General features: G+C 44.2%; 2 protein-coding genes and 1 long non-coding RNA gene across 3 annotated transcripts; 2 read left to right on the forward strand and 1 right to left on the reverse strand.

The window, feature by feature from the left end:
• Positions 1-13,293: 13,293 nt before the first annotated feature.
• On the reverse strand, positions 13,294-17,732 carry LOC140476591 (uncharacterized). Its single transcript, XM_072569413.1, has 2 exons — positions 17,355-17,732; positions 13,294-16,413 (listed from the first exon to the last, which is right to left on the reverse strand). The coding sequence occupies exon 2, from the start codon at positions 16,306-16,308 to the stop codon at positions 14,908-14,910; it is 1,401 nt and encodes a 466-aa protein (XP_072425514.1). The 5' UTR covers positions 16,309-16,413; positions 17,355-17,732; the 3' UTR covers positions 13,294-14,907.
• A 2,763-nt stretch (positions 17,733-20,495) lies between these two features.
• LOC140476592 (uncharacterized) lies at positions 20,496-38,539 on the forward strand. The gene is made up of 2 exons (XR_011960522.1): positions 20,496-20,775; positions 35,991-38,539. It is a non-coding gene; the product is annotated as an uncharacterized lncRNA (long non-coding RNA).
• Positions 38,540-39,195: 656 nt separating this feature from the next.
• On the forward strand, positions 39,196-53,317 carry LOC140476593 (uncharacterized). Its single transcript, XM_072569414.1, has 2 exons — positions 39,196-39,384; positions 46,606-53,317. The coding sequence occupies exon 2, from the start codon at positions 46,698-46,700 to the stop codon at positions 47,658-47,660; it is 963 nt and encodes a 320-aa protein (XP_072425515.1). The 5' UTR covers positions 39,196-39,384; positions 46,606-46,697; the 3' UTR covers positions 47,661-53,317.
• Positions 53,318-60,948: the final 7,631 nt, after the last annotated feature.

Consider the following 60,948-nt stretch of genomic DNA (forward strand, 5'->3'; position numbering starts at 1 on the left):
AATAGTAATTGGATGAAAATATGGATGAAAATGGAATAATGTAGGATAGTTTGGCTTTAGATTGGTTCCACAGGTCGACAAAACATCGAGGCCTGAAGGGCCTGTACTGTGCTGTAATGTTCGATGTTCTATAAAGAAGTGGTTTTCTCTTTTTACCCTGTTCTGTCTTTTCCACACCACCACCCCCACCCCCCCCCCCCCCCCCCCCCAGAAACTCTATATCAACATGACCATGTGTGGTGCTGGAAAACCACAGTCAGTCAGGCAGCATCAGAGGAGCAGGAGGGTCGATGTTTAGCGTATAAGCTCTTCATTGGGAATGTTGGGTGGAGGGTGAGGGGGAGCGCGGCCAGGGGGCTGAGGCTTAAATGGGAGGGAGGTGGGTGGGTCTGGGGGGAAGGTAGCTGGGAATGCGATAGGTCAATGAAGTTGGGGGTGATGGTTTTAGGTTGGAGATCAATGATGATTTCACCAGTATCCTCATCTCCCCTCTCCCCCCACCTTATCCCAGCTCCAAACTTCTACCGCCTTCTTGAGCTGTCCTACCTATCCATATTCATTCCCACCTATCTGCTCCACCCTCCATTTTCTTCTCAAGTCTTCTGCCATAACAAATTATTTGTTCTTATCTGTCCTATCTAAATACCTCATAATTTTGACACTTGTAAAATATCTTCTTAGTCTTCTCTTGTCCAAAAATAGCAGCCCTAGCTTCTTCGAACTATTCACATAGTTAAGATTAGAGTGGTGCTAGAAAAGCACAGCAGGTCAGGCAGCATCCAAGGAGCAGGAAAATTGACATTTCGGGCAAAAGCCCTTCATCAGGAATGAGGCTGGGAGCCTCCAGGGTGGAGAGATAAATGGGAAGGGGGTGGTACTGGGGAGGAGGTAACTGAGAGTGTGATAGGTGGATGGAAGATGGGGTAAAGAGAGGAGGGTGGAGGGTAGGAAGGAAGATTGACAGGTGGGACAGGTCATGAGGATGGTGCTGCGCTGGAAGATTGAAACTAGGATAGGTGGGGTGATGGGAAATGAGAAAACTGGTGAAGTTTACATTGATGCCACGGGATTGAAGGGTCATGAGACGGAAGATGAGGCATTCTTCCTCCAGGCGTCGGGTGGTGAGGGAGTGGCAATGGAAGAGGGCCAGGACCTGCATGTCCTTGGCAGAGTGGGAGGGGGAGTTGAAATGTTCAGCCACAAGGCAGTCGGGTTGATTGATGCAGGTGTCCCAGAGATGTTCTCTGAAGCGCTCTGTGAGTAGGTATCCAGTCTCCCCAGTGTACAGGAGACCATATCAGGAGCAATGGATACAGTAAATGACATGTGTGGAAGTGCAGGTGAAACTTTGATGGATGTGGAAGGCTCCTTTGGGGCCTTGGACAGAGGTGAGGGGGGAGGTGTGGGCGCTGGTTTTGCAATTCCTGTGGTGGCAGGGGAAGGTGCCAGGACAGGAGGGTGGGTTGTAGGGGGCGTGGACCTCAACGGATAGTCACTGAGGGAACGGTCTTTACAGAAAGCCGATAGGGGTGGGGAGGGAAATATAACTCTGGTGGTGGGGTCCGTTTGTAGGTGGCGGAAACGGCGGACGGTGATGAGATGTATATGGAGGTTGGTAGAGTGGGAGGTGAGGATCGAGGGGATTGTGTTCTTGTTGCAGATGGAGTGATGGGTTCGAGGGCAGAGGTGTGGGATGTGGATGGAGGGCATCATCAACCACATTGGAGGGGAAATTGTGGTTTTTAAAGAAGGAGGCCATCTGGTATGTTCTGTGGTGGAACTGGTCCCCCTGGGAGCAGATGCGGTGGAGGCAGAGGAATTGGGAATTAGGGAGAGCATTTTTGCAGGAGGCAGGGCGGGATGAGATGTAATCCAAGTAGCTGTGGAGTTGGTGGGTTTGTATGTCAGTGTTGAGTTGGTCATAAATGGAGAAGTCCAGGAAGGGGAGGGAGATGTCAAAGATGGTCCAGGTGAATTTAAGGTCTGGGTGGAATGTGTTGGTGAAGTTGATCAACTGTCCAACCTCCTCATCGGAGCCCAAAGTGGCGCCAATGCTGTCATCAATGTAGCAGAGGAAAAGGTAGAGAGTGGTGCTAGTGTAACTCCTGAAGATAGATTGTTCCACATAGCCAACAAAGAGACAAGCGTAGCTGGGGCCGATGTGGGTGCCCATGGCTACCCCTTTCATCTGGAGGAAGTGAGAGGATTCAAAGGAGAAATTGTTTAGGGTGAGGACCAGTTCAGCGAAATGAATAAGAGTGTCTGTAGAAAGGTACTGGTGGGGACATCAGGACAGGAAGAAACAGAAGGCTTGGAGGCCCTGGTCATGGTGGATGGAGGTGTAAAGGGATTGGATGTCCATAGTGAAGATGAGGCATTGAGGGCCAGGGAAACAGAAGTCTTGAGTGTGATGTCTTGAGTCTTGGGTGATGTCCCAAATGTATGTGGGGAGTTCCTGGACCGGGGGGATAGGATAGTATCGAGATCGGTGGAGATGAATTTGATGGAGCAGGAACAGGCTGAGATAATGGGTCGGCTGAGGTAGTCAGGCTTGTGGATCTTGGGTAGGAGATAGAAATTGGGATGTAAGGTTCCCAAACAATGAGGTTGGAAGCTGTGGGTGGGAGATCCCCTGAGGTGATGAGGTTGTGGATCGTATGGGAGATGATGGTTTGGTGATGAGGGGTGAGATCATGGTCGAGGGGGCAGTAGAAGGAGGTGTCTTCATATTGGCGCCTGGCTTCAGTTGTGTAGAGGTCAGTGCACCAAACTACCACAGCACCCCTCCACTGGATAGTAGTAAGGTTGGGATGGAAGCAGAGGGAATGGAGGGCTGCACATTGAGAGGGTGAGAGATTTGAGTGGGAGGAGTAGACTGGTTGAGACAGTCAATGTCTCGGCGGCAGCTGGAAATAAAGAGATTGAGCGCAGGTATTAGATCGACACGGGGTGTCCAGGTGGATGGAGTGTGTTGGAGGCAGGCGAAGGGGTCCTCGGAAGGTGGGTGGGAGTCTTGATTGAAAAGGTAAGCTCGAAGGCAGAGGCGGTGGAAGAAGTCATAGAGTACAGCATGCAAACAGACCCTTTAGTCCAACCTGTTGATGTCAACCAGATATCCCAACCCAATCTAGTCCCACCTACCAGCACCCAGCCCATATGCCTCTAAACCTTCCTATGCATATACCCATCTAAATGCCTCTTAAATGTTGCAATTGTACCAGCCTCCACCATTGAATTCGTACATGCGTGGACAGCAGGAATGAAGGTAAGGCCTTTGCTGTGGACTAATCGTTCATCCTCAGTGACAGGGAGGTCTGGGGGATAGTGAAAACCCGGCAGGGCAGGGAGCTAGGACCTAATATAGGACTGGAACTGGGAGTGGGGCGGAGACTGTGACTGGAGTGGGCGTGGGAATGAGGGTGATGTCACTTGCAGAAGTGATGCTCACCCCGGGGTTCTGGGGGTGAAGGTGGTGACTGGGATCTGTGCATGTGCAGGTGAGTAGCGTAAGTGGGGGCGGAAGTGGTTGCAATGATGGCAGCTGCAGTTGGGGAAGTGGTGGAACACGAGGCGTCAGTGATGACAAAGGGGGCGGAAGTGACAAAACGCGTGGTATGGGTGATGACATTGGGGGTGGAAGTGGCTGCGGCAGCGGCAACAGAAGGGGTGGAAGTATGGTTCCGGTTGGGCCTTGTGTTGGTCTTAGTAGTGGCAGATCTTGTAGTGATCACGTGGCGGTTGCAGTGGTTGTTGTCTGGCTGGCGGTCATGGAGGCAGCATGAGCAGCTATGGCTGCAAGCTGCTAGGCAGTGGGGACAGAGATGATGTCATTGATCGCCGTGGTGATAGTGGCTGGCACAGCCTTGTGATTGATGGCAGCCGAGCAGTTCCAGAGGCTGGGGGAAGCTTCTGGAATGTTTGAGGATTGCTGACTATTGAGGTGGACATATAGAAGTTTGTTGCACTTACAGTTTTTGATGTTTGAAATGGTGCGGAAGTCTTGTTTATTAAATGTATGAATTTTTCTGAGGATATAATGCAGCAGGGGTCCTTTGCAGTTCTGAGTGTGGCCCTCAAATGAGGCATTGCTGACTGTAGAAAGGTTAGGTGGCGGCGCATGGCTGCGAGTGTGGTGCAGAGGATCCTGAAGAACTGTTGCTGGAGGTTTTGAATTTGTAGTCTGTACTGGTTGTCCTGTTCAGATCCAAACTGTGTTGGTCTGAATGTGGTTTGGAGTCCATGTGGAATCAGTTGTCTAGTTGCTCATATCTGGTAACATTTTTGTGAATCTTTTCTGCACCCTCTTAAATCCCTTCCTGAAGTGTGGTACTTCAACTAGAGTTGAGGGAAAAATCTGGATGTTTAAAGAAAAATTGTCATAACCTCCTTGTTTTGCATGCAATGCTCCTATTTATCAAGGTCAGAATCCTAACAATATCTTCAACCTCCACTGCCACCTTTATAATTTGTGTGCATACATGTAAAATATCAGATATCAGACAGGGATCATTTAAGGAAGCACTGATCATTGTATCATAAGATTGGCTTGGCTGTAGAAGGGACAAAGAACAATTCAGAATAATTCTGAATTGGAGGACAGCAATTTCAATGGGGGAAAGAGGGCGTTTGCAGCAAATAAATTTGAGCACAGGTTTGGGTAAAACTGTAATGAAATAATAGCCTGCCTTACAAGAGGCGATTGTTCAGCAACAGTCTGAGAATGTTTCCGCAAACAGGAAATGGTGGCAAACACAAAACTCTAGTTCCCTGCATGATGATTCAAGGGATAAGGATTATTGATAACCCTAGTGAGAACCAAACTAAATACAGGTAGTTCAGAGGGGAAGCAAAGAGTAAGAGAGACTGGCAACTAAATTTAAAAGTGAATTCTAAAGTCATCCTTTAGTCACAAACAGCAAAAAGGGTAGCAAAATAATGTGTGGGGCCAATTATCATAAATCCCTTGTTTAAACTTCATAGGGGCAGCAGCCTGATATTATGAAGAGGAAGTTGATGTCCAATCCATTCTGAAAATATACGTGGTTGAGACTTGGATGAGTTGAAGTTTCACCGAACTTTAGAAAGGCTAAAATAAAATAGAACTGCAGATGCTGGAAATCTGAAACAAAAAGCAGTTGCCGGAGAAACTCAGCAGGTTTGGCAGCATCTGGGTGAGTTAACGTTTTAGAGTCCTGTGACCCGTTGAGCTTCTACAGCAACTTCTGCTTCAGTTAGAAAGGCTGCTTGTCCTTGCTGTTGGTAACTGATAAAAACTGAATTGGAGACACCTGAGGATACTGAGATAAGTAACTTTGAAACTGTAATGGCATGGTCCACAACAACCTAATCCTGTTCAAATACAGGGATGGGATCAGAGGGCTGGAGCATTACAATGTTTTTGTCACAAGTGCTTGAATAAATCCAGCAGCTAGATTCATCTTCATGGTAGGAAAGCTTCTAAGGAACTGTAACCTCAGCCTCAAGCAACAATACTTGGGGAGCATATGGACTAACTTTTTATGCTGACTAAGAACTCCTCACCATCTAGTGTGTAACCTATTTACTAGGACCATCTGATGAAGGCTTATAATTCTAAATCTTCAGTTTTCATGAGTATTTTAATGGTAAAAGAAAGTGCTTGCTTTAAGAGTCTTAATTTGTTTTTTGTGTTTTAATTGCAGCTGTGAAACAAACATTAAGTCCAAACTCTGCCCAAATTCTGAGGAAGTTGAGAATTTAAATTTTCCAGGAAAGGAAGTGATAGTCAAGAAGTAAGTTTGATTTATTGCATGACCATGGCATGTTTCACTTGTAATACAGTAAAGTCTAAAGGTAATTACTGGAAAGCTGGTGATTGTACCTTAGATTTATCAGCAATCTCCATGAAGTTGTAAATGTTCCTATACTGTATGATTCTATAAGATGCACCCATAGAAATAATGGCATGGACACTACTCTAGATCATAGAACATTCATGAAGAAATGGCTTTTCAATAATTTACATAGGTTGTCCCTCATCCCTCAGCAGTTCAATGTAAAAGTGTTGAGTTTATATCGCAGATTGAAATTTATAGATTATATAGCAAATGTAAGTTATTGAAGGAGTGGCTTCACTCCTCTGACTGTCTGTCTGTCAACTGCTTTGGCCCTCTGTGTCATTTCTTGTGAGTTTCCTGAGGAATTCTATAGTACTATTTTGTGCTATTTTTATATTTGGAATATAACCCTGTTTAATGAAATTAGCTGCTCAGGGCTGGAAATGCTGCATTTTGAGACTTTTTTAAAAATGGTTGGCAACCAATTATAGACTCAAACACCTTTTTTATTTTGTGGCTTATGATCAATTGCAGAGGTGTACAGCTTCACTCACCAAGCATTGAAGAAAATGATAGTCTCGATCCGAGAGCAAATAAAGCAGTGATGAAAAAGTTTCATTTGACGTGTGGTTAAAGTGTATTTAATCTGGAATTTACCAACGTGAGAGGAATTGCTGGAGAGTGAGAATGTCCTGTAAAATAGTGTAGAAATTTTCACATTAAGCCATTCCTGCCACCCCACCCCCACCTCAATGCAGGGTGCCAAACAGCACTCCAAACCATTGCAATCACATTAAAGAAGCTGCTTGATTTGTGTCTCCAATGATTTCATTATTCCTAGAGATTGATTTGTTTAGACTTTCAGTGTAATTCTTCCAAAGCTCCTCCTGTGAATGGTTCTACTATATCAGATTTTGGAGTTGTTCATCTTGGATTGTCATTTATCAAGTTTGCATTAGTGAAGGAATGGTTTCCCTCTTCACACCACTTCACTACAAGTTATCCTGCAAACTCCCTGTGAATGTTTGTTTGAAAAGGAATTACACCAATTTCTAGTGCAGTCATGTACTTGGTATGTGGTTTGTTCCTGATGTCCTGACTTTGGTCGCCCTCCCACTCCATGCTGCTGTTCTATGTTGTTCATGTAATCTAACTTGCACAACTGCTTCCTGAATCCAAGAAATCCAAATACTCTTATGAAATGAGTTTCCATGTTTGAAATGTGCTAATGAAGTACTTTCCAAGATGTCTGACTGTGGGAAACATTGCACAAGTGCAATTGCATAGCATTGATGGGAGATTAGCAGGAATTCTAGTTAAATATTTGAGCCGGACCAAGGTTGCTGAGGTTGTTTTACTGCTGAGTAATGTCAGTTAATACCCTGGAAGCATGGGGTCAAAGACAGGATTAATCTGTGCTTTTGGATGAAGGCCTTTAAGCCACACACCCAATATGTCCCATTCAATACTTGGGGAATGGTTGTGGGAGTAGCTTGGCTGGTGTGGACACAAGTTGAATTTCCTAATCGGAAGGGTGCGGTATCATTCTGATTACATAAACAAGTGATATTTACTGCTTCTTTCGGTGGGGAAACTCTAAGACCATCGATAGCACCCAGAGTTTTTGGGGCTAGTCAAGGGAACCACCCCGCAAAGTTATAATTACCCCTGTCAGATTTCCAAGTTGTATCATTTGAACCAGAGTCAAATTGTTGTACATCGTATACTTCTCTTTTGGTAAGTGGTATTACCGTGAGAGGAATTCCAGATTCCCCATGGTGTGGGATCTCCGCACATACCCAATAGTCGGTATGCCCCTTTAGTTTAGCATAATTCTGACATAAAGTGGTAAAATGATTTTTTCCCACCCCCCTTGGCAGCTCGCGCCAATATTATCGTGACAATATAAAGCTGACCACTCATTTCAGCTCACAACCGTATCTGTCTATTCCCTAACCCTTTGTATGCCAGGGAGGAGTGAGTCCATGCAACACTTACAATTGTTTTGGGATACAGTTTTTTTTTGACCAATACTTAATAGTCTCTTATCTCAGTCCATTCTTTTTGCTCAGCTTGATTTTCAGAGGGTTGTCATGCCGTCCACTGGGCCCTTAACAAGAGTGTGATGACTCCACCCTTTTTCAGCAGTTAGGACGGCTGTTTCAGGAGTCAGGAGGGTTAGGAACGGTCCCTCCAGCTTGGGTGCAGTTTGGTATCTTTCCAGGTCTTTATCAGGACCCAATCACCCGGTCATATCCGATGTACTGAGAACTCAAGTGGAGGTGTCTGGGTCAACAGACCCTTCTTCCTAAGGACAGACAAAGAAGAGCCGAGCGCCACAATATAGTTCTTTAAAAACTTATCATTGAACTCTACAGTTGGTAATTGTCCTGTCACTTCCTCATCATTTCCTCGAATTAGGGTTGGCTCAAAAATAGGCAGCGCTGAAAATGTGATGCTGGAAAAGCGCAGCAGGTCAGGCAGCATGCAAGGAACAGGAGAATCGACGTTTCGGGCATAAGCCCTTCTTCAGGAAAATAGGCACCAAGAATTCCTCGCCTTTTACTCCGGAAACCCTGAGATTCTTGTTAGTCAATTTAACACCGGTAGGTCTACAACTTAGGGATGACCGTGCCGCTCCCGTGTCCACCAAAAATACTGCCTCCTCCCCTTCAGGTCCCACCTTTAAATTTATCAAGGGTTCCCGGTGGGTCTCAGGAGGAAGGAACCCCTGACTCCCCTAATCTTCATCTAAGGTCATTAGGGAAACAGCTTCCCTTTCTCGTGCTAATTCCGGGCATTCCCGTTTAAAATGCCCCACTTTCCCGCAATGGTAATACCCTGCCTGTTGCCTCCTTTCCCGGGTGTCTGACCTTTGTCTTTCATGTCCTCCCCTATCCTTCCTGTTATCCCCTGATCCCAGTCTCCTTCTTCTACTGCCGCCACCATGATTTTGGCCTTCTGTTTCTGCTTCTCGTCTTCCCTTTTCACATACACTTTCTGTGCCTCACATAACAATCCTTCACTCCATCCATCTAATTTCTGTAATTTCTTTTGTATATCCGGCCATGATTTAGTTACAAACTGGACCTTTAAGAGTCCCTGTGCTATCGGATTATCGGGATCCATTCCCAAATACTCCTTGTGGTCTCCTTGAGCCTTTTAAGAAATGCAGAAGGGATTTCATCCTTCTCTTGTCGTACTTCAAAGGCCTTAACAAAGTTTTATGATCTAGGCGCCGCCTCTTTAAATCCTAATATGACCATTTCTCGTAGATCCCGCACTGACTCCCTATCTTCTTTTACATTATTTTCCCAATGAGGGTCAAAATTTGGGAATTTCTGTTCTGCTGGGGCCCCTTCTTCCCCAACTGGGTGCTTCTTTTCCCATTCCTGTAAAGCCGCTCTCCTAATCATACCTCGTTCTTCCCCTGAAAATAACGTTCCTAAAACTGCTATCAGTTCTCCCCAGGTATATAAATTAGGCCCTAGGAATGGATCTAATTGTTCGGCTAGTCCAACCGGATCCTCTGTTAAACTTTTCATTTCCTTTTTAAAGACCTGCTAGTTAAGGGAGCGTTTACATATCCGATTGTACCTTCCCCAATCGGAACCTCTCTTAAGGGACATAATTTTACATTTTCCATTATCTCTGCCCCTCCTTTACGTGTGGTGGCTCGAGTGATTCTGAGCACCCCCCACCCCCAGGTTCTGCATCTTTTAGTTCAGAGTCCGTTCCCCTTTCTGTGTCTGGACTCGGTTCTACTTCGGGAGCTGTAAGCTCGTTCCGGGGAGTAGTATATGGGGGCAGCAAACACGTTAAGGGAACCCCTTGTGGCTTCCCTTGTTCATTCTTTTTCTGTTCTTTACATGATTCCTCTGTATTCATGGGACATAATTTTACTCTCGTGCTCCCTATCCAACAAGCCGCATAATCAGACTCTTTTTGACTGTACAGTACTTTTCAATTGACATATATATTAAGATCTTGACACAGCCAATCCTCATCGGACCCATATTTGGGCCAAAAAATACCAGGCACCTTAATACTTTCTCTAGTCCAAACGAAACAACAATAGTTTATCATTGTAGCCTTATCTTTCTCCCGCATCCGGGAGTTGAGTTCCCAACTACCCAACATTTTCCCCAAAGGACTGTCGGGTGGGATATATCCCCCTTTAACGTTATTTGCAGATCGATCGTTACATGGGTAACTCCCCTTGCCTCCCATTATTGCAAATTTAATGAATCTGGCCAATTATATGCTTTTTGAAACTTCAGCTGTTAACATTCAATCATCAACAATGTGCATTCAAACCGAATCACAGAGGGTTAAACTTTCTACAAGCTGTACAGCACTTTTCTTTCTGTCTCTCTCTCTCACACACACACACACAGACATCGTGTCTCACAGACACTTTGAGCTTCCCACAGCGACTCCTCTAGTTTTTGAATATTTTTCTGGACATCTGGTCATAAGTTAGTTACGAAGTGCACCCTCAGTAGCCCTTCAGCTACTAGCCCTTCTGACACAGGCTGTTTTCCATTGACATATGCTTTATTTTATATTTCACCAATTCCCCATACTTTCATACGTCCCGACCACCAAGGCAATACTTAAAGGTCTCTTTCCTACCTTGGTCTGTGCACAGAATTACCTGGTCGTTTCGGTGCGCCCTGTCCTGCGGCAATTCTTGCAGCAAATACTGCTGCTCCCGGTCGCCTGGAGGGCGACCTTTAAGACTTTTCCCTACCTGGGTCTTGTGCACAAGAGTTGCCCAACCGAACCCACCACGTCAGCCCGCCTTGTTTCCAGGTTCTCCCAGTCCGGATCATACTCGCCCAAACCGCGAACGACAAGCAAGGGAGTCAGAGATCACCAAAATCGGCAAGGTGCACCTCCGCCATCCTCCCAATAGTGTCGAGCGGTCGGAGTTTTGGATCCCAGAACGAGGCCCCCAACTATGAGAAACAGAACTCACTCACAAATCAGCCTGAGACAAAGCCTTGGAAACCAGAACAATTTATTACAGCCTTTCAAGTACCAGACGCTTCTTCAATCAAGCAGAAATGCATGCGAAAACAGAGCATGTTCGCTTTCTTATTCCGTTTACAAGTTGCGGAATCATGCCTCCCTTTTGCCATCCTATCATAAGCCGATTACCTCTCTTGTTTTTTTTCTCTAGTTATTTTCTTATCTGGCCATCCTGCTGTCCTTGTATGTCTGCATTCTTTGTTCCTTGTTTGTTACAGTTTGTTCTTTTGTCCAGTTTCTCTAATCATACTAGAAGCTTTATTGTGAAATCCCCCTGCTGCTTCTTTTTGTGGTCAGCTACAACCCTTCATAGTTATTTCCTAGCTTAAAACTATTTTCTTTAAAAGACCCTCTATATTCATTAAAACCTTAGTCTTAAGTATACTTAAGAATTCAGTGACCGTTTGTATAATGTTCCCCTTCCCTCTCTCCACAACACCCCCTCCCCCACCTGCAGAAACAACATTTCTAATCTCCCACGGGTACTCTGTAAATAACTACAGGTAGACAACCCTTTATTCGAAATACCAAAATCCTAAAAGCTCCGAAATCCGAAGGTTTTCTCGTGAAGATTTTTTTCTCATTAACAAGGTTGTTTGGCATTCAAACTGTTAACCCAACTCCACACCCGCTTGATGTGTGTCACTCAGATACAACATGTGGCACCTTGGCCCAGCACTGGCAGACCTCAATTCTGTTTCAGGGCCTGATTCACTCGCAGTGCGCCTGCTGTTTGGTAAGATTTTTTTTAAATTTCACCATCAAACTGTCACTTATTCTGAAATTCAAAGAATTCTGAATTCCAAAAACCAGTTGGTCCCAAACATTTCAGATAAAGGATTGTGCACTTGTAAATCCTGATTCATCTTAAGAAGTGGCCATTGTGAAATGTCTCTGAGATGCTGACAATTTGTCCCACTCCCAACCACCTTCTTCCTCACACTGGAAACTTTTCCTTTTTAGGGAGAAGTCAGTCACTTTTGAAAGTTACTGTTGAAAGTTACTGGATATTCAGATGATCCCAAATGGATCACCCCAATCACTGAATAAAATCATCTCCCCTCATCCTTACCTGGATTTTTGCCACTTAAAGTTGTGTTATCAACCATCCTGCAGTGAAAACAGTTTCTACCAATGTAGATAAAAAATCCTAAAATATTTCCTCACCTGGATAAAATCACTCTTTAATCCTGAATGCTTGAAGGCAAATAATATGCAACATTAAGTGATATTCAATCAAAAACTAATTTTGAGGTCAAATTTAACAAATTGCCTGGTTGAGCCTTAGACATTTCCCAGGGAGAGGGATAGACTTGCTAATTAAGGAACAGAATTAGTAGCAGAGACTGAAGACCATTGCTTTGGCCTTAATTTTTATTTGGAGGAAATTTCTGCTCATCTGTTACTGTATGTGCTGTACTCAAACTGATAATTATGCAACAGTGGAGGAATGGAGATGGATGATGGTGAAATGGAGCAAAATGTTTATTTTTCTTTTGATTAGAGTCCCTACAGTGTGGAAACAGGCCCTTCAGTCCAACAAGTCCACACCGACCCTCTGAAGAGTAACCCACCCAGACCCATTTCCCCTCTGACTAATGCACCTAACACTATAGAGGAAACCCACGCAGAGAGGGGGGAGAACATGCAAACTCCACATAGTCACCCGAGGCTGGAATCAAACCTGGGACCCTGGAGCTGTGAGGCAGCAGTGCTAACCACTGAGCCACCGTACTGCCCCCCTGGGGTATGTGTTTAAAGTAACACTGTTTTTGAATGGATGAGTAATTTGAAGGGCCTACCACAGATCCTTGGAGGACACCCAGGGTATCAGGTTGAGGGACTTAGAGCTTGGTCAAATGGACAAGATGAGCTTTGGAGGGAACTGATCAGATGGTCTCATTGAGTCACAAAGTTAACAGTTCCTCAATTGTCGTTAAGACTTGAAGATGGAAGAAATAGTGAAAGCCTTCACTGTGGAACAGGAATGGACCATTCAGCCTCTGAGCCTGCTCCACCAATTACCAATGGCTGGTCTTTCTTTTCTGCAGTATTCCTATTGTCATTCACCTCCAGAAAACTGTTGATTTATCCTCAATGGTTGAGATTCCATGAACCCCTCGGTAGAAAATTCTGAAGATTCACCACCCTTTGAGTGAAAAGATTTGCCTCACCCTAACGTATACCTTATTTCTGAGAAAATGCCACCTGATTATAGATTAAACTGCTAGGGAGGAAATCCTATCAACCATCCACGCTGTAAGGATCCTGTAAGTTTCAATGAAATTGCCTTTATTCTCCAAATGTTATGACCCCACTCGATAGTAATACTGGATAGGTTGGATTTCTGAGTGAAACTTGGCTTGGTAGATCATAAGCTTTATGTTTGAAATTTGGAGAGGATGGCGGTTAATTACTGAACATATTCACACAATGCTACCAATTTTCTTTCAATAAACAACACGTGTTTATTGCACAAAAGAGTAGAAGTTTCTGTATGTATAACTACTTTGAAAGACCTTAACATAAACAGCAGTTTAATCCATTTCCCCTGCAACATCCTTTACAAATGCTCAGTGAAGTATCACACCTATTTTTTGATTCATTCACAGGATGTGATGTTGCTGGCACTGCCAGCATTTATTGCCCAACCCTAATTGCCCACAAAAAGATGATGGTAATCTGACTTCTTGAATGTTTGCAGTCCTTGCGGTATCGGGTCATTGACAGTAGTGTTAGGTCCATACTCTTGACCCAGTGATGATGAAAGGAAGATAATTTGGCCCAAATTATGATGGACTATGGGTTGAGAGCAAAGTTGCAATAAGTGGTATTCCCATCTATTTATTGTTTCGGTCTTTTTGGGTGAGAGGCTGTGAGAAAGTTCTGTTGAAGGAGCCTTGGTGAGTTACTGCATTGTACATTGTAGATGCTGCACACTTCTGCAACTATTGGGGAGCCAATTGGGAGGCTTTGGCATTTTTTGCATTCATGTAACTAAGCAACTTTTAGAGTCCACCTTTATGCTCCTTGTGTGCTTCCATATATCTTCTCTTTCCCCTTTCATTACCTTCTTGGTAATCCATTGTTAGATTACAAATTACACCCAATCCCCTGGTTCATCATTTTTTCGTACGACCTTCAAAACCACTACCTTTTATCTAATATAATCTTACAGTTCTTTTATCAGCCATAGCTGATTTATTTTTCCTACTGTCTTCAGGAAATGCTTAATTGTTGTAAACCATGCAATACATCTTCAAATCCTCGTTACTGTGTAATTTCAAACCATTTTGTGTGTTTTTCCAATCCATCACAGCCAACTTGCCAATCTTCATAGTTTACATATTCAGGTTGGAGATCTCAATTCCAGAATGAACTATATCATTTTCAAACTTGATTAAAAAATCCACATTATGGTCTCTATTAAACAAAGGCCCCTTAACAGTAAAATTATCAATTACAGTTTCACTTTACAGAATACTAAATCTAAAACAATCTGTTTCCTTTTTGATCCTTCAATGTTCTACTTCAGAAATGCTTCAGTACAAACTGCAGAAATTCATCCTCCACAGCATTCGTGCTGAGTAGCATCTCCCAGACAGTATGGAAAATGAAGTCATCTATTTTTTAGTTATAGCCCATTCACATGGACATCTAGTTTCTGATCTTTATTCAAAGGAATTTTCGGGGATATTAAACACCTTCAGCAGACATGAGTTCAATGTAACATCCAAATATTTCTCTTTACCTCTAGTATTCTCACATAAAGCTGAGCTGGATGTTTTAACATGCTTTATCCTGAATGTAATTAACAGAAAAATATCCTGAAATCACTCGTAAACTTGCTACTATCTCAGCAGTGTGCCAGTGAGGTGGGATTTCTGAGGGAATCCTTTCCCACATTCAATGCAGATGAATGGCCTTTCTCCGGTGTGAATATCCTGGTGAACAGTGAATTGGGATGATCATCGGAACCCAGTCCCGTAGTAAGGGCACTGAGCAGTCTCTCGTTGCACTGTAGCATCAATTCCACAGAACTTTTAAAACACTTGGGTCATTCTGGACATTTAACAGGCATCTCATTGGAATGAACATGTTGATGGCGTATCAGATCCCAGGATCTTACATAGCACTTCCCACAGTGTGTGCATTTAAAAGGTCTTTCCCCAGTGTGAACTCGCTGGTGTGTCATCAGGTGAATTTTCTGAGTGAAACCCTTCCCACAGTCGGAGCAGGTGAACGGTCTCTCTCCAGTATGAGTGCGCTGATGTACAGTGAGACGAGATGACCACTTGAAGCCAGTCCCACACTGAGAGCACCTGAATGGTCTGTCATCAGTGTGAACACGTTGGTGTAACTTCAGCTCCCTGGAGCTTTTATAACTCCTCGTACAATCTGGACATTTGAAGGGTCTCTCCTCAGTGTGAATTCGCTGGTGTGCCTTGAGATGGCAAGCCTCACAAAATCCCTTCCCACACTCAGTACAAGTGAATGGCTTCTCCCCAGAATGAACTCGCTGATGCTTCAACAGGGTGGAGAACCGATAGAATACCTGCCCACACTCAGAGCAGATGAATGATCTCTCCCCAGTGTGAAGACGCTGGTGTAGAGTGAGTTGAGATGATCTCTTGAATCCATTCCCACAGTGAGAGCACCTGAATGGTCTCTCATCAGTGTGAACACGGTGATGGACAATCAACTCCCTGGAACCTTTAAAGCACTTCCCACACTCTGAGCATTTAAAAGGTCTCTCATCAGTGTGAACACGTTTATGGGACTGCAAATAATGGGAACTTTTAAAACACTTCCCACAGTCTGTACATTTAAAAGGTCTCTCCTCAGTGTGAACCTGCTGATGTGACTTGAGATGGGATGATTGAGTGAATCCAATTCCACATTCAGAGCAGGTGAATGGCCTCTCCCCCGTGTGAATGCGCTGGTGAACAGTGAGCTGAGATGACCACTTGAAACCAGCTCCACAGTCAGAGCACCTAAACCGTCTCTCCTCAGTGTGGACACGCCGATGGGACATCAGCTCACTGGAACTTTTATAGCACTTCCCACAGTCTAGACATTTAAAAGGTCTCTCCTCAGTGTGAACACGCCGATGGGACATCAGATCACTGGAACTTTTAAAGTACTTCTCACAGTCTGGACATTTAAAAGGTCTCTCCTCACTGTGAACTCTCTGGTGTTTAAGCAGGGTGGATAACTGAGTAAATCGCCTCCCACAAAGGGAGCAAATGAATGGCCTCTCTCCAGTGTGAACACGTTGGTGAATTTCGAGTGCAGAGCAGTGACTGAACCCTTTCTCACAGTAACCACACTTCCATGGTTTCTCCCCAGCGTGACTGCATTTGTGGTTCTTGAGACCAGTTGATTGGCTGAAGCCTTTTCTGCATCCTGAACATGTGTAACTGTTATCCTCACTGTGAGCAATGCTTTCTCCTTCCATGTTTAAAATCTGTTGATAGTCTATGATAGATTGGGTGACTCCATCAGATCACAGTGTGATGTTTGGTTTCAGTATCCTGACTTCAAATCCTCTATTTAGCATACCCTGTTAATTGACATAAACAGAAAAATGGAATGAGATACAAGCCACAAAGACATAAATTCAGCTTATGAAATTATATGAGTGAATCTGGTAATATGTGGGGAGATGGCATTTTGGAAAAGTGACCAACAAAGCTGGTGGATTGACATAGAAATTGAACAGAGGCTGAACTAATAACAATTTGGGAATTAGCCTGCTACGTCTGCTCAGGCCTGCACAAGTCAGTAGCACATTTATGGTGCAGAGTGACAGAGGAAAGAGAGAGATATGGGGAGGAAGTTGGAGAGGCAGGGATCAAAGAAAGGGGACTCCATATATCTAAACATCCAGATATTTGATAGGAGTTTCCCATTGCAAAGGTTCAGGCTAGTACATCTAAATACTTGCCATTACCACCAAGTTATCCTCCAAGATGCACCATCCTGACCTGTTTGACATTCATTACTGGAGGAACAGACTTCCTTTGATTAAATATTAGGAGGATGAAAGTTAGTGCCTTCAATCCCTCCTACGAACTCCATTCCTTAGCCGAATGAACTCCTCTCTCTGGCATCTGACTGGTGCTGAAACAGACTGTTCAGAACCTTGGCATCCCAAATTGAGACCCCAACCAAAACAAAACTGCGGATGCTGCAAATCAGAAACAAAGGAACAAGTTGCTGGAAAAGCTTAGCAGCATCTGTGAATAGAAATCAAAAAAAGTCAACTTTGATTTCTCTTCACAGATGCTTCAGACCCGCTGAGCTTTTTTTCCAGCAAATTGTTTTTGTTTGAGATTCCAGCCGTAATCACCTGTAAAACCACCTATGTTCACTTCGATATCATCACCAACTTCACCCCATTCTCTTCTTAACTCATCCATTCCATTATGGTCTGTAGACTTATTGATGCTATTAGACCCCACAATCACCCTCCCTGTAGTTAAGGTTACTCCCCCCACTTGCCTCCTCACACCGACCCTTGCTCAGTTACGTCACAGCACTCGCCCACTGGGGTGGCCGCGCATGCGCTCTAGCCCGAGAAGAATGGCAGGCCTGAAGCCCGCACTCCCTGGTCCCTCAAACAAAAAACAACTTGCGGTCGTACACCTGGGCCCCTGCCTTGGACAAAGACCGGATCTCCTAACGCGGGGCCCGGAGAGTCTTATTCGGGCCTTGCAACCGACACAAGACGTTGACGAGATATCGCTGTTCCTTTGTCCCAGCCACGCTCTCACATAACGGCTCCACTCCTACTCCTCCTCCCTTTGCCGCCGATCGAAGCCATCGGTGAAAACGGCTCAGTGTCTTTCACAGGCCCCCATCAACATTAAACTGCGCATGCTCCACATACAAACCGAACTGCGCTTGCGTTTGAGCCGGTTGGTGCGTGCGTTGAGGATACAGTATTCATGTCAACAAGGTTAAAAATCACATAACGCCAGGTTATATTCCAACAGGTTTATTTGGAAGCACTCGCTTTCGAAGCGCTGCTTTCTCATCTTGTGGAGCAGGTCCATAAAACACAGGATTTATAGCAACAGGGTTGCAGTGTCATGGGATGTAATATTAAAGAAATTTAGATTGTTTCATCTTTTAGAATGATTACGTTAGTTTCGGTTCTTTAATATATAAATTCCAGAACTTTTTAAAAAGTTACATTCTCAAGATATCTTTAACAATAGGTGCCACATCAGCTCATTTAGGGTGTGTGTGCATGTGGGAGTGTTTGTGTGTGTATGTGCATGTAAATTGCGGTATAAGTCTGTGAGGAGTTGCGTGTGTGAGTGGTGTATGTGTGAGCTCTCTCAAACGCTCACACTTACATCACTCCCCCCCACACACACACCCCTTCTCAGACTTATACCCCATTACACTCACACATACACCTACCTATACACACACTCACAGACACTCAAGTCTCCCCTGCACACACACACCTGCAAGTTTGGGGGGTGAATTTGTACTTGCAGAATTACATTTTATTTTGCTCAAAAACTGCATAAATCCATGTAAGATTCTGTAAGTCCCATTTTAAAAACGGAATCAATCCGACCCAACACTGGGACACAGACTTTAACCTCACACCTTCAATGCATTAGCTGAGCTGAGCTGATACTATTAATACCCTGAGAATGTAACTTTACAACCACATGAAGAAGCAGCGCTTAGAAAGCTAGTGCTTCCAAATAAACCTGTTGGACTATCATCTAGTGTTGTGTGATTTTTAATTTTGTCCACCCCAGTCCAGTACTGGCACCTCCAGATCATGTCAACAAGGAATGTTCGGTAAAAGGATCGCCATTCACAATTGTTCTGCGGGCCTTAAACGAAGTTTCTTATTCGACTTCTGTAAATTAATTTGAAATACATAAATTATCATGAGCTGCACTTCAATTATTTCTTAAGATGTCCCATTGATTTAATGGGAGGTTTAGTGCTCCACGACGTCATGAGAATAATCGGAATTTGTAAAACATTCTGCTTCTTCCATTCCTGACCATTTCTGAAGCGTGCACTCCCCGTCAATCGTCCGGCCCCGCCCCCTCACTCACTCTAATTGGTCGGAGGACCGCCTCTGCTCGGTCTTCCAGCTCCGCCCCCTTCCTCCCATTGGCAAATTTTGGTTCAGGCGCAGCTCACCAGCTGTGCCCCAGAAACATTTTCCAGGCACAACGGTGCAATCTATCCCAAAAAAGGAAATCAAGGGGACTGTCTTGTGACGAGGTAGGAATGTTCCTACTCTTGGACAAAAAGACCTGGGCTTAGTTCCCAGTTGGTGCAACATCTTTGAACAAGATTTGGAGATGCCGGTGTTGGACTGGGGTGTACAAAGTTAAAAATCACACAACACCAGGTCCAACAGGTTTAATTGGGAGCACACTAGCTTTCGCAGCGACGCTCCTTCATCAGGCGATAATGGAGGGCTCAATCCGAACACAGAGTTTATAGCAAGAATTTTATTATGATGTAACTGAAATTATACATTGAAAAATTGATTGCCTTTCATCTGTTAGAATACAGTGATAGTTTCACTTCTTTCATGTGCAAAACACAAAACCTTTTTTTTAAATGTTGCATTCTCGGGTTAGCTGTTAACAATGTTAACAGCCGGGCAGAGGCTTATAGCCAAGTTCGGTACCCATAGGGAGGGCCTCAACCGGGACCTTGGGTTCATATCACATTACAAGTGACCACCATTGCACTATACACACTCACAGATACTCCTACACACACACACAGACACTCCTATATACACACACACTTACCGACATAGACATTCCCACACTCACACATGCACCCCCTCACAGACTTAAGACACTCTGCATTCATGACACACACATATACACTTTCTCACACTCATGTGGTTGGCACGTTGGCACAGTTGTTAGCACTGCTGCCTCAAAGCGCCAGAGACCTGGGTTCAATTCCTGCCTCAGGCAACTGACTGTGTAGAGTTTGCACATTCTCCCCGTGTCTGCGTGGGTTTCCTCCGGGTGCTCCGGTTTCCTCCCACTGTCCAAAGATGTGCAGATTAGGTGAATTGGCCATGCTAAATTGTCCGTAGTGTTAGGTAAGGGGTAAATGTAGGGTTATGGGTGGGTTGCGCTTTGGCGGGTCAGTGTGGACTTGTTGGGCCGAAGGGCCTGTTTCCACACTGTAAAGTAATTTTTTAAAAAACCCCAACCCAGACAGACAAAGACCCACATGCACACATATATTTTGTGGGGTTAATTTGTACTTTCAGGGTTACATTGTACTTTGCTCAAAAACTGCATGAATTTATGTAAAACTCCGTTATCTCACTTTTTAGATTAGAATCAATCTAAACATCATGACATAGATGGAGAACACAGGGGGCCAACACCTTCAACATATTGTCTAGCTATCACCATTGTTAACAGCTAACCTGAGAGTGCAACTTTTTTTAAAAAAGGTTTTGTGATTTACACATGAAAGAAGTGAAACTATCACTGTATTCTAACAGATGAAAGGCTTAAAGGCAATCAATGTTTCAATGTATAATTTCAGTTACATCACTATAAAATTCTTGCTATAAATTTTGTGTTCGGATTGAGTCCTCCATTATCACCTGATGAAGGAGCGTCGCTCCGAAAGCTAGTGTGCTTCCAATTAAACCTGTTGGACTATAACCTGGTGTTGTGTGATTTTTATCTTTGAACAAGTTCGTTAGAAAAACAAGGGAAGTCAAGGAGAGAATAAAAACAAAAGGCATACAATGTGGTGAAGATCGGTGGGAAGCCAGAGGAATGGGAGGAGTTTAAACACCAGCAGAGGACAACTAAAAAAGCAACATGGAGAAGATGAAATATGAGCAAGCTAGTAACACAAAAGAATACTGAAGGAGATCTTCATATGTAAAGAGGTAAGACAAAACATTGGACAGTTGGAAAATGGGGCTGGAGAAGTAGTAATGGGAAACAAAGAAATGGTGAAGGAATTGAACAGTGACTTAGAGTCATAGAGATGTAAGCACGGAAACAGACCAGACCATGCCGACCAGATATCCCAACCCAATCTAGTCCCACCTGTTAGCACCCGGCCCATGTCCCTCCAAACCCTTCCTATTCATATACCCATCCTGATGCCTTTTAAATGTTGCAATTGTACTAGCCTCCACCACTTCCTCTGGCAGCTCATTCCATATTTGTAACCCCCGTACATGAAAACATTGTCCCTTAGGTCTCTTTTATATCTTTCCCCTCTCACCCTACACTTCTGCCCTCTAGCTCTGGACTCCCCCACCCCAGGGAAAATACTTTGTCTATTTATCATATCCATGCCCCTCATGATTTTACAAACCTTTATAAGGTCACCCCTCAGCCTCCAACGCTCCAGGGAAAGCAGCCCTAGACTATTCAACCTCTCCCTATAGCTCAAATCCTCCAACCTTGGCAACATCCTTGTAAGTCTTTTCTGAACCCTTTCAAGTTTCACAACATCCTTCCAACCTGCCAACTTGACATTGTGGAAAACACCAGAAGCCGATCAGAACTTCAAGACAGTCAGGTCAAAGGTGACTTTAGTGGCTATTACAGAGGAGAAGATGCTGGACAATCTTCTGAAGATGAATAAAACATATGGATAGATGGACTACAGCCCAGGATTCTGAAGGAGATCATTTGTAGAGACATTGGTGATCTTTCAGGCATCACAGGAGTCATGAATGGTTCCAGAAAACTGGAAAATGGCCAATGTAATCCCCTGTTTAAGAAGGGAGGGAGGCATAAGACTGGAAATTACAGGCCTCAGTTGTTGCTAAAGTTTTAGAATTCATTATTAAGGATGAGATCGTGAAGTATTTGAAACTGCATGGTGAAATAGGGCTGAGTTAGCATGGCTTTGCCAAGGGGAGATCATGCCTGACAAACTTGTTAGAATTCTTTGAGGAGTTAACGAGTAAGTTAGACAAAGGAAAACCTATTTAAATCTCCAGAAGATCTGCATTGGTATTCACTGAGGAGAGGGACATGATAGATGTTGAGGTCGGGGATAGATGTTTGATTACTCTAGATCAAGTCAGCCTAAGGAGAGTTGAAGTGTTGGGTATACTAAAAGGTATGAAGGTGGACAAGTCAGATGGGATCTATCCCAGATTTCTGAGGGAAACGAGAGAGGAAATAGATATCTTTGCAGCATTCTTGAACATGGATGAGGTCCTGGAGAATTGTCCATAAGGGTAGCATCTAATTATAGACCAGTGAACCTGACGTCAGTGGTAGGGAAACTGCTGGAGAAGGTATTGAGGGATAGGATCTATTCCCAGTTGGAAGAAAATGGGCTTAACAATGTGGTTATCAATAGGCAATGTGGTTTTGTGCAGGGAAGGTCATGTCTTACTAACTTAATAGAATTCTTTGAGGAAGTGACAAATTTATTGACGAGGGAAGGGCTGCAGATGTCATATACTTAGACTTCAGTAAGGCATTTGAAAAGGCTGCCCATGGTAGGCTGATGGAGAAAGTGAAGTCGCATGGGGTCCAGAGTGTACTAACTAGATGGTGAGAAAACTGGCTGGGCAACAGGAGACATTGTAATGGAAAGGAGTTTCTCAAAATAAAGAACTGTGACCAGTGGTCTTCCACAGGGATCCATGCTGGGACCACTGTTGTTTGTAATATACATATATGGCCTGGAGGAAGTTATAGGTGGTTCGATTAGCAAGTTTGCAGATTACACTAAGATTGTGTAGCAGATAGTGAAGAGGGCTGTGTGAGAATGCAGCAGAATATAGATAGATTGGAGAAATGGCACATGGAGTTCAATCCAGGCAAATGCGAGGTGATGCACTTTGGAAGATCCAGTTCAAGAGCGAACTGTATAATAAAGGGAAATGCCCTGGGAAAATTGATGTACAGAGAGATCAGAGTGTACCCTGAAGGTGACAAAGCAGGTTGATAGAGTGGCAAGAACGCATACAACATGTTTTTTTTCATTGCATGTATTGAATACAAGAGTTGGCAGATCATGTTACAATTGTATGAGACTTTGGTTCAGCCACATTTGGAATACTGCATACAGTTCTGATCGCCACATTAACAAAAGGATGTAGATTCTTTGGAGAAAGTGCAGAGGAGGTTCACCAGGATGTTGGGTCGAGATTAGAGTGGTGCTGGAATAGTACAGCAGGTCAGGCAACATCCGAGGAGCAGGAAAATTGACGTTTCGGGCAAAAGCCCTTCATCAGGAATACAGCCAATGAAGGGCTTTTGCCCGAAATGTTGATTTTCCTGTTCCTCGGATGCTGCCTGACCTGCTGTGCTTTTTCAGCACCACTCTAATCTAGCCTCCGATCTCCAACATCTGCAGTCCTTGTTTTTATGTAGCTGTTTTTGTCAGGATGTTGCCTGGTATGGAGGGCATTAGCTATGAAGAGAGGTTGAGTAGATTAGGGTTACTTTCATTAGAGAGAGAGGTTGAGGGGGATCTGATTGAGGTCTACAAAATCATGAGAGGCACAGACAGGTTGGACAACAAGAAGCATTTTCCCAGAGTGGGGCACTCCATTACTAGGGGTCACAAGTTCAAGGTGAGAGGGGAAAAGTTTAAGGGAGATATGTGTGGAAAGTTCTTTGTACAGAGTGTAGTTGTGCCTGGAACGCGTTGGCAGTGGAGGTGTTAGAGAAAGGCACAACAGCATCATTTGAAATGTATCTAGACAAATACATGAATCGGCAGGGAATAGAGGAATACAGATCAGAGTTTGGTAGAAGATTTGTAGCTCGGGTGCTCGTTGTTGTGGTTCTGTTCGCCGAGCTGGGAATTTGTCTTGCAAACGTTTCGTTCCCTGTCTAGGTGACCTCCTCAGTGCTTGGGAGCCTCCTGTGAAGCGCTTCTGTGCTGTTTCCTCCGGCATTTATAGTGACCTGTCTCTGCTGCTTCCGGTTGTCAGTTCGAGCTGTCCACTGTAGTGGCCGGTATATTGGGTCCAGGTCGATGTGTTTGTTGATAGAGTCTGTGGATGAGTGCCATGCCTCTAGGAGTTCCCAGGCTGTTCTCTGTTTGGCTTGCCCTATAATGGTAGTGTTGTCCCAGTCGAATTCATGTTGCTTGTCGTCTCTGTGTGTGGCTACTAAGGATAGCTGGTCGTGTCGTTTCGTGGCTAGTTGGTGTTCGTGTATACGGATCGTTAACTGTCTTCCTGTTTGTCCGATGTAGTGTTTTGTGCAGTCCTTGCATGGGATTTTGTACACTACATTAGTTTTGCTCATGTTGGGTATCGGGTCCTTTGTTCTGGTGAGTTGTTGTCTGAGTGTGGCTGTTGGTTTGTGTGCTGTTATGAGTCCTAGTGGTCGCAGTAGTCTGGCTGTCAGTTCAGAAATGCTCCTGATGTACGGTAGTGTGGCTAGTCCTTTGGGTTGTGGCATGTCCTCGTTCCGTTGTCTCTCCCTTAGACATCTGTTGATGAAATTGCGAGGGTATCCGTTTTTGGCGAATACTTTGTATAGGTGTTCCTCTTCCTCTTTTTGTAGTTCTGGTGTGCTGCAGTGTGTTGTGGCCCTTTTGAATAGTGTCCTGATGCAACTTCGTTTGTGTGTGTTGGGGTGGTTGCTTTCATAGTTTAGGACTTGGTCTGTGTGTGTGGCTTTCCTGTAAATCTTTGTGGTGAATTCTCCGTTCACCACCGGAGCACACCAGAACTGCAAAAAGAGGAAGAGGAACACCTATACAAAGTATTCGCCAAAAACGGATACCCTCGCAATTTCATCAACAGATGCCTAAGGGAGAGACAAAGGAACGAGGACATGTCGCAACCCGAAGGACTAGCCACACTACCATACATCAGGAGCATTTCTGAACTGACAGCCAGACTACTGCGACCACTAGGACTCATAACAGCACACAAACCAACAGCCACACTCAGACAACAACTCACCAGAACAAAGGACCCGATACCCAACATGAGCAAAACTAATGTAGTGTACAAAATCCCATGCAAGGACTGCACAAAACACTACATCGGACAAACAGGAAGACAGTTAACGATCCGTATACACGAACACCAACTAGCCACGAAACGACACGACCAGCTATCCTTAGTAGCCACACACAGAGACGACAAACAACATGAATTCGACTGGGACAACACTACCATTATAGGGCAAGCCAAACAGAGAACAGCCAGGGAATTCCTAGAGGCATGGCACTCATCCACAGACTCTATCAACAAACACATCGACCTGGACCCAATATACCGGCCACTACAGTGGACAGCTCGAACTGACAACCGGAAGCGGCAGAGACAGGCCACTATAAATGCCGGAGGAAACAGCACAGCAGCGCTTCACAGGAGGCTCCCAAGCACTGAGGATGTCACCTAGACAGGGGACGAAACGTTTGCAAGACAAATTCCCAGCTCGGCGAACAGAACCACAACAATACAGATCAGATTAGATTACGTTACAGTGTGGAAACAGGCCCTTCAGCCCAACAAGTCCACACTGTCCCACCGAAGCGCAACCCACCCATACCCCTACATTTACCCCTTACCTAACACTACAGGCAATTTAGCATGGCCAATTCACCTGACCTGCACATCTTTGGACTGTGGGAGGAAACCGGAGCACCTGGAGGAAACCTACACAGACATGGGGAGAACATGCAAACTCCACACAGTCAGTCGCCTGAGGCGGGAATTGAACCCAGGTCTCAGGCGCTGTGAGGCAGCAGTGCTAACCACTGTGCCACCGTGCCGCCCACTAAATCCTTCAAAATGTAGGCGACAGGTTTAGAAAGAGGATCTGGATCGCAGGTATGGAGGGCCAAAAGGCCTGTAGCCATGCTGTAATTTGTTTTGTTTTTCATCTTGAACTACGTGCCACACAGGAGCTGTTAAATATGATAACAGCAGATTATGTCAGGGGCAAAGTACTGGCATAGATAGAGGATTGGCTGACTACAGATGACAGAGTTTGGGAATAAATGGGTCTTTCTGTAGATGGCAACCAGTGATCTGTAGGGCACAGTGTTGGGGCCATAACTATTCATGTTATACATTAACAATTTAGGTGAAGGAACTGGACAAAGATGGCACAAGTGAAATAAAATGTGAGATGTAGCATCTTAGTCGGAAGAATGGAGACAATGACAACTTTCTAAATGTTGAACACACTGCCTGTGCCTCTGCTTTCTACCATGTCGCCCCCATAGACAACACCAGTGCTGTGGATGCCACTGACAATGTCGCTTCCGCCAAAGTCACCACTGATGCCACCAATCACGCAACCACTGATGTCACTGCTAATCGCATGATCCCACACACATACTCACTCCAGAGACAATCTCCACCCCAACTCCCAACACCAGTTCAACACTCAGCCCTAGCCCTAAGCCCTGCCAGATATTTACCATTCCCCCAGACCATCCCTCACTGAGGGTGAATGGTCAGTCCTCAGCAAAGGACACACCTTCATTCCAGTACACCTATATATCAACAGGTTTTGCACACATCTAGATGTCGAACACTTTTTCCTCCACCTCTATGCCTACTTCTTCAAACGTGAATTCCACCCACCCTCTGAAGACACCTTCCTCTGCCTCCAACAAACTCCATCCTCCTGGGCACCCCATGCTGGCCTCTTACCCTACCTTGACTGTTTCATCTCCAACTGCTGTCATGACATGAACAGCCTCAATCTCTCCATCCCCTCACCCACTTCAACGTCATCCCTTCAACTTCTAACCCCAACCTCATCGTCAAACCAGGTGACAAGGGAGGCACAGTGGTAGTTTGGTGCACTAAACTCAACCTCACTGAAACCACACTCCCAACTCACAGTCTCCAATGTCATAGTCCCCCAACCCCACACTGCCATTCCTATCTTTGCCCTAAAATACATAAACCTGACTGCCCCAGTCAACCGATTGTCTCTGCCTGCTCCTGCCCTACTGAACTCATCTCCTCTCATCTTGACTCAGTCCTATCCCCTTTGGTCCAGGAACCCCCCACCTACATTCGGGACACTACCCATGCCATTTACCTTCTCAATGACTTTCAGTTCCCTGGACCCCAATGCCTCATCTTCACCATGGATATTCAGTCTCTGTATCTCCCATGAGGAGGGCCTTAAGGTCCTCAGTTTCTTCTTCTCCTGCAAACCCAACCAGTGCCCCTCCACTGACGTGCTCATTTGCTTGGCAGAACTGGTACTCACCCTTAACAATATTTTCCTTTCAATCCTCCCACTTACTACAAACCAGATACCATGGATACCCACATGGGTCCGAACTATGCCTACCTCTTGGTAGGGACCTGGAACTGTGCCTCTTCCTCAGCTATACTGGCACCATCCCCCACCTTTTCCTCTCCTCCATGCTCCCACAAGGAACTCGAACAGTCCAACCACTATACTCACATCTTCCACCCTGACATCAAATTAACGTGGACCATCTCTGACACCTGCCTCCTCTTCCTAGACCTCTCTGTCTCCATCTCTGCCAACCAACTCAGCATTGACATGTACTACAAACCCACTGACTCCCAGAGCTACCTTGATTACACCGCCTCGCACCCCCCCTTGCAAAAATGCAATCCCATACTCCCAATTCCTCCACCATATCTGCTCCCAGGACGAGCAGTTCCACTCCAGAATATCCAGATGTCCTCCTACTTCAAGGACTGCAATTTCCCCTCTCCCATGACCAACAATGCCCTCAACTGTATCTCCTCTGCTCTCAAACAAAACCCACTCAACCATAATGAGGATTGTATTCCCCCTGGTCCTCACATTCCACTAATCTCCAAGTACAACGCATCATCTTCCGCCACCTCCAGTCTTACCCCACTACCAACATAATACTCCACCCCCCCATTCCGCCTTTTGCAGGGACTGGCCACAACTTCCTAGTTAGGTTCATACTCTTCACCAAAACATCCTTCACGGCTGGAACCTTTCTCTGTGGCTGCAGAGGTACAAAATGTGCCTCAAACCACTCCCCTCACCTCCGTCCAAGGGCCACAGAATCTTTCCAAGAGATTTACATGCATTTCTTCTAATCTAATTTATTGCATCCCGATGTGTCTCTTCTACATTAAAGAGACTGAGTGCAAACCGAAGAACTGGTTCAGGGAACCTTTATGGTCTGTCTGCTTCAATCAACCCCACCTCCCAGTTGCCATCCATTTCAACTCCTTCTCCCACACCCTTGATGACATGTCCATCCTGGCCCTCCTCCATCATTAAAACAAGGCCATATGCAAACTAGAGGAAGAACACCTCATCTTCTGCTTCAGGAGCTTATATCCATAGAGCCTTTAACATAGAATTCACCATTTTCCAAATCCCAGCCCCAACCTTCCCCCTTAGCCTGACTCAACCTATCCATCTTCTTTTCCACCTGTTTGATCCACCCTTCTCACTGACCAATCACAGCCACCTCCTACCTGCATTCACCTCTTGCCATCCCACCCATTTTTCCCACAGACTCAACCCCCACAGTCCCTCTAATTATTCTTCAACCTCTCTCCCCTCCCCCAGTCCTGATAAAAGGTTCCGACCTGAAAAGTCAACCCCCCCCCCCCCCCACACTCTACTCTGTTGCTTAACCTGCTGTGCTTTTTCAAACTACATTCTTTATCTACTCCTATTTTTCTAAACAGTGAAAGGCTTCAGAAATCTGGAGCACAAAGGCACTTAGGACTCCTAGTTCAAGATTTTCTTTATGTTACCATGTAAATTCATTTGGCAGTTAGGCATGCAAATGCAATCTTAGCATTCATTTCAAGATGGTGGGCGGCACGGTGGCACAGTGGTTAGCACTGCTGCCTCACAGCGCCTGAGACCCGGGTTCAATTCCCGCCTCAGGCGACTGACTGTGTGGAGTTTGCACGTTCTCCCCGTGTCTGCGTGGGTTTCCTCCGGGTGCTCCGGTTTCCTCCCACAGTCCAAAGATGTGCAGGCCAGGTGAATTGGCCATGCTAAATTGCCCATAGTGTTAGGTAAGGGTTAAATGTAAATGTAGATGTAGGGGTATGGGTGGGTTACGCTTCGGCAGGGCGGTGTGGACTTGTAAGTAATCTAATCTAATCTAATCTAATATAAAACCATTCCTGATGTAGGGCTTTTGCCCAAAACGTCGATTTCGCTGCTCGTTGGATGCTGCCTGAACTGCTGTACTCTTCCAGCACCACTAATCCAGTATTTGCTTTCCAGCATCTGCAGTCATTGTTTTTACCTCTATAAAACCATTGTTGTATATCTCTTTTTTAAGCTCTGGTCAGGCTGCATTTTGAAGATTGTGAACCATTTTGGACCCAGTATCTGAGGAAGGATCTGAAAGGTTTACAAGAATGATCTCAGTGATGAAGGACTTGTCCTATACAGAGTCATAGACTCATATCTGTTCCATACATTCACCCTCTGTGTGAAAAAGCTGTCCCTTAGGTCCCTTTAATATCTCTCCCCTCTCACCTTAAATCCAAGCCTTCTAGTTTTGGATCCTGGGAAAAAAGACCTTGGCTATTTACCCTATCCATGCCCCTCATGATTTTATAAACCTCTATAAGGTCACCCCCTCAACCCACATTGTGGGGAAAATAGCCCCAGCCTATTCAGTCCCTCCCAATTGCTCAAACCCTCCAACCCAGCAACATCTTTGTAAATCTTTTCTGCACCCTTACAAGTTTAACAACATCTTTCCTACAGCAGCTAAACCAGAATTGAATGTGATATTCCAAAGTGGCCTAACTAGTTGAGTATTCTGGGACTGTATTCAAAAGTTCAGAAGGATTAGCGAGAATCTCATTGAAACTTAGAAGATATTGAGAGGCCTGGTCAAAGAAGGGGTGGCATGGTGGCTCAGTAGTTAGCACTGCTGCCTCACAGTGCCAGAGACCCAGGTTTGATTCCCACCTCAGGCGACTGTGTGTGTGGGGTTTGCACATTCTCCCCATGTCTGCATGGGTTTTCTCCAGGTGCTTTGGTTTCCCACAATCCAAAGATGTGTAGGTCAGGTAAATTGCCCATAGTGATGAGTGCACTAGTCAGGGGTATATATAGAGGTAAAAACAATGACTGCAGATGCTGGAAACCAGATTCTGGATTAGTGGTGTTGGAAGAGTACAGCAGTTCAGGCAGCATCCAAGTAGCTTCGAAATCGACGTTTTGGTGAATGGGTCTGGGTGGTTACTCTTTGGAGGGTCAGTGTGGACTTGTTGGGCTGAAGGAACTATTTCCATACTGTTGGGAATCTAATTTTTCCATGAGTAAGATAAACCAGAATCTGAGGGCACAGGCTCAGAATGAAAGAATAACACCTCATATCTGAATTCAGGTGGAATATTTTCAGCAAGAGGGAACCTACTATCTCATTCTGAGTGACAGATAAAATTCATGAGATCCTCACATTTGTTGGAATTGAGAATGAAGTTTCTATAAGCTCTGGTCAGATTATATTTGAAATATCAAGCAGTTTGGGCCCCATAATCTAAGGAAGGAAGTATTGGCATTGGAGGTTCAGAAGAGTGAACCCGGTGATGAAGGAGCACTTGAAAACTCTGGGACTATGTTTTCCTATGATATAGGTGGATTAGTGTTACTTCTGCAATTCCATTTTACAAAGGAGGTGAACTCACACCAGTGGGTAATTGTTTTAGTCAAGAGCTGAGTCAACAAGAATGGAAACGATGTGGAGGAAATATATAATTGTTCTTGTATTAGCTAAAACTGTATGTCAGAAGGTAGACATTATGGGCAAGTAGATAAGATGTTGTGAGGGGATGAAGTTAAGCTAGATACGCCTGTACAAACAGTAGATATAAACATGTGCTTCCCACTTTTACAAAAACACAGGAACAAACCCTAATTAAAAGGGTCATAGGGATCAGAACGGCCTCGGGAAAGGCACAGATGAAGGGGGTAGATAATGATGAAGAAAGGATAGGCCTAACAATGACCTATAGCAGGGTAAGGTCAAACAGCCTTGTGAGACCAGAAATAAGCATTTTATCACAGACAAGGTCGGATAAGGCAAGAGGCAAACAGGGGTAATGGGGGCCGGTCTTAGGGAAGTGGACGATGTAAGCAGGGGAGGGAGCAGTGTAAAACAATAGACATCAAATCATATAAATGTTATGTATGAATTGAATTTAGTGTGTGTATGTCCCTTGCCTTGAGAAAGTGACATCACACCCACTTGCAAGTGTAAAATAAATGGCACTACTGATTCAGATCTTGTCTCGGACTGAAATTATTGAAGTGAGTGGGCTTTGTTTCTCACAATTGGGGGCTGTCCGGGATTTTCTTCCATCACCGGGGGGAGTGGCTGGCCTTGGACACTGGGAAGACGCGTCCCGTTCCCCATTGAGGAGCGGTCTCGTGTCCTGGTTTGGTCTGCTCCCTTGGGCGACTGGTACGAATCCCACAAGAGAGACATCTGAATCAGACAGTGATAGGAGCTCGATAGACAATACGGCACAAAGGGGCCAGGCAACTCTGTGCACAGACCAAGGTAAGAAACCTGACTTTTAAGTATTGCCTTGGTGGCCGGGATTGAGTTTTAGTAGTTAATAAGGGACTAACAAAGGAACTCAATATGGGTTGTGCCGTGGGTAAGGAAAAAGCCTCCGGGAAAACAAAAGAAGGAAAAAGCAATGGATTTGGAGGCGGGGTCCATTACAACATACCTCCAGAAAGTTCTTTGGGGAGGATGTTGTGGAATTGGCAAAATAATACTTGTACAGGGGAAAAAGATGATTAAATATTGTTGCTTCTTATGGACTAAGGAATCCATTCTTCGTCCCGCCTCTTTTGGCCAAAGATTCAGGTCGGCAAAGACTGGGTTTGTAAATATCTGAATTTATTTGTCAATGAGTGAGAGAGAGAGAGAATGAAAAGAGCTGTACAGCTGGTAGAAAGTTTAACCCTTTGTGATTTGGTTTGAATGCACATTTGTTTGTTGGTGATTGAATGTTTGCGTTTTATTCCCTGGAGCTTGAGTTCCGGGACTGTTTTGATTCTGATTTTTATTATGGAAACTTAACATGATTTCTTTTAAGGTTAAGGATTCTATAGAGATTATGAAAAAAAAGAATGATAACTCCTGTTCTTCTTACTATCAGTTTCTAACTAATCTCTTTTATCTTTATATGAAAGCGATTTATGGAGGACAGTTGAAGTTTCAGTTCAACATTAGATTGTAGTAAAAACAAGATCCTATGGTTAATATCTGTGACCATTGTTCATGCATTAGAAGTTTTTTTTTTAAACTTGAATAGACAAATAATTTTAAGGCAGCTCTGATTATTTCACGACCTATAGTATTGTAATTGAGCAATGATTGGTCAGCACTACTTAAGAAAACTAATTTTGGATTTAAATTAAGGGACTAAAACTGGGTGATTACAGTGGATTTCAAAATTGAGAACTGTATGCATTTTACATTTTGAATATTGAATACTGAATAAATGAATGTAAATATATAAATATATTTACAAGTTTGGAACAGGCTTTAAAGTTAGTCAAGCATGAATTGATGAATTGGTGTCTGAAGTTATGGGGAGCTAGAAATATTGCAATATTTCTTTAAAAAAAAAAGAAAAAGGGGAAGAACGTATTGACTTATCCCCTTCGGGAGGTACCAATAGGGGACAAAGAGATTGGGTTTGTAAGTGTCCCCCTCAGCAGTGGGGAGGTCAGAACATTTAAAAAAAAAGAAATGAAGGTCCTGGTTGAGGATCCGGTGGGGCTGTCTCAACAAATTGATAAATGTTTGGGGCCCAGTCTGTATACCTGGGCTGAGTTAATGTCTATTTTGAATATACTATTTACTGGGGAAGAAAGGGGACTTATATGGGGAGCAGCCAATAAAATATGGGACAGGGAACACCCCATTGGGGATGGGGATGCTGGACAGGGAGAGGTGAAGTTTCCCCTCAGAGACCCCCAGTGGGAAAATCAAAATCCGGAGCATAGAGAAGAAATGAGGGAATTGAAAGACCTGATTCTAAAAGGAATAAAAGAGGCAGTTCCGAAGTCACAGAATTTGACTAAAGTCTTTGAAGTTAGACAGGAGAAAGATGAGACTCCTTCAGCTTTTTTTTGCAAAGATTAAGAGACTCAATGCGGAAATATTCTGGAATGAACCCTGAGGACCCAGTGGCACAGGGTCTTTTGAAAGTACATTTTTGTGACAAAGGAATGGCCAGACAGAGAAAGATACAGCAAATAGAAGGGTGGAGTGAAAAGCCATTAGATGAATTGTTAAGAGAGGCACAGAAAGTGTTTGTAAAGAGAGAGGATGAGAGACAGAAACAGAAGGTGAAAATGATGGTAGCTGCGGTTGATGAGGTAGTTAAGAAAAGAGTAGAACCAATAGTGACCAACCGGAGGGGCGGGTGGCAGCATGTAGGGCAGAGAGGACAAGGGGGAGCGTTTGATAGAGGATTCGAGCGACAGGGGCAGAGCTGGAAGACTCCACAGGCAGGATGCTATTATTGCGGAAAGATAGGGCACTTTAAGTGGGAATGTCTGGCTCTGAAAAGGGGAGAGAGGGCAATTCCGCTTATGAATTTTGATGAAGAATAGGGGTGTCAGGGGTTCCTGCCCTCGGGGGCCCACCAGGAACCCTTGATAAACCTGAAGGTGGGACCCTATAAGGAAGAGGTAGTCTTCCTAGTAGATACGGGGGCAGCACGGTCATCGCTGAATTTTAAACCAAAGAAAGTAGAAATGTCGACACGGTCAATTACTGTTTCAGGGGTTAAAGGGGAGGGATTTACTGTTCCAGTATTTGAACCTATGATGATAGAAGGTCCTAAGGATAGGGTCACAGGGGAACTGTTGTATATCCCTGATATAGGAAGTAACTTATTAAGGAGAGATTTAATTATCCTCTTAGGACTGGAGATTGGAATTCAGGAAAAAGAATTAGTTGTACAAAAGGCAATGTTGGCAGAGGATGTGGAGAGAGAGATAGACCCTATTGTATGGGCTAGGGAAGGGAATTGTGGAAAACTACAGATCCCTCCCCTTGAAGTAATTTTTTTTAAAAGAAGGAAAGGGGACTTTGTCTGTGAGCGACAATATCCCATTTCCATAGAAGGTAAACGAGGACTGCAGCCAGTAATTGAAGGACTGATTAGAGATGGACTGTTGGAGCCATGTATGTCTCCTTATAATACCCCAATACTACCAGTGCGGAAATCCGATGGAACTTATCGATTGGTGCAGGATTTGAGAACATTAAATCGAATAGTACAGATCAGGCACCCAGGGTGCCAAACCCCTCTACGTTATTAAGTAAGATCCCTCATGACCACAAATGGTTTAGTGTGATAGATTTAAAGGATGCCTTTTGGGCTTGTCCCTTGGCAGAGGAAGGTAGGAATTTGTTTGCCTTTGAGTGGGAAGACCCTAAGACAGGACAGCAACAGCAATACCAGTGTACTGTGCTTCCCCAGGGGTTTACGGAATCCCCGAATTTATTTGGACAGATGTTAGAACAAATATTGGAGAAAGTTAGTAGCCCGAAGGGGACTACCCTGTTGCAGTATGTAGACGACCTCTTAGTAACAGGAAAAAGAAGAGAAAGAGTAGTAGAAGCCACTAACAAATTATTGAATTTCCTGGGTCAGCAGGGACTGAGGGTATCTAAAAACAAACCACAATATGTGGAGCAAGAAGTGAAATACTTGGGACATTTAGTTAGTGAGGGAAAGCGAAAGATAAGCCCGGAACGGATAGAGGGAATAGTGGGGATGCCACTGCCCAGCACTAAAAGGGAGTTACGCAAATTTTTAGGTCTAACGGGTTATTGCAGATTGTGGATTGATTCCTATGCACTGAAGACTAAGAAATTATATCTCAAACTATTAGAGGGGGAACCCAAATGTCTAAGTTGGGATGATGAGGAAAAAGAACTAGTTGAGAAACTCAAAAGAGATTTGATCCATGCCCCCGTGTTAGCCTTACCTTCCCTAGATAAACCTTTCCACCTCTTTGCTACCGTGGATAAGGGAGTGGTTTTGGGAGTATTAACCCAGAGGTGGGGGAAGGAATTAGTACATGAAGAATTGATTAAACGGGTCTTGGAGTCCCTATTACTTCCCCGAGAAATAGCAGTAGTGCATGTAAATGGTCATCAGAAAGGAAATGAACTAGAGGTTAGGGGAAATAGATTAGCCGATGAAGTGGCAAAGGAAGCAGCCCTGAACCCACAAGAAGTGGTGATTCATTCCCTAATACCTACTGTTCCAGGTCCTTGGGAAGCTCCTATATTTACTGAAAGCGAAGAAAAGGAATTGAGAGATTTAGGGGCTGTAAAAACAGCAGGCGGGCATTGGAGGTTACCTGATGGAAGGAGAATGTTGAACAAAATGATGATGCGAGACATTATGGCTGTCCTACACCAAGGCAGCCATTGGGGAGTACAAGCAATATGTGATTTGGTTCTTAGGGAATATGGATGTAAAGGAATATATACAATTGCTAAACAAATATGTGAGGGATGTATCATATGCAGAAAGGTAAATAAGAAAGTCTTGAGAAAACAGACCCCGGGAGGAAGAGACCCAGGATTGAGACCTTTCCAGAGTATACAAGTAGATTATACTGAACTCCCCAGGGTAGGGAGACTAAAATATATGCTAGTCATAGTAGATCATTTATCTGGTTGGGTTGAGGCATACCCCCTAGCTACCGCCACTGCGAGTGGAGTGTCTAAAACAATATTGGAGCACATAATTCCCCTATATGGGCTCGTGAACCATATTGATTCCGACCAAGGAACTGACTTTACCTCTAAAGTGTTACAGGGGGTAATGAAAGGGTTGGGAATTTCCTGGGAGTTCCATACTCAATGGCACCCGCCATCATCGGGAAGGGTTGAGAGAATGAACCAAACACTCAAACGACAGCTCTCTAAATTGATAATAGAAACCAGACTCCCTTGGACCAAATGTTTACCTATAGCTCTCTTGTGAGTATGAACAGCCCCAAGGAAAGATTTGGGACTATCCCCCTATGACATCTTATTTGGATTACCTTACTTGGGAACGAATGGAGAATTGCCAAGTCCCGAAACTAAAGATTTGTTTTTAAAGAAGTATATACTGGGCTTGTCCTCCTCTTTGTTTTTCCTCAGGAAACAGGGTTTATTGGCACAGACTCCACCCCTTGAATTCACCGTTCATTTCATCCGGCCAGGCGATTGGATCTTAGTAAAATCATGGACAGAGACTAAATTACAGCCGGACTGGGAAGGGCCGTACCAGGCTCTTTTGACTACCGAAACAGCGATAAGGACAGTGGAGAAAGGCTGGACTCACTACACTCGGATCAAAGGGCCAGTGGACCCTCCAGTTGAGGAAGAAGTCTGGACAGCCGAATCAACGCAAGATTCGCTGAAACTCAGGCTAAAGAGACTTTGAGTAACTGATTATACAGTGGCGACGCGAGCGCGGGAATATTTCTGTAAGATTGTATATTAAGTCTTTTTGTGCTTCAGCATGATGTTTAGAATACTGGGAATGCTTAGAGTTATGATGCTAGTTCTCTTAGTATTGGCATTTCATCAAATATCATTTTCATATGTATTATTAACGGTTCCTGAATCTGATCACCCACAAGTAATAGACGCTGATGTATGTAGCTTAGTAAATTGTGTGGACGTAGATAATCAGAGACAGTATCGCAGCTCTGAGATACATCTTAAGTCCTATGGGGATGGCCTTGGGGACAGTACTTGGTATAACGGTCTTGTCACAGTACACCGGGCCCCCTTCCGACCAGCTCGCGATTGCCCTGATAAAAAGTGTAACCCAATATACCTAACAATAAGGAAAACCACATGGCACGAAACAATCCTGGGTGGGGGCACCTATGAGATACAATGAAATGAAACATTTGGGATAGAAATGAAAGCAAATGGGAAGGATTTCTTGGGCTGTTGTTTCCGAATTAGTGTAGGACAGGGAAAACGGGTAGAACTACTGGGTAATAAGATACAATCTTTCACCCCTCCCGATGATCCTAAAGTAGTAAAATTTATAGAGGTAAAGGACTTGAAACAGACAATTGAAATAGAAACTGGGTACGGGGATGCAAATGCCTGGGTTGAATGGGTAAAGTATACTGTGAAAAGTCTGAACAAGAGCAATTGCTATGCATGTGCCTCCGGTAGGCCAGTGGCCCAGGTGGTTCCCTTTCCGCTCGGGTGGAAGGGAGACAGGAAGGGCATGAAATGTATGATAGCCCTGTATCAGGATGAGACTGCGTGGAATGATAGGAATTGTACCTCCCTATCTCAGATGTTCCCTCCCTTGGAGAAGAAAGATGTAAAGTTCCCCCCCTGTTTTCTGCCGCAGTTGGAAATCACACCTCGTGTGTGCGTAGACGAGGTACAAGTCGGTCGAAAGATTTGGGGGAGCTGAAACTATGTACAGAGATTAAGAATGTAACCGAAATGGAGAAGGGAGGGAACTACTCAGCACTAAAGGTTCCCCGAGCGGATCTGTGGTGGTACTGTGGAGGCAAAATATTGAGACCCACCCTACCTCCGGATTGGAGAGGGATATGTGCAATTGGCAATTCCATTTACCCTGGCATTTGAGAAGGAAAAGATAGGAGGGAAAAAGGGAAGGGGTAAGAGATTACTGTTAGACACTTCTTTCGATGACAGGATTTATCTCGATTCGGTAGGAGTCCCTAGGGGGGGTACCTGATGAATTCAAGGCTCGTAACCAGATTGCAGCAGGCTTTGTGTCAGCTCTCTTTTGGTGGGTAACAGTTAATAAAAATGATCATACCCTGTATACAAGGGCTCACCCAAAGACTGATTGAAACAGCCTTAATGAAACAGATGCCCCTAAAAGGGAATCAGGCTGAAGGACTTTATCGACTAAATAATGAGGAGATGAGTGAGACCAAGATGGATGAAATCTCCGGGATGATGCTTGCAAATTTCGGGAGCGATGCTTAAAAATAAAATATTTGCAGAAGATAACAAATGGTAACTAAAAGAAAGAGGGGGAATTGTGGGATATAGGTGGATTAGTGTTACTTCTGCAATTCCATTTTACAAAGGAGGTGAACTCACACCAGTGGGTAATTGTTTTAGTCAAGAGCTGAGTCAACAAGAATGGAAACGATGTGGAGGAAATATATAATTGTTCTTGTATTAGCTAAAACTGTATGTCAGAAGGTAGACATTATGGGCAAGTAGATAAGATGTTGTGAGGGGATGAAGTTAAGCTAGATACGCCTGTACAAACAGTAGATATAAACATGTGCTTCCCACTTTTACAAAAACACAGGAACAAACCCTAATTAAAAGGGTCATAGGGATCAGAACGGCCTCGGGAAAGGCACAGATGAAGGGGGTAGATAATGATGAAGAAAGGATAGGCCTAACAATGACCTATAGCAGGGTAAGGTCAAACAGCCTTGTGAGACCAGAAATAAGCATTTTATCACAGACAAGGCCGGATAAGGCAAGAGGCAAACAGGGGTAATGGGGGCCGGTCTTAGGGAAGTGGACGATGTAAGCAGGGGAGGGAGCAGTGTAAAACAATAGACATCAAATCATATAAATGTTATGTATGAATTGAATTTAGTGTGTGTATGTCCCTTGCCTTGAGAAAGTGACATCACACCCACTTGCAAGTGTAAAATAAATGGCACTACTGATTCAGATCTTGTCTCGGACTGAAATTATTGAAGTGAGTGGGCTTTGTTTCTCACAGAGTTTAGAAGGATTACTGAGAACCTCATTGAAACTATAGGATACTGAGGCCTGGACAGAGTGGAGGTGGAGAAAGTATTTCCAGACTAGAACCCGAGGACACAGCCTCAGAGTGAAAGAATCACATTTCTTGAGATGTGGAAATTTCTTCAGCTGAAGGTGGTGAATCTGTGGAACTCTCTGCTGCAAAAGGCGGTGGATGCCAAGTTAGAGATAGATAGGTTCTTGGGTTACAGGTAGAAGGCAGGAGAATGGAGTTGAGAAACATATCACTCTCCGTTAGCTGATGAAGAATCATCTGGACTCAAAACCTTAGGTTACTGTCTGTCTACCGATGCTGCCTGGACTCCTTCGATTTCCAGCGTATTTTGTTTTCAGTACAGATTCCAGCATCTGCACTAACTTTACTCTAATTTACTCCAATATATTACAGTCTCATGATCTGAACACTCAGCAATACTCCCGCATTCTGAATTGGGAAACGAAAAATGAAGAAAGTACTGCGCATGTTCCAGCGCATGTGATTGATGTCAACTCTGGCCCAATAGGACGTTAGGGGCGTGGCTGGACCGAGCGCAAGCGGCTTGTCCTCCAACCAATCGGAGTGAGTCAAACTGGTACAAACCACGTGATTACCTTCAACAGCAGGCTCTGTGCTGTTGTGTCTGCACTCTTGGCCTTTACGGAAGGTGTAGAACACGGTAAAGAAAACGGGAGGGAAATGGTGATCGTACGGCATAAAAGGTTTAAGAAACGCACGTCGAAAAAGGAGCAAATTTTAACTTCCCTGTCCCAGGTTTGTAGCAAATGTGAAAACGGCTCCGGGCGTCGGCTGTTGTAGCCCCCTGGTAACCGCCGCCATCTTTACTGCGGGCAATGATCCGCCAGATACGTGTTGGCGGCCGCCATATTTTTAGGTGGCAAAGTGCAGCGGGAGGCATGCGCAGTCTTCCGTGTTGCCCCGACTGGGAGAGAGCCTGTATTTCCGGGGAGATGCATTTAACGCTGGCGAAGTACTGAAGCAAAGAATTGGCTTCAGGCAGCGTAGTTTCTGCTGTTACACGGCAGGTATTTAGTGGAGGCGAAATTCTTGTAACATGTGAGCGCTCCATTTTACCTGTTGCAGCCTCCCGGCGAAGTAGGGAAGCCCTACTTTTAAAAGATTTTGATCAATCAAAATATATCCGTTTGTTCAGTATTCGTACAATTGGGATCATAATACTGAACCTTGCTCTGATTTACCCCAGTGCTCCATCTTCAACACTTCGTCAATATCTGACTTCCTCAGTCTCTAATATTGGATGCGTTTTAGCTGTTTTATTATTTTATAACTGAGTTTTCCACTGCTGTCCAATCCTTGCTGTTGTCTTTTCAGATTCATTTGTATACAATTTCTTTCACAGTCAGGCATTCTTTTTCCAGCATGGAAGTCCATTTCCCTTACATTTCTGACCATCAAATTCTGCACCATTTTCATTCCCTGTAATTCATTTTGCATACCCTCAAACATGAACTCTGTTTCTCCTTTCACAGATACCAACCATTATTGGCAAAGCCCTAGAATCTGTGGAGAATGTAATGATTAACCTCCTTATACCGATGTGATTTTTTTTTTGGTGAATGTACTTCCACAATGCAATTAGGTAATGACTTGCAGATCATTCACCAAGCAATAGTGAAGAATTACAATGTATGTCTGAATTTGACACGATTCTAATGTAACAGGAATATTGTAGAGGAGCATTTGACGAGAAGCCACAGGTGGAGCTATTAGTTAGGGTGACCAAAAGCATCGTGAAATGAGCAGGTTTTCAGGAATATCTTAAAGGAGGAGTGCAGACCTCAGGTTTATGGTAAGAATTCCAGACTCTATTAACTTGGCAATAGAAACCATCACCATTGGTGAAGCAAGGAATTGTTGGAGTCTGAAGCTAAATGAGTTGTTGAGGCCTCAAAAGTTGTGTGCTATAGGGATGACCAAGTCAGGGTGAGATTTTAAAAATGTTGCTTTTAAATAGGAGCCGTTGTGGATTGGGGAGCACAAGCGATGAGGGGTAAAACAAGTCTTGGAATATGTGAGCACTTGGTCTGCAAAGTTTTAGATATTCTTGAGATTACAGGGAGTTTGAATGTGGAAGGCCATCTGGGAGTTTGTTAGGATTGTTAAATCTAGAAGTAATAAAGGAATGGACAAGAGTTTTAGCAGCAGATGTGCAGAGATTAGGGTGATGTCACAGAGATGGAAATAGGTGTTCTTGCCGCCGGACTAGGTTCTTGCTTTCATCTCAACTCACCGCATATCAGCGAATTCACACTTGAGAGAATCCATTCACTGCTCTGTGTGGGAAGGTGTTCATGCGGTCAGCCAGACTGCTGGGACACCACTGAGTTCACAAGTAACTCCAGTGACTGGATTTCAGTGTGAATCATTTTTAGGAAATCTATGTTACTAGGGTCTGTTTCTCTTGCTGTATATAAACTACATAATTTTTTCTTGGGATGTGAGTTCTGCGGAAGGGTTACTGAACCCAAAACGTTAACTCTGAGCTTTTCCAGCAACTTCTGTTTTTGTTTAGATTTTATTGACTGTGTCTAGTTACCCTTGAGACAGTGGTAGTGAGTTGTCTACTTGAACTGCTTTAGGTAGATTCACTATGCCCTTAGGTAGGCAATTTCAGGATTTTGACCAAGCAACAGTGAATAGAGTCGTAGTCATAGAGATGTACCACACGGAAATAGACCCGTCGGTCCAACTCCTCCATGCCGACCAGATATCCCAACCCAATCTAGTCCCACCTGCCAGCACCTGGCCCATATCTCTCCAAACCCTTCCTATTCATATACCCATCCAGATGCCTACAAAATATTGCAATTGTACCAGCCTCCACCACTTTCTCTGGCAGCTCATTCCATACACATACCACCCTCTGTGTGAAAACGTTGCCCCTTAGGATTCTCTTATATCTTGCCCCTAAATCTATGCCCTCTAGTTCTGAACTCACCTGGTCTAATTATCCTGTCCATGCCCCGCACAATTTTGTAAACTTCTATAAGGTCACCCTTCAGATTCCGACACTCCGGGGAAAACAGCCTATGCCTATTCAACCTCTCCCTATAGCTCAAAACCTCCAACCCTGACAACATCCTTGGGAATCTTCTCTGAACCCTTTCAAGTTTCACAACATCCTTCCAATAGGAAGGAGACCAGAATTGCATGCAATATTCCAACAGTGGCCTAACCAATGTCCTCTACAGCTGCAACGTGACATCCCAACTCCTGTACTCAATACTCTGACCAATAAAGGAAAGCATACCAAACGCCGCCTTAACTATCCTATCTATCTGTGACTCCACTTTCAAGGAGCTATGAATCTGCACTCCAAGGTCTCTTTGTTCAGCCACACTCCCTAGGACCTTACCATTAAGTGTATAAGTCCTGCTAAGATTTGCTTTCCCAAAATGCATTTATCTGAATTAAACTCCATCTGCCACTTCTCAGCCCATTGGCCCATCTGGTCAAGATCCTGTTGTAATCTGAGGTAACCCTCTTTGCTGTCCACTACACCTCCAACTTTGGTGTCATCTGCAAACTTACTAACTGTACCTCTTATGCTCGCATCGAAATCATTTAGATAAATGATGAAAAGTAGTAGATAATCTATTTCAATGTAAGGATGATGAGTGTTTCAAAGGGAACTTTTAGGTGGTTATGTTTCCATGTCTCTGCTGCCCTTTTCCGTGTTGATGGAGGTGGTCATAGGTTTGGATGGTGCTGTCTGAGGACATTTAATGAATTTCTGCAATGCATCTTGTAGATGCTAGACACTGTTGTCACGGAGTGTCTATGGTGGAGGGACTGGCTGCTTGTGGATGTGGTGCCAGTCAGCGGAGTTGCTTTGACCTGGCTGGTGCCAAGCTTCTTGAATGTTAGTGGAGCTTCCCCCATCCAGGCATGTTTGGGGAGTCAGGAGGTGAGTTACTCTCTGCAGTATTCCTGGCCTCTGACCTTATTTTGTAGCAATTGTATTTATGTGACAGATCTAGTTAAGTTGTGGTCAGTGATATTCCCATTGATGGTAATAACATGGAATGTCAAGGTGCAGTGGTTAGATTGTCCCATCTTGGAAATGGGCATTGCCAGGCATTTGTGTAATGCGAATGTTACTTGCAACTTGTCAGCCTAAGCCTGGATGTTGTTCCCATTATGTTGCATTTGAACATGGACTTCAGTTTCTGAGGAGACACCAATGGTGCTGAATCATCCCTACTACTAACTGAATGATGGATCAATTAGCTGAAGATGGTTGGGCCTAGGACACTACCCTAAGAAATTCCTATAGAAATGTCCTGGAGCTGAGATGACTGACCTTCAATGGGGACAACCACATTTTTATGTGCCAGGTATGACTCCAACCAGCGGAGAGTTTGCTCCCCTGATTTCCATTGAGTCCAGTTTTACAAGTGTTCCTTGATGCCTCACATGTTCCATTGTAGCCTTTACATAACTCTTCACTCACCTCTGGAACTCTGTTGTTTTGGTCTACGGCTGCAATGAAGTCAGGAGTGGCCCTTTGGAATCCAAATTGGGCATCGCTGAGCAGGTGCTGCTTGATAGTCTGTTGATGACATCTTGCATCACTTTACTGATGATAAAGAGTAGACTAATGGAATAGTAATTGGCTGGGATGGATTTGACATGCTTTTTCTGTAGAGGCTATGCCCGAACAATTTTTCACATTGAGTAAATGCCACTGTTGTGACTTTACTGGAACAGTTCACTGGGGGAGTGTCACATTCTGGAATACAATTCTTCAGTACTCTTGCTGGAATGTTGTCCATAACTATTGCAGAATCCAGTGACTCCAACTATTTCATGATATCCCGTGGAGTGAATCAAATTGCCTGAATACTAGCATCTGTGATGTTGTGAAAGCATGGAGGATGCTTGAAATGGATCATCCACTTGACCCTTTGGCTGAAGATTGTTGCAATTATGTCAGCCTTATCTTTTTGAACTGATGTGTTGGACTGTTCCATCATTGAGGATGGGGATATTTTCGGAGTCTCCTCTCCAGTCGGTTATTCACCAACATTCATAGCTGGAGGTGCCAGGACTGCAAAGCTTAGATCTGATCTGTTGATTATGGGATCATTTAGCTTAGTTTATTACTTGCTGCTCATATTGTTTGGCAGATAGTCCTGTTGTTAGCTTCACCAAGTTGACACCTCATTTTTAGGTATGCCTGGAGTTGCTCCTGGCAAGCCCTCCCCATCGAATGAGGTTTGATCCCCTGGCTTGATGGTCTGGGTTGAATAGCGGTGTGCTGGGCCATGAGAAGGCAGATTGTTAGGATATCTGGTCGGCATAGGCCAGTTGGACCCAATGGCCTGTTTCCGTGCTATAAGTCTCTCAGGCTCTGTCCATCCATTGCTCTTTTTCACCTCTGATCACCGCTCTGACATTGTCTAACCTCATCGGTCTCCAACAATGGTGCTATCTTACCAACGTTTTGTTTTAATTGTTAAGATTTCCACAGCTGCTTATCCCTGCTGATTTACCAGCTTTACCTGACCTTCCCACAGGATTCTTTAAAAATCAGGAACGTTCTTTTTTTGTCACATGGTATACTTCACTTTCCTACAACTTCTTTTACTGACCATCAGCTTCTGCACTGTTTAATATTATTGTAATGTAGTGTACACACTATGAATTATTACAGCTATTTCTGTCTCCATTGCCTGACCTGAATATTTTCAAGATTTTCTCCTTGCAGATTTCTAGAAGCTGCAGTGTTTCTTTATTCTTGTATTATAGGTGCTCCCAGGACACAGTTTGTAAACCCAGATAGAGCAATTAAAAGGAAGAAGTTTATATCTGGGTGGGTGTTGGTTACAGAGTTTGCTCATTGGACGCATTGTCAGCCTTTTCTCATTGACTCAGAGTGCTGTTGGCTGCCTCCTGTGCTGCAGTTGCTCAGTTAACCCGCCATACCTGTGCTGGTTTTCTACATGTGCAAGGCTGATCATCCCTACTCCCAGCCATCTCCTTGTAGACTGGCAATTTATGTTTCGTTGTAGGTGTTCATGCTTTTGAAGCCTTTGCTCCAGCTGGAAAGGAGATGGAGGAAAAGCTGCTGAGGTTAGCCCCAAATACATCAGGATCTAGTTTGGCCCTGCAATTTCCAATGTGAAACTGTTGAAGGGAGCAAGATTCCAGGGGAATTCCAGTTGCTAAATGGACATTGTCCATAAAAAGTAACAGGGTATACCTTCTTCAGCAATACTTGTCCTTGAAACTTGTCCTTGTCTTTGTTGTGTACACACATTATTCTTGGATTTGAATGTTACTGATGAGAGGAACTTTCTAGTATACATGACATTTTAACCTTCCTGAACAGCTGCAAAGTGTATGATGAAGGTGCATCATACACCTTCATCATACTGTGTTGTTAGGTAAGGTATAATGGATTATTACACAGAGCTGATAAAGTCCGTTCGAATCGTAACCAACAGTATAGCTTCAATACCAGTATCTCTGTCTCTACCTCTACCTCTTTGTCTCTCTGTCTTTCACTCCTTGCTCTGTCGCGCGCTCTCTTTTGCATGCGCTCTCTCCTGACATCCCTCCCCCTGGAGCGGGTGGACCCTGCTACTGGACAAATTGGTGGCAACTTCCCTTCCCTGATGGACCAAGCAGAGCCACTGGATGTTATCTACCTGGACTTCAAGACAACCTTTGGCAAGCTGCCGCACAGGAGTCTGCTGAGTAAGATAAAGGCCTTTGGTATTAGAGGCAAGAGGTTAGAATGGATAGACGTTTGGCTGTCTGGCAGAAAGCAGAGAGTGGGGATTAAAGGATCCTTCTCAGGATAGCAGCCAGTGACAAGTGGTGTTCCGCAAGGCTTTATTGGGACCACAACTTTTCACATTATACGTTAACAATCCAGATGAAGGAACTGAGGGCATTCTGGCAAAGTTTGCAGATGATACAAAGATAGGTAAAGGCTATCGTTGAAGAAGCGGGGAGACTGCAGAACAATTTGGACAGGTTAGGAGAGTGGACATAGAAGTGGTAGATGGAGTACAATGTGGGAAAGTGTGAGGAAGAATAGAGGCATGGACTATTTTCTAAATGGGAGCAAATTCAGAAGTCTGAAGTACAAAGAGTCTTGGGGGTTCTAGTCCAGGACACACTCAAGGTAAACCTGCAGGTTGAGTCAGTAGTTAGAAAGGAAAATGCAGTGATGGCATTTATTTTAAGAGGACTTGAATTTAAAAGCAGGGATGTATTTCTGAGGCTGTATAAGGCTCTGGTCATACCACATTCTGAGTATTGTGTGCAATTTTGGGCCCCATATCTCTAAGTATGTACTAGCCCTGAAGTGTGTTCAGAGAAGGTTGACTGGAATGGTCCCAGGAATGAAAAGCTTAATATAGGAGGAACATTTGACGACTCTGGATCTATACTCAATGGAGTTTAGAATGATGAGGGGGAATCTAATTGAAACATGCAGAAGACTGAATGGCCTGGACAGAGTAGATGTTGGGAAGGTGCTTCCAATGGTAGGAGAGACTGTGGCCTGAGTGCACAGCCTTGGAGTAAAGGAAAGACCAGGAGAGATAAGGAGAAACTTCTTCAGCTAGAGTGTGGTGAATCTAATGGAGTTCCTTGCTACAGAAGACTGCAGAGGCCAAGTCATTGAGTACATTTAAGACTGAGATGGTTAGGTTCTTCAGTGTCAAGGGTTATGGGGAGAAAGTGGGAGAAAGGTTTCTCAACCCCAATCAGCAATGATTGGCAGAGCAGTCTCAGTGGGCTGAATGGCCCAAGTTCTGCTCTTATGGACATCAGTAACTCAGTTTGGATTGTATAACAATCCCACAGCTTTTATATCACTTTTTCCTTCTGTTGGCGGCACCAATGTCCAGATTCGTTCAGCTGTACTTCACAATCTGCCTTTGTTTTTTGTCGGTTCTCTCTCACTCCATTTTGTCCTGTTTTCAATCATTTTTACAGGGTATTCGAAGGAGATGATTTGCAATCACAAAGCTAAAAGAATACATCGCATCAAGGACAGACATAATTTATTGTGACATCCATTTCATTGGATGTTTAATATGGAAAGAAACAGCACTGTTCACAGTGGAGATAAACCATGGAAATGTGGTGACTGTGAGGAGGGATTCAGATCCCCCTCTGAGCTGGAAACTCATTGGCGCAGGCACACAGGGGAGAGGCCATTCTCTTGCCCTGAGTGTGGGAAAGGATTTGTTCGCTCATCCAACCTGCTGAGACATCAGCGAGTTCACTCTGGAGAGAGGCCATTCACCTGCCCCAAGTGTGGGAAAGGATTCATTCATTCAGCTGATCTGCTGAGACACCAGCGAATTCACACAGGGGAAAGACCATTCTCCTGTCCCGAGTGTGGAAAAGGCTTTACACGCTTATCAGGGCTGCAACAGCACCAACGGATTCACACAGGGGAGAGACCATTCATCTGCTCAACATGTGGGAAGGGTTTCACTCAGTTTGCCGACCTGCAGAAACATCAGCGAGTTCACACTGAGGAGAGACCTTTTCACTGTCCGGAGTGTGGGAAGTGCTTTAAATATTCTGGGGACCTGGTGCGCCATCAACGTATTCACACTGAGGAGAAACCATACCGGTGCACTTACTGTGGCTCTGCGTTCAAACAGTCTGAGCAACTCACTGTGCACCAGCGAGTGCACACTGGGGAGAGACCGTTCAGCTGCCCTGAGTGTGGGAAGGGGTTCACTCAGTCATCTGCAATGCTGACACACCAGCGCATTCACACTGGGGAGAAGCCATTCATCTGCTCTATTTGTGGGAAGGCGTTCACTCAGTCATCCACCCTGAGGTCACACCAGCGAGTTCACACTGGGGAGAGACCATTTAGCTGCCCTGAATGTGGGAAGAGATTCGTTCAGTTGTCTGCTGTGCTAGCACACCAGCGAGTTCATACTGGGGAGAGGCCATTCACCTGCTCCCAGTGTGAGAAAGCATTCAAGACTTCATCTACCCTGCTGAAACACCAGCGAGTTCACCAGTAACTGTCGCACTTCTATTTTTGCTGTTTATTTCACCAATGGTTCAACAATATAGGCTGGAGGTTATTGACACCAGCTCCAGTCAATGTGTTGGTGTTAGCACACTGGATGATGTAAAATCAGTGTTTTTTTTAAACTAGGTTCTTGTTAGATCTAATTTGAAATGTTCTCCCAGTAAATGCGAGGAGCTGGTGGAAATTCTTTGTCACTAAGATTAAGACAATCCAATCAGCTGCTTCTGTCCTAATCTGTTGCCCACTGGCCCAAACTGTTTCTCGGGTATTTCCTTGCCTGAGCTCTGGGTATTCATCTTTCTCCATCTTCTCTCAATAGGACCATAACAATGTCATTGTACATACTCCGATGAGAAGAGCTGTTCCAGTTTATATTATAGAAAGTACTAATTACTGTCCAGATTAGAGAGAAAAGAAGCCCCTGTCTATATAACAGAGAACAGTAGTCCCTATGCATATGGTGCAGAACAGCTATCACTTTATGTATTGTAAACCAGCAGTCCCTGGGAGTGGTGCAGAGAACAGAAGTACCTGGGAATATTACCATGAATGCCAGTACTTTTCTGTTTTAAAGAGAAAGACGGCCCTCCTGTATATTGGTGAGAACAGCAGTCCATTTGTATATTATAGACAACAGCAGTCCTTGTGCATACTACCTGATGAAGGAGCAGTACTCTGAAAGGTAGTGCTTCCAAATAAACCTGTTGGACTATAACCTGGTCTTATGTGATTTGTAACATATTGCAGACGACAGCAGTTCCGTTTGATATTACTAGGGAACAACATGCTCTGCATATGTCATGTTCTACTTTATACTATAGGGAAGAGTAGTCTCTGCATGCGAAACAGAACAGCAATGTGTTTTATGACAGAGGACTGCATTCCCTGTTTACATTAGAGAGTGACCGTGCCCATTCATTTTATACTGAACAGCAATCTCTGTGCATATGAAACAGAGCTACAGTCCCTGTTAATATTGAAATGTAGTGCAGCCTTTATGTATATGAAACAGAACAGCAGTCCTCTTCTTTCTGCAAGAGAACTGCAGTCTGTGTTTCACAGGAGGCTCCCAAGCACTGAGGATGTCACCTAGACAGGGAGCGAAAGGTCTGCAACACAAATTCCCAGCTTGGCAAACAGCACAGTCTGTGTTTATTAAGGATGACAGCAGTCCATGTGTACATTGTAGACAGTAGCAGTTATTCTCCAGATTACAGGAAAAAGCCCCTGTGTATATAGAACAAAGAAAAGTGTCGCACAGGTACAGGCCCTTCTACCCACCAAGCCTGTGCTGATCCAGATCCTATATCTAAACCTGTTGCTGGTTTTCCAAGGATCTGTATCCCTTCGCTCCCTGCCCATTCATCTACCTGTTTAGATACATCCTAAATAACACTATAGTGCCCACCTCTACCACCTTGACTTGCAACATGTTTCAGACATCCACCACTGTCTGCGTAAATAACTTTTCATGCACATCTCCCTTAAACTTTTCCCCTCTCACCTTAAACTCCTGTCCCCTAGTAATTGACTCCCCCACTTTGGGGGAAAAAGGTTTCTTGCTATCCACCCTTTCATAATTTTGTAGACCTCAATCACGTTCCACCCCCAACCTCTGTCTTTCTAATGAAAATAATCCTAATCTACTCAACCTCTCTTCATAGCTAGTGTCCTCCATACTGGGCAACATTCTGGTGAACCTCCTCTGCACCCTCTCCAAAGAATATACATCCTTTTGGTAATGTGGTGACCAAAACTTTATGCAGTATTCCAATTGTGGCAGAATGAACGTCCTATAGAACTGTCATATGACCTTTCAACTCTTGTACTCAATACCCTGTCTGATGAAGGAAAGCATGCCGTATACCTTCTTGACCACTCTATTGACCTGTGTTGCCACCTTCAGGGTACAGTGAATCTGAACACCCAGATCTCTCTGTACATCAATTTTCCCAGGGCTTTTCCATTTGCCATATAGTTTGCTCTAGCATTGGATCTTCCAAAATGCATCATCACACGTTTACCTGGATAGAACTCAATTTGCCATTTCTCTGCCCAACTATCCAATCTGTCTATGTTCTGCTGTATTCTCTGATAGTCCCCTTCACTATCTGCTGCTCCGCCAATTTTAGTGTCACCTCCAAATTTGCTAATCAGACCACCTATACCTTCCTCCAGATCATTTACGTACATCACAAACAACAGTGGTCCCAACACGGATCCCTGTGGAACACCACTGGTCACAGTTCTCCATTTTGAGAAACTCTCTTCCACTACTACTGTCTCCTGCTGCCCAGCCAGTTCTCTATCCATCTAGCTAGTACACCCTGGACCCCATGCGACTTCACATTTTCCATTAGGTGAACTTTTCAAACGCTTTACTGAAGTCCATGTAAATGACTTAACAACCCTTCCCTCATCAATCAACTTTGTCACTTCCTCAAAGAATTCTATTAATTTGATAAGACGTGACTTTCCCTGCACAAAATCACATTGTCTATTACTGATAGCCCATTTTCTTCCAACTTAGTATAGATCCTATCCCTCGGTAACTTGTCCAGCAGCTCCCTACCCCTGATGTCAGGCTCACCAGTCTATAATTACCTGGATTATCCCTGCTACCCTTTTTTAAACAAGGAGACAACATTAGCAGTTCTCCAGTCCTCCGGGACCTCACCCGCATTCAAAGATATCTGTTAAGCCCCAGCTATTTCTTCCCTCAGTAACCTGGAATAGATCCCATCCGGACCTGGGGACTTATCCATCTTAATGCCTTTTACCCAACACTTCCTCCCTCCTTATACCAACTTGACCTAGAGTAATCAAATAACTATCCCTAACCTCTACATCCGTCATGTCCCTCTCCTTGGTAAATACTCAAAGCACTCATTAAGAATCTCACCCATTTTCTCTGACTCCATGCATAACTTTCCTCCTTTGTCCTTGAGTGGGCCAACCTATTCCCTAGTTACCCTCTTGCTCCTTACATACGAATAAAAGGCTTTGGGATTTTCGTTAACCCTGTTTGCTAAAGTTTGTGACCCCTTTTAGCCCTGTAAATTCCTCATTTCAGATTGTCTTACTTTCCCGATTTAACAGAAAACAGTAATCCTTATGTATATTGAGAAGAACAGCAGCCCCTGAGAATATTATTGTGAAAAGCGGTCCCTATGTATATTATGTAGAACAGTAGTTCCTTTCTTTATTACCGAGAACACAACGCCCATGCAGAATAGCTGTCACTGTTTATAGTGTAGGGAACAGCAGTCTATGTACATACAAAACACCACTGTAATCGCTGTTCTTTATTACACAGGTCTGCATTGCCTGATAATGCAGAGAACTGAACTGTTTATATTGTGCTGAACAGCAGTCTCTGCAAATGAAACAGAGCTGCAGTGCCTGTTAATAGAGTGAAGTGCAGTCTGTGTATATGAAAGTCAGAACAGCAGGCCTTATTTGTATATGAGAGAGAACAAGTCCCTGTGTATGTTATAGAGAGTAACTGTTTGTGTTTCTTGCAGAGAACAGCAGTTGCTGTTTACAGTATATTACAGAGATCCATGCTCCTGTATACTGAGTAAACTGTCCCTGTGTATACTGGAGCTGATAGCAATCCCTGGGGATGTTCTACAATAAAGCAGTCACTGACTATATTACAGATAACAGATGTCCCTATCCATATTACAGAGAACACAAGTCTGTCTTTCTCACAAAGTTCCTGTAAATATTGCACAATAAGAATTTAGGTGTATATTGTTTCTGCATGTATTGTAGAGAGCAGCAGGCTCTAAGAATGTTATAGAAAACAGCAGTCCCTGTCTTTTATACAGGGAACAATAGTCCCTGTCTTTCGTATAGAGAACAGCAGACCCTGTCAGAAGTATAGAAAGCAGCAGTCTCTGTGTACAGTATGGAGAACAGCAGTCCCTGCTATTTGTATGGTATGGAGAACAGTGTTCCCTTCCTTTAGTATACAGAACAGCTGTCCCTAACGATCGTATAGGGAAAAGCAGTCCATGTCTACATTATAGTGTTAAACAGTTACTGTTTTAATGAAAGAAAACAGCAGTCTCTGTGTATATTAAACAGAAAAGCAGTCCACGCATTGATTATAGATAATACCAGTTCCTGTGTATATTGAGGAGAACAGCAGATCCTGTGCATATTTTTGAGAACAGCTGTCACTGTGGAAATGATAGAAAACAATAGTCCCAGGTAATGTTGTAGAGTAGACCAGTCCCTGATTACATTACATAGAGCAGCCGTCCCTATGCATATTATAGAGGACAGTAGTCCCTCTTTTAAACATAATGAAGAGCAGTTGTGTGCAGGAATCAGAAGAGCTTGCAGTGGTTAGCACTGCTGCCTCACAGCGCCGGAGACCCGGGTTCAATTCCCGCCTCAGGCGACTGACTGTGTGGAGTTTGCACGTTCTCCCCGTGTCTGCGTGGGTTTCCTCCGGGTGCTCCGGTTTCCTCCCACAGTCCAAAAATGTGCATGTCAGGTGAATTGGCCATGCTAAATTGCCCGTAGTGTTAGGTAAGGTGTAGACGTAGGGGTATGGGTTGGTTACGCTTCGGCGGGGCGGTGTGGACTTGTTGGGCCGAAGGGCCTGTTTCCACACTGTAAAAGTAATCTAATCTAAAAGTAATCTAATCTAATCTATGTTTATTATAGAGTACAGCAGACCCTTTGTGTATTATAGAGAAAAGCAATTATTGTGTCTTTTGCAGAGAACGGCATTTCCCAGTTACATTGTGTTGAATCTTTATGTTCAGTCTTTATGTCTGAAACAGAACAGCAATTCCGTTTTATTACAGAGAACCACCTGTTTCTATTGTACAGAAAAGCACTGTGTGCATTTGAAACAGAACTACTGTCTCGGTTAATATTAAAGTGAAATGCAGCCTGTGTGTACATTAAAAAAAGAACAGCAGTCTCTTTGTACATGCAAGAGAAGAACAGTACGTGTGCATGTTATAGTGAATAAAAACTGCAGTCCTTGTTTATAGTGAGGAGAACAGCAATCCCTAGGGATGTTGTTGAGAAGAGCAGCCACTGACTATATTGCAGATAACAATATTATGTTAAACAGCAGCGGCTGTGTACATGAATTGGAATAACAGTTGATGTGTTTATTATACAGAACAGTAAACCCTGTGCATATTACAGAAAAGAGCAATTCCTGTGTCTCTTGCAGAGAACAGAAGTTCCTGTGTCTTTTGAGGATAACAGGATATATAGAGATGTACAGCATGTAAACAGACCCTTCGGTCCGACCACTCCACGCTGACCAGATATCCCAACCCAATCTAGTCCCACCTGCCAGCACCCGGCCCATATCCCTCCAAACCCTTCCTATTCGTATACCCATCCAAATGCCTCTTAAATGTTGCAATTGTACCAGCCTCTACCACATCATCTGGCAGCTCATTCCATACACGTATCACCCTCTGCGTGAAAAACTTGCCCCTTAGGTCTCTTTTATATCTTTCCCCTCTCATCCTATACCTATGCCTTCTAGTTCTGGACTCCCCGATCCCAGGGAAAAGACTTTGTCTGTTTATCCTATCCATGCCCCTCATAATTTTGTAAACCTCTAAGGTCACCCCTCAGCCTCCGACGCTCCAGGGAAAACAGCCCCAGCCTGTTCAGCCTCTCCCTTTAGGTCAAATCCTCCAACCCAGCAACATCCTTGTAAATCTTTTCTGAACCCTTTCAAGTTTCACAACACCTTTCCGATAGGAAGGAGACCAGAATTGCACGCAATATTTCAACAGTGGCCTAACCAATGTCCTGTCCAGCCGCAACATGACCTCCCAACTCCTGTACTCAATACTCTGACCAATAAAGAAAAGCATACCAAATACCTTCTTCACTATCCTATCTACCTGTGACTTCACTTTCAAGGAGCTATGAACCTGCACTCCAAGGTCTCTTTGTTTAGCAACACTCCCTAGGACCTTATACACTTAATGGTAAGTCCTGCTAAGATTTGCTTTCCCAAAATGCAGCACCTCTCATTTATCTGAATTAAACTCCATCTGCCACTTCTCAGCCCATTGGCCCATCTGGTCCAGATCCTGTTGTAATCTGAGGTAACCCTCTTCGCTGTCCACTACACCTCCAATTTTGGTGTCATCTGCAAACTTACTAACTGTACCTCTTATACTCGCATCCATATATTTTAGAGAACACCATTCCCTGCATATATTGCAGAGAATAGCAGTCTCCTGAAACAGAACAGCAATCTTTGTTTTTATTACAAAGAAACACACCGTCTGTTTATATTGTACTGAACAGCAATCTCTGTGCACTTGTGTTCTCTGGAGGCAGTGGATGGGAGATCCCCTAAGAACCCTCCAACTACAAGGGATGGCACGGTGGGCGGCACGGTGGCACAGTGGTTAGCACTGCTGCCTCACAGCGCCAGAGACCCGGGTTCAATTCCCGCCTCAGGCGACTGACTGTGTGGAGTTTGCACGTTCTCCCCGTGTCTGCGTGGGTTTCCTCCGGGTGCTCCGGTTTCCTCCCACAGTCCAAAGATGTGCAGGTCAAGTGAATTGGCCATGCTAAATTGCCCGTAGTGTTAGGTAAGGGGTAGATGTAGATGTAGATGTAGGGGTATGGGTGGGTTACGCTTCGGTGGGGCGGTGTGGACTTGTTGGGCCGAAGGGCCTGTTTCCATACTGTAAGTAATCTAATCTAATTACAGACCCAATTAAAGTGAAATGTAGTTTGCGTGTATATGGAAACAGAACAGTAATCTCTTTGACAAGTTCTCTTCGCATTTATATACAATGTCGTACAGAATAGCAGCTTCTGTGCATATTACAGAGAACACCGGTTCCTGTGTCTCTTGCAGAGGATATCACTTCCTGTATGTATTACAAAGAACCGCAGTCATTGGAAGATAGAGATCTACAGCATGGAAACAGACCCTTAGGCCCAACCCAATCTCGTTCCACATGCCACCACCCAGCCCATATCCCTCCAAATCCTTCCTATTCATATACCCATCCAGATGCCTTTTAATCGGGCGACTATCTGTGTGCAGTTTGCACATTCTCCCCGTATCTGCATGGGTTTTCTCCGGGTGCTCCGGTTTCCTCCCACAGTCCAAGAATGTGCAGGTCTGTTGAATTAGCCATGCTTAATTGCCCATGGTGTTAGGTGCATTAGTCAGAGGGAAATGGGTCTGGGTGGGTTATTCTTTGGAGGGACAGTGTGAACTTGTTGGGCTGAAGGGCCTGTTTCCACACTGTAGGGAATCTAATCACCACTTTCTCTGGCAGCTCATTCCACACATGTACCACCCTCTGCATGAAAATGTTGCCCCTTAGGTCTCTTTTATATCTTTTTCCCCTCTCACCCTAAACCTATGTCCTCTAGTTCTGGACTCCCCCACCCCAGGGAAAGAACTTTGTCTATTTATCCTATCCATGCCCCTCATAATTGTGTAAACCTCTATAAGGTCACCGCTCAGCCTCCGACGCTCCAGGGAAAACAGCCCCAGTGTGTTCAGCCTCTCCCTATAGCTCAAATCCTCCAACCATAGCAACATCCTTGTAAATTTTTTCTGGACCCTTTCAAGTTTCACGACATCTTTTTGATAGGAAGGAGACCAGAATTGCACACAATATTCCAACAGTGGCCTAACCAATGTCCTGTACAGCTGCAACATGACCTCCCAACTCCTGTACTCAATACTCTGACCAATAAAGGAAACCATACCAAACGCCTTCTTCACAATCCTATCTACCTGCGACTCTACTTTCAGGGAGCTATGAACCTGCACTCCAAGGTCTCTTTTTGTTCAGCAACACTCCCTAGGACCTTGCTGATATTTGAGGGGCTCTATTCTCTACTTAATTACCCTTTTGTCCTTAATATATTTGTAAAAACCCTTTGGATTCTCCTTAACTCTATTTGCCAAAGCTATCCCATATCCCCTTTTTGCCCTTAACAAATTCCTCTCCATCAAAACCTTTAAAACTATGGCAATCCCAGTCTGTGTTTGGCAAGTTAAAATCACCTACCATAACCAACCTATTATTCTTTCAGATAACTGAGATCTCCTTACAAATTTGTTTCTTAATTTCCCGCTGACTATGAGCGGGTCTATAATACAATCCCAATAAGGTGACCATCCCTTTCTTATTTCTCAGTTCCACCCAAATAACTTCCCTGGATGTATTTCCGGGAATATCCTCCCTCAGCACAGCTGTAATGTTATCCCTTGTCAAATACGCCACACCCCCTCCCCCTTGCCTCCCTTTCTGTCCTTCCTGTAGCATTTGTATCCTGGAACATTAAGCTGCCAGTCCTGCCCATCCCTGAGCCATGTTTCTGTAATTGCTATGATATGTTCCGAACCAGGCCCTGAGTTCATCTGCCTTCCCTGTTAGGCCTCTTGCATTGAAATAAATGCAGTTTGATTTATTAGTCCTACCTTGTTCTCTGCTTTGTCCCTGCCTGTCCTGAATGTTAGAATCACTTTTTTTCTCAAGTGTACCAGTCTGAGATTGATCTCTTTCTTCACTATCTCCCCAGCTCCCCAGCTGTATTCATCAGCTGTATCCTCCCATTCCTGCCCTCACTAGCTCGTAGCACCAGAAGTAATCCGGATATTACTACTCTCGAGGACCTCCTTCCTGCCTAACTCTCTCTAATCTTCCTTCAGAATCTCATCCTTTTTTCTTCTTATGTCATTGGTTCCAATGTGTATAATGACCTCTTGCTGGCCCCTCTTTCCCCCTTGAGAACATTATGCACCCTATCTTGAGACATCCTTGATTCTGGCACCAGGGAGGCAACACACCATTCTGATTTTTCACTGCTGGCCACAGAAATGCCTCCGACTAGAGAGTCCCCTAACACAAAAGATCTCTTAAAACCCAATGAAACCCTTATTGCATTAGAGCCAGTCTCGATACAAAAAACTTGGCTGTTCATGCTACATTCCCCTGAGAATCCATCCCCCCCCCCCGCCCTACATTTTCCAAAGCAGCATACTTGTTTGAAAGGGGGATAGCTACAGAAGACTCCTGTACAACCTGCCTACTTCTCTTACTTTTCCTGGAGTTAACCCATCTATGTGACTATATCTGCGATTTTTCTCCCTTCCAATAACTGCCATCCATCACACCCCCTTGCTCTTGTAAATTCCTCATTGCCTCTGTCACTTCAACTGATCCATTCGATTTGATAGGATTCACAACCACCAGCATTTATTGAAGATAAATGCTCAGTAACATGTAAACCTCCCTAAACATCTGACAAGAAGAGCATATCACTCTACTGAAAGATTATTTTTGCTTCTTCCAATCTGCAGAGCCAGAAAATAGCACTGTCTTATTCTCTACGAAACACTGCTCCCAAGCTAACTTAATACTTATGGATTATATTTTTAAATTTAATCAAGAGACATATCTCACTAAAATGTATAGTCAAGAAAGAACCCATTCTGCTCACTACTGTAGACTTACTGTAAGGCCACACTTAAATGTTCACTTCTGTTTCTGTGCTGTGACCTCTCCCAAACAGATTCCTCCAAGATTAGTTGTGAATTTCACTGTTTGCTAACTTTCCCAGATGCACTCCAATGTCCAGCGATACATGAATTCAAACAGCAAAGGCAGTAACTGTGCAGGTTCACTGCTGTCTCTCTCTCTCTCGCATTGACCTGACCATGTGCTGCCTTTCCCATTTAAAAGTGCCGTTGTTTTGACTTTTTTCTTCTCCAAAGTTCCAAAACAATGCAACAGCTTATAAAATAGTCATTGCTGCTCCTGGAATTCAAAGAAATCACCTGCAACATCTAAAATAGCTCAAAAAACGAGCAGCCTGATACAGCCAGAAAATTGTCCCGTCCTTCTGTATATTGGAAAAAAAAAGCAGTCATCATGTATATTGTAGGAAACAGGACTCCCTGTGTATAGTATGGAGGACAGCAGTGTCTGTGCATTGTTTGGAGAACAACAGTGCTGGTCTATAGTATAAAGAACAGTAGGTCCTGACTATATTACACAGAGCAGGAGAATCGACATTTCGGGCATAAGCCCTTCTTCAGGAATGAGGAAGATGTGCCAAGCAGGCTAAGATAAAAGGTAGGGAGGAGGGACTTGGGGAAGGGGCATTGGGAATGCGGTAGGTGGAAGGAAGTTAAGGTGAGAGTGATAGGCCGGGGAGGGTGTGGGGGCGGAGAGGTCGGGAAGAAGATTGCAGGTCAAGAAGGCGGTGCTGAGTCCGAGGCTTGGGACTGAGATAAGGTGGGGGAGGGGAAATGAGGAAGCTGGAGAAGTCTGCATTCATCCCTTGTAGTTGGAGGGTTCTTAGGGGATCTCCCATCCACTGCCTCCAACTTCATAGTCTCACAACCCTGCACCAACCGTTTCTACCTCCTGCCCAAAATCCACAAACCTGACTGCCCCGGCTGACCCATTTGTCTCAGCCTGCTCCTGCCCCACCGAACTTAGGAACCCTCCAACCAAAAGGGATGAATGTAGATTTCTCCAGCTTCCTCATTTCCCCTCCCCCCAACCTTATCTCAGTCCCAACCCTAGGACTCAGCACCACCTTCTTGACCTGCAATCTTCTTCCCGACCTCTCCGCCCCACCCCCTCTCTAGCCTATCGCCCTCACCTTAACCTCCTTCCACCTATCGCATTCCCAATGCCCCTCCTCCATGTCCCCCCTCCCTACCTTTTATCTTAGCCTGCTTGGCACACCTTCCTCATTCCTGAAGAAGGGCTTATGTCAATTCTCCTGCTCCTTGGATGGTGCCTGACCTGCTGTGCTTTTCCAGGAACATATTTTTCAGCTCTGATCTCCAGCATCTGTAGTCCTCACTTTCTCCTATATTACACATAACAGCAGTTCATGTGTATATTATGGAGAACAGCAGTCATTATTTATATTAAATGGAACAGCAGTCTGTACAAATGAAACAAAACAGCAGTGCCTGTGTAGATTATTGATAATAGCACTTGCTATGCCTATTAAGCAGATTAGACGTCGCTATATGTATTGAGGAGAACAGCAGATGCTGTGTGTGTTGTGGAGGATAACAATCTCTGCGCACATATTGGACAGAGCAGCAGTCCCAGAAAACGTTGTGGAGAAAACCAATCCTTGAATGCATTACAGAGATCAGCAGTCCCTGCCTATGTCACAGAGAACAGTAGTTTCTGTGCATATTACAGAGAACAGTAGTTCTTCTTTATATTATATGGAACAACAGTCATTGTTAAAAATCACACAACACCAGGTTATAGTCCAACAGGTTTAATTGGAAGCACACTACCTTTAGGAGTGCCGCTCAACCACCTGATGAAGGAGCGGTGCTCAGAAAGCTAGTATGCTTCCAATTAAACCTGTTGGACTATAACCTGGTGTTGTGTGATTTTAAAGTTTGTACACCCCAGCCCAACACCAGCAGCTCCAAAGCAGTCATTGTGTGTGTCGCTCTGTTTTTATAGGGAACAGAAGACCCTGTGCATATTACACTGAATATCAGTTCCTATGTCTCAAGCAGTGAACAGCAGTTTCCGTGTATAATGAGAACAGCAATCTGTGTCTATATTTTAGAGAACAGCATTCCCTAATTATATTAGAGTCAACACCACTTCCTGAACTGCAATATGTGTACATGTGAAACCGAACAGCAATTATTACAGAGAACTGCAGTGCCTGTTTATATTGTACTGAACAGCAGTCTCTGTGCATATGAAACAGAACTATAGTCCTGGTTAATATTGAAGTGAAGCGCAGTCTGTGTGTATGTGAAACAGAAAAGCAGTGCTTTTGTATGTGCGAAAGAAGAGCATTCCGTATGTCTGTTATAGGGAAGCCCTCATTCCTGTTGATGGACTTTGCCCAAAACATTGATTCTCCTGCTCCTCGGATGCTGCTTGACCTGCTGTGCTTTTCTAACACAACACTCTCAACTCTAATCTCCAGCATGTGCTGTCCTCACTTTTGCCCTGTTATAGGGAATAGCAGTTTGTGTGCATATTACACAGAGCAGAAGTTCCTATGCGTCTTGCAATGAGTATCAGTTGCTCTGTACTTCATAGAGAACTGCAGACTTTCTGTATATTGAAGAGAAAGGCAATCCCTGTGTATACTTTAGAGAACAGCAGGACCTGGGGATCTTTTTGAGAAGAGCAGTGCCTGAGTATATTACAGATAATAGCAGTCCCTGTTTATATTACAGAGAACAGAGACGAGCAGACCCTGTATATAGTGCAGAGAACAAGAGTTTGTGTGTATATTGAGAAGAGCAGTAATTTCCGTGGATATTGTAGAGAACAGCAGTCCCTGCAAATGTGTAGAGAACAGCATTCCCTGGGTATATTATGGAGAATGGTAGTCCCTGTGATATTGCAGAGGACAGCAGACACTTTGTATATTACAGAGAAATGCAGGTCCTGAGTATATCAGTGTCATTGGCCATTCCAATGTATATCATACATAAGAGCAAATCCTGCATATATTATAAACATCTGCAGTTCCTGTGCACATCACAGATATCTGCATATCTGGTGTATATTACAGAGATCTGCCACTCCTGTGTATATTATACAGAACAACAGTCCCTGTGTATATCTTGGAGAAGGATCTGTCCCTGTGTATTTTGCAGACAAGAGCAGTCGCTCTATATAATGTGGGACCAACAGTTGCAGTGTACATCAGAGAGAATAGCAGCCCCTAGAGAGCACAGTAGTTGATGTGTATCTTATGGAGAACAGCAGGTTCTGTGAATTTTGTATAGAATAGCATTCCCTGCAAATATTACAGAGAACAGCAGTCCCTGTCGATTATATAGAGGCCAACAGCCCCTGTTTAGAACATAGAACATAGAACAATACAGCACAGAACAGGCCCTTCGGCCCACGATGTTGTGCCGAACTTCTAACCTGGATTAAGCACCCATCCATGTACCTATCCAAATGCCTCTTAAAGGTCGCCAATGATTCTGACAATCATTTATATCACAGACAACAGCGGTTCCTGTGTATATTAGAAATGACAGTATTCCTGTGAATATTGTGGACAACAGTATCCCTGTTCTCATCACAGAGAATAGCAGGCTCTGTATATATTACTGTGAATAGCAAACCCTGTGTCTATTACAATGAAGAGCAGTTCCTCCATGTACAGCAGCAAATATAAGTGTGTGTATATTGAGGAGAGCTGTAGTCCCTGTCGAGAGTCTAGAGAACAGCAGTCCACATCTACATAATGGAGAACAGCAGTCCATGTCTATTTAA

The sequence above is a fragment of the Chiloscyllium punctatum genome, chromosome 4, assembly GCF_047496795.1.
Source record: "Chiloscyllium punctatum isolate Juve2018m chromosome 4, sChiPun1.3, whole genome shotgun sequence".
In the NCBI taxonomy this organism is placed as follows: domain Eukaryota; kingdom Metazoa; phylum Chordata; class Chondrichthyes; order Orectolobiformes; family Hemiscylliidae; genus Chiloscyllium; species Chiloscyllium punctatum.

What these genes read in the sequence shown, in the direction of transcription:
- LOC140476593 (XM_072569414.1), top strand. Translation starts at nt 46,698, where the DNA reads ATGTTTAATATGGAAAGAAACAGCACTGTTCACAGTGGAGATAAACCA.
- LOC140476591 (XM_072569413.1), bottom strand. Translation starts at nt 16,308, where the DNA reads ATGGAAGGAGAAAGCATTGCTCACAGTGAGGATAACAGTTACACATGT.